This window comes from Nannospalax galili, unplaced genomic scaffold (genome assembly GCF_000622305.1).
Source record: "Nannospalax galili isolate Female #2095 unplaced genomic scaffold, S.galili_v1.0 scaffold683, whole genome shotgun sequence".
NCBI lineage: Eukaryota > Metazoa > Chordata > Mammalia > Rodentia > Spalacidae > Nannospalax > Nannospalax galili.
The window spans coordinates 1439712-1506347 of NW_008349093.1; the positions used below are offsets into that span (position 1 = coordinate 1439712).

Below are 66636 nucleotides of genomic sequence, written 5' to 3' on the forward strand. Positions count from 1 at the left end.
AATGCTGGTCTTTAAAAACTCACCCCTAAAACTTCCTAACATTAAATTGCTAAAAACAGTGTACACAATGACAACAATAATGCCACCCCACATTTAGATGGAACTCCAGAGTTCATAAAGCAGTAAGAGTAACACCAGAATACTTTCTAGTAGTGAATGCCCCATACTGCAGAGAGCCCTGGAAGACTCTAAGAAAGCTGGACTGGTTCTAGGTGACCATCGTGGCTGTTTGAAACAAAACGTAGTTGAAGAAGGGAAAGGAAGCTTCAAGGTCGCTACTATCTCTCTAATAACATATGAAGACCTGGGAAGCTAGAAGCAGACTTGAAAGTTTACATGTAATGCAACAGACTGGAAAAAGGGGAAGAAATTATGGAATATATTTGTAGGCATGAGACCCCATGCAGGAGAAATTCAGTCAAGTATTTCTCCTTTCTCCAATCATCAGTACTCCAGCAGCAATCTTCAGTGCAGTTTGTTATGCACTCTCTGTTGGATAGTGCCCCTTAAAAAATACTCACCTTATACCACCAGCAACAGTAATATGCTAAAAGTGGTTGGCATACTCAGTCAAGAATGCTAAAAATGCTTGCCCCTGGGTCTTAAGCATCCAGTATTCAGTGCAGTAAAATTTGTGATTAGATATTGTATCTATATTTCTAACACCAGAATCCCAAGGTAATTGTGAAGGTAGAGGTCTGATGATGCCATCTTGAGAAGCCCCCCAGTGCAGCACCTGACAGTGCCTGACACTCATTGAATAGCTCTTGTATTGAATGCTTTTATCTGTTTCAGTGTTCCATGATGTTCTTGGAGTTAATCCTCCACAAAGCAAGTCAGTGTCCACTTAGCATAGCAAACTACCCTGAAGACTCATTCATTTTCCAGCATCAGAAAAATAGTCTCAAATGTTCTTCTAGATTGACTTTTTCATTCCTAACGTAGATTCTTTTTGCACTCCATTGCCACATTGTTCCACCAGAATTTGCTTTATGTGGTGTGATGGTGCTCTAAAGTTGTTCTTGCTGTTGTTGTTGTTGTTGTTGTTTAAATCACCCCTCTGTCTGTTTTTGGATTATATATATTTACCACACCAATTTGAATAACGATACCTAAATATGATAGACATCTCCATAAAAATTTCTTTATTCCTTTCTCAAGTAAGTTCTGTGCTATTTTATTTTAGGCTTTGAGATGATATTCCTCTTCTCCAATCATTGACTTTGACTTTCGGAATTATTATTTGGCTATTCTCATCATTTAAAATTAAATTTGTAAAGATCTTAAATAAGCCCTAAAATGTCCTTTTTTAAATCTAGAAGTGAATTAAGTATTCAAATACTGAAGAAAACTGATATTTACATGCTGTACATCTGTACTTTGGGAATGTATTGTACTTTATCTAGAAGAATTCAGCTATTTAAAAATTCTTTATACAGAATTGTGATGCTCTGTTAAATTTTTTACTAAGTATTTATATTTAGTGTAAATGTATATTTCCTCAAATAATTTAGTTTTTAATGATGAATTATTAGAACAGCAAGTAGTATGTTTGTTTATAATTCATCCATGTGTTGAAGTATTTGAAAATACTCATCCTGCTGATTCTTATGGTCTACTTAAATATGTCATAAAATAATGACATAATTTTGTCTCTATCTGATAAATTTTTCCTAATGAATTTAAATTATATTTTAGTTTCCTACTTTGCTGCAGAGGTTAAAATTACCACAATAAAATTAAATTTTGGAGTTAAAAAAAAATCCCCCAGTGGGGGATTCATTGAAATAGTAGTCTCACTGAACAGGAATATCATACACTTCAGACAGGCAAGATGGTTCATTAAGCAGGTATAGGCGCTTTCAAACCTGATAACCTGAGTTCAATCACTGAAACCCATATGGTTCCCAACTCCAGAAAGTTGTCCTCTGACCTTCATGCCATGGCACATACATGTGTACACACACACACGCACACACACATTCAGTAAATAAGTAAAATGTAATAAAGAATATTACACACTTAAAATACTTTGCATCTCTCCCAACAAGATGTAGAATCTAAGATGGGCACTATGGTACCTTTAACCCCAGCACTCAAGAGGCAGAGAGGCAGAGGCACGTGATCTCTGTGAGACTGAGACCAGTTTGGTGAGATTGAGGCCAGCTGGAGTTATAGGGAGACCCTGTTTCAAACAATCTTTGAAAAAACAACAACAAAAAAGCAAAACAACAGAATTGCTCCCAGAATCTATCCTTGCTGTTACAGGACCAGCCTAAAGAAAGGAAAGCAGATGGAGGGAGGCCTCAGACCACCCCAACTGAGGCCTCAGACTTTTACATGTGGCCAACCATGAAGGACTGCCCTGATGAACCCAGAATTATGAACTGAACATATTGTTGTTTTCAACCACTTAATTTGGTTGTAGTTCATTACAAAGCAAAAGGAAAATGCAGAGGGAGAAAGTAAAGGATTTCTTTATTTGTTTTGAGACAGGGTCTTGCTGTGTAGCCCAGGCTGGTCTCAGACTCTCAATCCTCCTTCCTCAGTCTCCGAAGCACTGAGATTACAGGCATGCACCACCACACCTGGCTAAAGCTTTATTTTTATTTGTTTGTTTATTGTGTGTTGTGCTATGTTGGTGTATATACTTGTTTGTGCGTGTATGCGCATGTGCATATAAGGGTGCATGTACATGTGTGTGCGTGCATGTGGAGCTAGAGGTCAATACTGGGTTTCTTTCCTTAATCGCTCTCCACCTTTATTTTTGTAATCCGGTCTCTCACAGAACCTGAAGCTCATGGATGTGGCTAGGCTGGATGACCAATGACTCAGAGAACTACCTACCCCCCCCTCCGTGCTAGGTTTACAGAGGCATGCTTCCAAGATTTTTTTTTTAATGTGGGTGCTGGAAATCCAAACTCGGATCCTCATGCTTATGCAGCAGCACATTTCCCCAGTTGGGTCCCTGAAGCTGTCTTTTCAGACTTCCTAACGCTTGGGCTCTTATTTATTTCCAGGGATTCTTGCTGTTGCTTTTTGTTTAGTATGCAGGGCCTTCTACATACTAGGCTAACACTGCCACTGAAGACTAAGTCACCTCTGATCTTTCATGATGAGTACCCCTTGGATAGGGTTTAAAGAATACTCTTTTATACAAATAGATTTTCCTCTTTTAATAAATACATAATTTTGTTCTGAAAGGAAAACATGGAAAATAAATGAAAGGTTAAATAAAAAATAACCAAAATCATAATTTAAGAATTCACAAGCAATACAGTTCATATTTATGGCTTTTTTAAGAACATTTTTCTAGTATATATTATAGGTAAAATATAAGAGAAACACATATACATTTTTATATAGTTTCATAGTTGGAATTTATTTACAATGTTCTAAATCTTTTTCCACATGATTCTTTTTAAAAATATTTTTATTGATTTGAGAATTTCATACAATGTATTTTGAACATATTCGGACCCCATCTCCACTTTGACCCTACCACACACACACACCCGATTTCATGTGCTCTGTGATTATTATTTTTTTAAAGGCCTAGCAAGTCTAATTTGCTTTCCCTAAATGTTCTTAGATGTAGATCCATTCCTTGGCATTTGGTAAACCTTCCAGGCAGCACACTCTTAAAGAAAACTGACTCTTCCCCTCCCAGCAGCTATCAATTGCCAGTAGATACTCAGCTAGGATGGGGGCTTCTTGCCCACCTTCCCCATCTGTGCTGGGTTTTTGTCTGGTTTGGGCTTGCACAGATCTTGGGCATGCTGTCACAGCACTGTGGGTTCGTATGTGCAACTACTCTGTGGTGTCCAGACAACAGTTTCCTTGTAATCATCTAACACTTCTGGCTCTTAAAATCTTTCTGTTTCCTCTTCTGCAATGATCCCTGAGCCTTGGGAGGAGAGGTGTGATATGTGTCCCATTTAGGGCTGAGCCCTCCACAATCTCCTATTCTCTGTATGCTTACCAGTTATGGGTATCTGTGTTAATCACCATCTGCTACAAGAAGCTTCTCTGGTGAGAGTTGAGAGATGTGCTAATCTAAGGATATAATAAGTCATTATGAGTCAGTTTTATACTATATCTATTTAGCAGAATACTACTACTACTACTACTACTACTACTACTACTACTACCACTACTTCTACTACTACTTCTACTACTACTACTATTGCTGCTGCTGCTACTACTACTACTATTATTCTCCCCTACAGCTTGTGACCTGTCTAGCTTCAGGTTCTTGGCCCTGATAATAGTGCCAGGTATGGGTTCCATCTTGTGAAGCAAGCTTTAAATCCAATCAGAAGGTTATTAGTTACATCTGTAATATTTCTGCCACTATTGTACCTGTGGGCCTATTTTGCCAGGTCAGTTATTGTAACTCACAGGGTTCACAGCTAATAAGGTTGGTGATTAATATTTTCTTCCAGTAGCATGCATAGCACCTTCTAGTACTATGAAAACTAGCCAGTAGCGATGAAGCTTTGAGGTCAGTACCAGCTTGATTTCTCCTTGTTTGTTCTACAACTCACATATGAAATGCTTTCAGTAATAGGATCTTATCACTAATTTCTGAAGGGTAACCAAAAGCAGTGGCAATAGCCAGTACTGTTCAAGGGTCTATGGAACACCCCTACCCCATCCAGTCACCAACTCCAAAAGGAGTCCATTTCTGGCATTGGCTTTAGCCTGTGGTATCTGATATATTTACATGATTCTTGTATAGTTCTCATTAAAATTATCACATACTTCTTATGGTATAACCGTCCATCACAAGTCCATGTCTATGCTTAACTGCTCATTATTGCTAAACACTCATTGTGTTCCAATTTTTTGCTATCATCAGTGGCAATGCCCTGAATATCTATACATCTTTGTTCATATCCCAGAATATAACATCAGGAATATAGAATTGCTGGGTTAAATGCAGTAAACATTTAGAGCTTTATCCCATATAGAAACCATAACCCAAACATCTAGGGAAGAATAGCTATAGAAATAAAATGTTTATTTATACTCCTAACATTCAAGTCAAGAAGGCTGCTGATTCTGTTTGCCTGGGGCAAGGTCAGAACTGAGCAGTTGCTGGGTAGCACATGACTCCATGTGAAGCCATGATGGGTGTCAGTGTGGGCATTCACCAAGGGGCTTCAGCTCGGGGCCCACCTCTGAGCTGCTTACAGACCCCTCCAGCTTTTCAGTTGTGTTCTCCTGGTGGCAAAGAGGCAGTGCCTGGGAGAAGACCTCATGTGCAGCTCAGAACCCACTGTTTTCCATCCCACCACGCCCTCACAGGGGCTTTTTCTCCGTCTAGCTGGGAGACCTGCCAGGCAATGAGGTACCAATGTTCCCAAGGCCGGTACATCTGATTTTTGCTCTTGGCTAGAATTCAGAGCAGGGAAGAGTAAACTATAGGTGGGCCAAGGTGAGCCTGTCTCCATGCTGTCCTTGGGTTGACTGGAGAAGGCATGTGGAGCTAAGGCCAAGTATAGTGGCAAGGGACTGGGTGAGCATGTGCACAGCCAAACTCTGAAGCCAACATACTTGGGAGCTCTGCTGAGGCATCTATCAGGCTTAGATCTCAGTCCTGGCCTGAGGAAGGCCAGTCTCCTCCAGGGCTAGCAGTAAAGTTCTAATATACACAGTAATGCCAAGATCAGTTCCTTCATTTCAAAAAGAAGGAAGAATTAGGAGCCATTGGAGTATTTGCTATGTGCCAGGCACTTTATAAAACCAGGGAGTCCTATTCACAGTCTCACTTTTCAAAACGAGTAAGCCAAGCCACAGAAAATAAAAGGTTTTGCTTATGGTTGCAGGGATCATTAATAAAGTTGGGACTAGAATTGAGTACTTTTCAATTCCTGGGTACTGAGGCAGATGCAGCAGGGGAAAGATCCCTAACCTTGGACTCACTCCAAGCTTTGCCTCCTATGAGTGACTTGAGCAAGGTCCCTCACCCCTCTGAGCTTCAGCTGCTTCTGTAAAACCAGCCCCATTGTCCACCTTGCAGGATCCTGTTAGAGAGCTTACAAAAGTGCCGCTGTCCTTGGCCTCCAGGAGGACCTCCATACAGCAAGTTGGGATGTGCACCATTTTTGCTTCTGTCACCTCTTCTAGGAGTGCTGATGAGGAAACCCATCGAGGTCCCCACCTCAAGGATTTCAGGGTAGACCTTAGTCTCTGGAGATAATTCCCCTTTTACCTATCTATGCCCCCATGTTTGGACCTGCCTTGACATACTGGCTGCCTGATTCCTCTGCTACCCGCTGGGTTTGCTGTGAGAAACAACCTGCCAGGAACACTAACAAGAAGACTCAACACTCTTCAATCATTTCCTGCATCCTGGACAAACCCATTTCCCTAGAGGAAGGTGAGTTGCTGCTCAGTGCAGGCTCAGAGCTGGCAGGGCAGCAGCTGTACAAAGTGTCCTATATCTGGGTGTGATGCTTTGAATGATAATGTCCCCCATAGGCTCCAACTACTCAGACGTTTTGTCCCCAGTTGGTGGCACTGTTTTGGGAAGTGTGGCCTTGCTGGAGGAAGCATGTCAAAGGGGGCAGGCTTTTCTAGTTTTTAAGCCTTGCTGGGTTTCTGGTGGTTCTCTGCTTCCTGTGCCTGCTTGACGATATTGATACTCAGCTTTCTACTCCAGTCATGTTTTGCCTCCATGACTCCCCTGCCATTATGGACTCTTCCCCTCCCAAACTGCAAGCTCAAATAAACTCTTCCTTCTATAAATTGTCTTGGTCATGGTGTTTTATCACAGTAACAGAAAAGTAACTAATACAGTGGGTGACAGGTCATCCTGCCTCTTCTGAAAATTCCCCAGTGAGCAGGATTCCCTGTGGCTCACCTTGCTGATTCCAGGCCTTTGCAGGCCCACCTTGAGTTTCCCTCAAGGGATGGGGGGCTGACTGAGCACACCTGCGTAATCACGCCAGTCCCAGTGTTTTCCTTTAAAGGCTCTAGCCTGAGAACAGCCACCTCAAATGGGACCACGGAGGACGAGCCAAGCAACCCAGAGCTGCTTCCCAGCCTGCCTGGGAAACATTTCATTTTCTATTTGCAGAATCACAGATGTTGACTTTTGATCTCTTTCTCCCTCAGGGCCTCAAATCAGTGGTGACAGCTATTTCATTTCTTTCTTTTTTTTTCTTTCTTTCTTTTCACTATAAGAGAAAATGCCAGGAGGAAAAAGGAAGGTTTTGAAAATATTGGAAGAGTTGCACAGCAGCTACTAGGGTGAGACAAAAGAGATGTGGTGCTTCCACAGAAAGCCTGTGGTCATGACCACATGAGGCTGGACTAGGCAGTCCTAAGGCCATGCTTCTTAACCCTCAGTGTGTTTGTCAATCACCCAGGGGGATCTGTTTTTTTTTTTTAATTGATCAATTTATTGCAAAATTCTAGATACACTTTATCTGCTTATCCTGAAACTTACGGGAACGTAGGAAACTCCATGGAAGATCATTATTATCAAATACATTTTAGTCTGTAGTTTCTTTTGTTAAATTAATTTTATTTAATTTTTTAAATTTTCACATGTATACAATGTACTACGAACTGAATGTTCACCCTGTCACCCTGTTATTCCTCTTCCCCTCTTACAGACCCTGTTCCCAGTCTCCCTCGTACTTGTGTGTGTGTGTGTGTGTGTGTGTGTGTGTGTGTGCATGCGCTGTGTGTTCATGATTACACGGTCATGTCTATCCAGAAGATAGCATTTCATGGGACTCCTCCCCATCCTCTAGCTTATATAATTTTCCCACCCTCTTTTCCTTGACGTTCCTACCACACAGGGATCTTGTGACAGTGCAGCTCAGACTCCGTATCTAATGAGCCCAGGGACAAGATCCAAGCTGCTGCTCTGGGTTACATTTGCAGGAGCAGCTGTTGAGTAAGGTTTAACTTTGCCTTGGTCTCACAAGGTCCCACAATGCTGGGATCCATAACTCCCCTCCCCGACCACTATCGTGCAGCTGGGTGTTTACATACAAGGTGCTGGTCAAGTAATTAACAGACACTGTAGCCCAATTAAAACCCAACTTATATTTGCATCCTGCTTGCTCCGTTTAAACAGAGACTTTCAGATGCATACACTCCCACAGAAGACATTGAATAGCAATGTGATGAGCTCCTTCTGGCCTCTTGGGGAAAGAGGGAGGTTTGAGATGGAGTGACATCCTTTTTCTCCCCTTAGCCCATCTCCTTTGACTTATTTTGACTTGTCTTTAAAATTATTTGATGTATTTATTTTTTAATTTTTTATGTGTATGAGTGTTTTACATGCATGAAGGAAGTGCACTATGCACATGCTATGTCTTCATTGGGAGTGTATGCATCCAATTCTGTGATAATTTGGAATATTTGAGCTGAATTTAGGCCTTGGACAACCAGGGGGCAGCGACAACCCTGTTAAAACCGCGAGTATCAACAAATGTTAACTGGGTTTCTCCTGGGTCTCAGATCTTTGATTCTCAAATACGCCTACTTCTCAATCTTCATGTCCACTCCCAGAGGTAGATATTGTTATACCCATTTTACAAATTTGCAAACAGGCCCATAGAATTTGAAAGATTAGCCCAACATCACACAGAAGACACGGGATTAGAAACAGGGTTTCCTGATGTTTGGTTTGGTGCTCATAGTGTGACATAATGGTTTGTATTCTGTTCAGATACAGAAAGATCTGAGGAAAAGATCCTTAGATACTAACCTTTAAGAAGGAAAATGATCTTTAAAGATGGGATTTGCGGCATTTGATGGCTGGATTACCTGTCCTAGCAATGCTCGTGTTTCACCAGTAGGGGGCAGGAGCCTGCCATTCCAAAAGCCATCCTTTTAAAGCTTCAAGGTCTTGGTCTTCCTGGAAGCAAGACCCTTTCTCTCAGAGCAGAAAGTGCCAGAGGGGGCTGCCTTGCAGGTGAAGGTCAGACAGGGTCACCTGGGAGGGATTCGCCTACTAGGCCGAGAGGTTGCACTAAACACTAGAACACACCCGGGAATTAGCAGGGACAATCCAGCACTCAAGGCCTCCTGCCCTTTTCTAACCCCTGACCATTTCCCCTCTGAACCTGCTTTTACATTTACAAAGAGAACATAATATTGCCTGCCTAGGGGAGTATGGGAATAATCAGGGTAAAAGCCCTTTGCAGATTGAATATGCATACAGGTCAGTTAGGATGAGTTCTCAGGTTTTTAACACATAGCATCTCTCACTGTGACATAAACTGGTAAGGCACAGTGCTGGCACTGAGGCCTGGAGGCTGGGGAAAGGAGGAGCGGAATGTCACTGCCTCTACCTGGTTGGGGTCATCAGGACCTCAGGACAGTGTCCCAGTGTACCCTGCTTCAAACAGGCTGCTTGTCCCCTACGGCCCTATGTTTACTCTTGTATGCAGCAGCTGAGGGGCCTAGGGTTTAGAGACATGGCTTAGCTACCTCAGCCCCTTGCAGAGTCCCCTCCAACCAGGCCAGCTCAGACTGCAAATATTGTGAGGCTGAGCATACATGAGAGCCCAGAAACCTCAGAGCCTTCTCTATGTTATTTCCAGCCAACACTCCTCCCTAGCATCCAGGTTTTTCCATGTTGGCCCCTGGACACGGCTTACTGTCTGTCATACTCAGTAGTTCTGTCCCTCAGGTCCATGATCCTGAGAAGCAGGTAGGAGAGATACATGCTGGTTGAATCCCATTTTTCTCAGATGAAGAAACTCTTGGAAAGCTTAACGGATTTGCTCAAGTTACCCAGTGGTTGGCAAAACTAAAAATCTGGTCTTGTGCTTTCAAGACACATGGCTTTGCTTTGATGTATGACCAACACAGATCTTCCACCTCTTTTCAATCTACTTTCTTCTCCTTCTTGTATGCCTATGATTCGCAAGTTTGGTCTTTTTATGGTATCGCCTGCATGTATGTGAGTGCACCCAAGTCGTGCAATGCCGCGGGGGTCAGAAGAGGGCTTTGGATTCCCCTGGAACTGGCGTTAAGGGCGGTTCGTAGCTGCCATGTGGGTGCTAGAATTCGAACCCAGGTCCTCTGCAAGAGCAGTCAGTGCCCTTAACCGCTGAGCCGTCTCTCCAGCCCCTAGAAATAAAAATTTCTATCAATTTTATTATCATTATTAACCTATGAAAGGCCCTGTCTTTTATTTTCTTTTTCCCTTTTGTCCTTCTCCTTTGTCTTTTTCTTTCTTTCCTTTTTTTCTTTTTTTCTTTTGGACACAATGCTCATGCTGTAGCGTAGGCTGGCCCCGAACTCATGACAATATTTCTGCCTAAGCCTCCCAAGTCCTGTGATTCTGGACATGAGCCACCATGCCTGGCCCAATTTGTTTCTTTTACACCTGACTATATCACTTAGCATAATGCCCTACATTCTCCATGTTGTAGCATGTGACAGAATGGGCTTCTTTTCTAAGGCTGGAGTATGTTCCCATGGTTGCATGCTGTACACCATATTTCATTTGTCCTTCCATTGGTCAGTGGCTGCTAAGGCTGTGTATACCTCTTGGCCATGATGAGTAGAAAGAACTGTGACAAGTTTAGGGGTATAAATATTTCTTCAAAATTCTGCTTTTAATTCTTTTGCTTATATTTCCAGAAGTGGGATTTCTGGATCAATGGTAGTTCTATTTATTTTGAGAAGCATGCATACTGTCTCCCATAGTAATTGCATCATTTTACAATCCCAGCAACAAAAACAAAGGTTCTGGTCTCTTAACACCCCTGCCAATGTTTATTTGATGGATACACTCACACACACACACACACACACACACACACACACACACTTATGGTATTAGGCAATATTGTGGTTGTGATTTGCACATTTTTGACAATTAGAGAGTTGAACATCTTTTCACATATTTGTTAGCTATTTGTGTGTCATATTTATATGTATGTATGTATGTGTGTGTGAGTGAATGCAAGTGTGTATGTGTTTGCGTGTAAAGGGATGAATAAATCAACCTTGGATGTTGCTCCTCCAAGGTGCCATGAACTTTGTTTTTTGAGATGGGATGTCTTCATTGGCCTGGAGCCTGCTGATTCAGCTATGCTGGCCAGCAAGCCCCAGGGATCCTCCTAGCTCCACTTCCCGAGGGCTGAGGTTACAAGCATACCACTGTGCCTGGCTTAAATTTTTTTGATTCATTTTATTTTTATTTTATGTGTGTGAGTGTTTTGCATGTATGTATGTAAGTATATTCATGTGTACAAAGTTTGAAGAGGGCATTGGATTTCCTGGAACTGGAGTTTGTTAGCTGCCATGTGAGTGTGGGAAACAACCCACGTCCTCCACAAGAGCAGCCGGTGCTCTTGACCGCCGTGCCATCTCTCCTGCCCCCTGTGCCTGGCTTTTTACATGGGATTGAACTCAGGTTCTCATGTTTGTACGATAAGCCCTTTATACCCAAACCTGTATTCCATCTTTTTCACTTTTATTTTTTGTATATTTGTTTATCGTACAAAATAATGGGCTTTATAATGACATTTTCATATACATATATAACGTATTTTGACCATATTCACCCCATTGCCTGCTCCCATCCCCCTTCCTCCAGCTCATCCCCTTCCTCTTCCTGCTCATCCCCTCCCTCTTCACCAATGGTCCTCTTCCTACTTTCATGTCTTATTTTTTTGATGTATTTTCTTTTTTATGTGTATGAGTGTCTTGTGCCTGCATGTATGTAAGTGTATCAGGTACCTGCAATGCCTATGGAGGACAAAAGAGGGCATTGGACTCCCTGGAACTACAGCTACAGGCCATTGTTAGCCGCCATGTTGGTGCTGTGAATCAAACCCAAGCTCTCTGGAAGAGAAGCCAGTGCCCTTAACCACTGAGCCGTCTCTACAGCCCCCAGTCCATATTTTCCTTTGATTTTGTTTTGTAGTTTGATGTGCTCAAGGTTGTGTGTTTTTGTTATCTGTACTTTTGGTATCACATATAAGAAATACTTTCCAAGTTCAATGTTGTGTTTTATGACATGTTTTCTTCTAAGAGTTTTATAATTTTGGGTCTTTTGAATCAGCCTTTAATATATTTTGAGCTGTTTTTGTGCATTCTTATTTTCATCAGAATTGTTATTTAGGACCCCTTGAAATTCCATATTAATTTTATCATGAATAGAACACTATTTTTCAAAATAATTATTGGGATTTTCATGGGGGTTACACTGAATATGGGTTCACTTTAGGCGGTATGGGAATCTTAACAACATTAAAACTTTCAACATAAACACAAGGTATCTTTCTGATTGTTTTTTACATTTTTCTTCAACAATATTTTATAGTTTTAAAATGTTTTTATTTGCTTTCCTTTTATGTGTATGAGTGTTTTGCATGCATGTAAGTGCACCACATGTGTACAATGCCTGTGGAGGCCAGAAGAGGGCATCAGCTTCCCTGGAACTCAAGTTATAGACAGCTGTTAGCTGTCATGTGGGTGCTGGGAATTGAATCTGGGTCCTCTGCAAGAGCATCCAATGCTCTTAACCACTGAGCCACCTCCCCAGCCCTATTTTACAGTTTTTATGTATATATTTTGTGTCAATGTGGCTAATTTACTTAGAAATATCTAATTATTTTTGATGCTATTACACATAGAATTGATATCTTAAATTCCTTTGGGGCTTGCTTATTATTTGTGTATAAGAAATGCAGCTGATTCTGTGTGTTGGTCCTGTAGCTTGGCACTTTGCTGGTCATAGGTCTGGCAGGGTTTTCAAATGGAAACTTTAGGGTTCTGTACTTCATGTTTAAGGTTTAATCATGTTGGTCTCACTGCCTCTGAGCACTGCCCGTATGTCACTGTGAGCCTTCCTTCATCTCTTCTTAGAGGTCTCTTCCCTGTGCAAAGCAACCCTAGTTTTCCTTTAGCAAGGAACATTCCTTTCTGTGTCTCTTTGTGGTTAATTGCACAAGCTTCTTCATGGCCTATATTGAGGAGTGTGAATGCTAGGTGCTGGGGTACTGGGGTACATGCCAAAATTACTTCATCAAAGACTGCCAGAATGTTCTCCAAAAATGTCAACACCACTCTGTATTCCCACCAGTAGGACATTTTGGTTTCCATTTTCCCACAAAATTGCTAGCAATTTATCTTCTCCATCTCTCTGCTATGCTGGTTGAATGGGCACAGAAAGAAGGCTTACTTTTTCTAATCAATAATGCAGCTGGACGTTTTTCACATATCTGATAACCATTTGAGTCTCTTGTTTATGCATCCAATTTACCTAAAGGCTATCTATCTTTTCATATCTTTACTGTGGATTTGCAAGAGACACAAGTATAATCTAGGTGTGAAGCTCCTGCTGGTTGCAACTATACCCTTCCAAACTGTCACTCCTCATCATATGTAAATTTCATTAAAAAGAATTATGTGATTTTGATGCAGTTAAGTCCATCCAATTTCTTCCATATGGTGTATTCTTCCTCTCCAAGGTCATAAAGATATTCTATATTTTCATCTGGTGTGTATCTTTGCATGTGACATAAGGTCAGAGTACAGCTTTATTTTTCTCCATAAAATGAGCTAGCTGGACCCCACCACTGATCTCCAATTCATCTTTTCTTTAATGTTTTGGGGTGCCACCTCTATCATAAGTTTTCAGGCTTTTATCTATAACAATGGGTCTGGACTTGAGGTCTTTATTTTGTTCTGAACAAGTTGTTCATTCTTGTAACAAAGTCACACACACATTGCACTCCACAGCTTTGTGGTAAATCTCCATCCTCTGTATGTATGTTTTGTTTTCTCTCTCTCTCTCTCTCTCTCTCTCTCACATCTTTCTTTCTCATCTATTTGATGATCAACATTTTTTATTTCATACCCATAGAGTAAGTTTTTTTGAGTTTCTAAAATCATTGAATGGAATTTTAATTGGTATTCAATTAAATTTATACATGGAGAGGAAATTGCTATATCAAAAATGTTAAATTATGTCATCAATGAACAAAGCATCTCTTCATTTTTCTTCAACTTTTTGAACTTTTTCCATTCGGACAGTTTAATTTTTTTTATATTTTTTCTCTGTAAAAGGTTCAATGCTTCTCATAAGAATGATTCATAATATTTCAGTTTATTTTTACTATTCTGAAAAATATTGTGTATTCTTTTTTTCTTTTAATGTACATTGTTTTGCTGAATTTGAGTGGATACATTTGTGGTATAATTGGTAGGTATCCAGAAATTTTGATGAACTCTTTTATTAGATCTTAGTAATGTGTTGACTGTGTTGTGTTTTGACTCTGGACCATCAGATTTTCTCTTTCCTTCCCATAGCTCTTGCTACTTTTTCTGGTTTTGTTGCTTTGGTCAATCCTTTAACACTTTTCTGAACTGTGGCAGGGATGACAGGCGGTTTTGACTGCAGAGATAAACCTGAAGGCTCTCCATCAGCTCCACTTGCCCATAGGCAATTAAGAAATGGTCTCATCCACTGGAGAAAACATGCACAAAGTTTCTTAGATTAAGTCTGAAAAAACATTATTGAGATGATCCTGAAATTTTTATTTCTTAGTAGATTAATGGTGGAAATTATAATACTTTTCTCACATTAAACTTTCCTATTTTGGGAATGAGCATAGAGTTAGCTAGTGTTTTATGAGAACTTTGAACCATGAAGTAGTCTTGAAGTTTTTTGTTTCTGCCATCCTTATCTGACCCTGTAATAAAGGTTAAACCAGTCTTACAGTAAAGGAACTTGTTTATCTTTTCCAGAACAAGTCATGTTTGTCAAGAGATTATCTTTCTTTAAAATGAGCAGAATTTATCTGTAGTCTGAGTCTACAGCTTTTCAGGAAGGAGAAGTGTCCTTGATTATACTGTAGTTCTTTATTGAATGGTTGGGAATTTGGTTTGCTATTTATTTTTATCCAAATTTTAGAATTTTATAGCTATCCAAAATTATATCCGAAGTAAAAAATTTCACATTGTTAGTCTAAAACTTTTTGTTGTATCTGTGGAAAGGTTCAGTATTTAGCATATGGTTTTAACTTCTCTTTATATCCCGCCATCAGTGTGTGTGTGTGTGTGTGTGTGTGTGTGTGTGTGTGTGTGTGTGTGTTTCTTTTTCAAGACAAGGTTTCATTATAGCCAAGACTAGCTTGAAACTCACTCTGTAGCTCAGGCTAGCTTGAACTCTTGACAATCTACCTGTCCTGCTTCAGCCTCTCAATTGCTGGGATTACAGGTATAAGCCACTACACCTGACTTATGCATATATTTTCTTTTTTTTCTTTCTTTCTTTTATTCTATGTATGAGTGTATTGTCTGCATGTATGTAAGTGTACCCATGTTGTACAATGCCAACAGAAGACAGAAGAGGGCATTGGATCCCCTGGAACTGGAGTTACAGATGGTTGTTAGTCACCGTGTCTCTCAAGACCCCTCCTTTTTCTTTAGGTTTTGTCTGAATTTTTGTTATTATTTTTGTTTTTTAGATTACTTTATTGAACATTTAGGAACAAAAATGTTTCCAAGAGAGATTTAGGATAAGTCATCTGAAATCTTATACACTTGATACTATTTTTGTTTTACTTTTATTTAAGTGATTGTTTGGCTGGATATAAAATTATAGACATAAAATCCTCTTCCATGAACACTTTAAATATTACTTAATTTCTTTATCCAATTTTATCATTAAATTTTGTAATGTTCTTATGCCTTTCCTCTTGTTTATCTTGTTTTTTCTTTATCAATGTTTAGAGACTCTTCTCTTTGTAATTTATGTTCTTAAATTCCACTACAGTGTATCTGTTTTTTTAAATATCTGTTTTATTTAACATTAAGAATCATTTCAATCTGAGGTTTAACATCTTATTTCTAAGAAATTCTCAGTCATTACAACTTCGAATATATCCTCCCTCCATTGTGTGTTTCCTCCTGGTTCCACTCCCGACCACTCTCCCATCTCCCATCTCTGAAAAGGGAAACAATCATTTCTTGCATTTGTCTGTGGCGGTCTTTCCACCATCCCGCACAGTATGAAAAGCAGAGATAGGTCCTTTTTGATCTCTGTATGCACAGTGAGGCCATGCTCATTGTGTGAGAATGACTGTATTAATGAATGAACTAAGAAAATGGAGGAGTGGAAGGCTAGCGCAGGAGGTGCTGTGAGTAAACAGCAGGAGCCAAGTCATGATTGTGCCATGTGCCCACACCCAGGGCATGAACTCTGTCAGGGCGGCAGCCCCTTGAACTGCCCCTCCTTATGGGAGCACCTGAGCCAGCCAGCCCAGCCCAGCCCAGCCCAGCCCAGAGATAATAACCTCCACCAGCTCCCTGCTTGGTTCTATGTTCCATTCTGACAATCTGGCTTGAGTTTTTGTGTTCTTCCTAAATGCTATTTTCTTTTCTGTAACTTGGGGGAAAAGTCATACTGCCCTGTCCAGCTCCCAGGGAATAAGAAGAAACAAATGAGACATCCATGTGCTCAGCACACATAAAACGCTGCACATAGCATGGTGCTACTCTCACCAAGGGCTTGCCTTAGTCTACACAGGAACCTCTACCTTGGAGTCTGAGGGCCTAAAGGGAAATGCACATGGTAAGGTGGAGTCATTGGTTTAATACTGCTTTATTAGAAAGGACAAGATTCCCCTCCAGTCTGTGGCTATTGGGACCACTGGAGCCTTTCTGGAGCTTCGAGCCAGCTTTAGGCCAGTGGAGAAGTACAGCCATGGCAGTGATCCCAGCCGCTCTTTGGCACTCCCTTCCTACATTCTCATCCAAACCTTTATGCTGAATTTCCCCAATCAGCTCCCTTAATTTCATTAGCTCTCCACTGGCCTTCCCTGATGGTTAAAGGGCCCAATACCTTTAGTCTTTCCCTTCCCCTCTGCCCAGCAGAACTTCCTATATTATGTCTGTATTTTACAACCCTGCTCTCAACTAGACCTAAGTAGGGGGATTCAACCTAAGAATGGCCTGGGAATTATGGACTTACTCCTAAATTTATATATAGGTATATCACATATAAAACTTCAATAGGGGCACCCAAAGTCTTAACCCAAAGCAGGCAGCAGTGATAGAAACGGTGAGGTTCTCTGACTGACTGGCAGTGGGAAGCAGGGGTGGTGGGGAGGTTTGCAAGCCCCTCAGATAGCCCACTTAGGAGCAATAAAGCCCAGATCTTTTGCTGATAGGTCTATTTCTCCAGACTCCATCCATCACCTCTCTAGAAACAACTCTTCTCCCTCAGCTTCTCTTAAGAGCCTCTCTCAGCAACTTCTGAACCATTGTTAACCCCAAGCTATTTTCATGTCCGGTTTTATTTTTAAGTAAGTCTGACAAATTACCCAGATTTCTAAAAACCTTTCTAGTTTTCTCTCATAGAAATCCTCCTTTTATGAATATTTATGTTAAGAGCTATCAAACATGAGGTGGGTAATTGGATTGGTTTATCTTGAATGTCATTCAACCCTGAGCTCATTGAGTTTGAGAAACTCACAGCATGGTCAACACTAAACCAGTACCATAGGAATCACTAATGATTAAATCTTCACCTGCATGGATGGTGCCCTTCTGCCTGATGAGAAGATGCAATACTGACCAGCAGGCTCTTTTCCTGGCATTAAGGTTAGTTAATTATGCAAACATTATTTGATTTATGCATTCAAATTAACCCTGTCTTCACTGTGCCTCAGGTGTCTTATCTCCATAATGATAATAACAGAGAACACATTGGAGGCACCTACAATGTACTGGGCACTATCTCAAGTACACATTAACTTATTTCTCACAACTATACACACAAGATAATATTTTCAACCTTATATTACAGAGGGGAATCTGAGGCACAGGGAGGTTCTATATTTTGCCCAAGATCTGATTTGGTAAATGATAGAGCGGGAGTTCAAACCCATCAGACTGCATGTTGGATGTGTTAAGATGATACATACTGTGCATCCTTTATATGTAATGCCTTCATATCTCCTCACCAAAGAGTGCCGAATGCTCTATTTCCCCTATATCTTTACCACAAGTGCCTGGGTTTCGTCTCTTGCTTAACATGAAGAGCGGAAAGGATGAAGAGACTGTTGAAGGAGGTGGCTGGTCCTATAAGGAAAGATAATGAAGCTATGAAGAAACAGAATGTAATGCTTTGGTCAAAATCAGAAGTGTTAGTCAAGAAGAGAGGAGGAAATTAGGAGTCTGACAGAAGGCCTCAAAAGCCCAAGCGCATGCAACATAAAACAGTAATGAAAAGGGAAATTCAAATATCATGAAATGCCATTTCTTTCTAAATTAATCTGTGGCATTAGTCTGTGGAGGGGTCATTCTGGAGTCTTCCATAATTGCTCTTGCTGGACTGGGCATTGGCCTGGCTATCAGTCTGCATGGAGGTGGTTATAGTATGCATCCTATGAAACTCTCTTAGGGGTTTGCTACAGGTTGGTGGTTAAGGCCTCTCTGACATTCCCCTGTATATTCTTATTGTCCCTCAGAGTCCCCACAGGGAACCTGGGCATTGGAAATACTCGCACTTACCTTGGGAAGCTTTGCTTTGAACTTGTGCTTTATAGACTAGGATTATCATAGGTTGCATTACAAGTTGGAATTCTGAGATATCTTGAAATTACTTGAGTGTAAGTGCCCAGGAACTCATAGCGTAAACTAAGCAGGCAACCACTCTGGGCTTTATCTGTTCCTGTCTTCTATCTTTCCTTCCTGCCACAGTTTCTCCTTTGTAAAAACCTCTGCCCCACTTTATACAGTTGTTGTAAACTCAAATACTTTCATGGAACAGTGTAATACCTAAACAACAAAGTAAATGATGCCTTTTGGAGATGACTTCAATTTGTCTTGGGACTTGCCCCTCATTATTTTCTACCATGAAATCACTTTCCAGAGGTGGAGGTACAGAGGACTTCTAGAGGGCCTTGGGTATGGCATCCTGCCCTGCAGTACAAATCACGGTAGTGCCTAGAGCCACCGTGAGTGCAGTTAGAGTGCTAACAGACTCCTCGAGCAGCCTGACTTGTCGAGTGGTCCACACGACTCGGGGCTTGGTGTCTCACATCGTTCCTAATTTTCCCAAGAGGAATGCATGCTGACCTGGTTGTCTCACCCTTGTGGTTCAGACATGATACAAGCTTCTCCCTGGGAGAGGCTGGGTTTTGCAAAGGCACCTCATAGGCCTTCAAGATACTGAAATATCTACAGAAGTGTCAGTCCCAATCATCATCGCCTTCCAGCTAGCGTTTCCATATGCTGGGGCTTTCTGTTGTTGCTCTTCTCTTGCAATCCTGAATGGCCCTCCGGAGGCATTCTTTCCAAGCTGACACATCAACACAATTCCCCCTAGTATTAAGAATTTTTCTCCAACTCTATGTCCTAGGGCTGAACACATCAGCACCAAAGAGGTTAGAAAACCAGACGTGTCCACCTTTCTGAGCATCTGTCTCTTTTGAAGCGAGGGCTTCCTAGGCCAAAAGCTGATACCAGGATCTCTAAAGTGCTGCGCTTGGCCAGTGATTCTGTGCAGAAGGGATTACTCATTCCCAGGTGTGGAGAGGGCCGATCACCGCAGGCAGACAACACCCGCTTGCCACAGGGTGTCTATTATCCTTTGTCTTCGGGTTATTTCAGATCACTGGGAAAGGAGCAAAGGTAGCAATAAAATCTCTTGGAAATGACATTAGAAAACGTGAGTTAACCTTTCTCAGTTTCAGTCCCTTTGCCTGCCAAGCAGGGGTGCGGATAAGCACGCCCACCTCGAAGAGGTGACCTGTTAAAAGAGACAGGTGATAGGAAACACCTGGCACGACACCTCTAGTCTGTCTCTTTAGATGGAAAACAGTGTGTGCGAAATGCAGACTGACATCTGAACAGTCTTAAGACTTTGCTAGTTTAGCCAGGCCCCCAAGTCAGCCCCTTTAACACTTCACATTGCTAGGGATTTCTGTTATCTTCACCTACTGAATCAGAACCTACACTTTAATTGGATTCCCTAAGTGACCATGTGCACATCATAATTTGAGAATCATCAATTTAAGAGTCAGGAAACTCATCTTTGAATATTGTGGGTTTTATGGTATGTCTCTTGGCAACCAATTGTCAGTCAAATGAGTCCGCCAATCAAAATAAGACAATATTGACCTAACACAAGTGATCCTAGGTCAGGCTGGCTCTGTAGTGGTTCTGGCCAGCTCAAGGCTTCTTCTACTTACCTGCCCTGTTCACCTGCTTCTCGAAGTCACCTGCTCAGTAGCCAAAGCTCTGGGGAGACTGCAGATCCTGTTTACTGGCAGGCACAGATAAGGTTTCTCACAGCTCCACCTGGGCTCTTATGCCAAGGTAAACTTGCTTTCCAGAATTGCTCCCTGACTGGAAAATGTGTCGGTCTATTCATTTCTCACTCCCACTGGAAAAAAGGTGGGGTGGGGGGGGAGGGGTGGGTGATGATGTCATTCTTTCCACGGAACTTCTCAAAGGCATCGAATGTCACAGTGACTTCCAGGCACTGCTTGGGTTTCTCTGCACAGTGCCTGTGGAACAGAACTGGCCGAGCGCAAGTTTCTCTTCCTTCTCCCCCTGCTCTGTCCTCTACCACTCCTTACTGGGGCTTTTACTCCCTGGGGAACTTGTAGGTAGCCTTGAAAAGGAACCTAGGCCAAGAGGTGAGGGAGGGTTTTCCAGATGTTTCTCTCAGAAGGGAGTTACAACTGGGAAAACAGTTGGTGGTCAGAGGGGATGGAGGATAGGTATTGATCAGACACATCAGAGAACCGAGGACAAAGGGTAAATGGTCTTGCCAAAAGCCACATAGAGTCCACACAGTTGCATTCATCATAATTCTTGTTTACGTTTCCCTGCAGCAGAGTTAAGCTTTCTTGTTTCTTAGCTTCATTTCATTTACTCTTACTTATGTGTATATGTGTATGTTTCTGTGAGTGCAGGTGCCTGCAGCATCTAGAAGAGGGCATCAGTCCCCTGGAGCTGGAGATATAAGAAATTATAAGTTGCCTAATACGGGCTCTGCAAACTGAATTTGGTCATATAGAGCAGTACATGCTCTAAACCACTGAGCCATCTCTTCAGCCCCCAGAGCTAAGCTTTCTGGTTGGGCTTCTGGATCCTACAGTGACTGTGAGATAGACTTATGCTGCAGTAACAAGCAACCCCCAAAATCTCTGGCCCAAACCAACAAAAGTTCCTTTCTCACTCACTCTCATGTCCCCTACCTGTGGCCTGGTTGCGTCATGTTTCATCAGAGACTAGGGAGAAGAAAAGCTTTGTCCTTGGGATGTCATGCTGGCCAAAGCTTTTTCTCAGTAGTCAGAAATGTGAGTCACTTACACTCTTATGTTATTGGGCAAAGGAAGTCTTCAACCCACTCCTAACTTCAAAGTGGCTAGGAAATGCAAACCCTCTGCCTAGAAGGCAGGTAGCCAGAAATATTTATGATGTCCACATCAGCTTTAGCAAGTATTAACTTATTACCCTCTTTGATTCATGCCTTTTTATTTCAAAGAAAGTAAATATTAGAAGCCTTGCATGGTAGTACACACCTGTGATCCCAGCACTTAGGAGACTGAGACAGAAAGATTGCTATAAGTTCAAGGCCAACCTGAGTGATACATCGAGTACCAGCAAGCCATGGAAATACAGCAAGACTGTCTCCAAAGCACAACTTATTACTGTTTTGAATTCCATCATAATCATATCTTTTTTTGCATCTGTATATATTCACAAATATTATAAAGTATTATTTATGCAAGCTCTTAAAACTTTACATCTAGATAACCCTTTATAATACTACATATTACATAGGAGATAGGTATATATAGAGAGAATTGTAATTTTATGCAATGTGTATTTCTCTCTGGGCATTAGAGTTGTGAGGTTTTTGTCTCTGCTGACACATGCTGCTGTATTCCATTGTATAACCATAATACAACTTGGCTATCCATTCTCTTGTTGATGGATATTTTGGTTGTTTCCAGTATTGCAGTAAACATTTTCATACATGCCATCTTGACTGCCTAGCAGTGGATTTTCTGAACACGATCACTTTCATCTGTGCTAGTTTTTGCCAAATTGCTCTCCAGAGTGCTTGGATCAACTGACAACCCCACCAGCAATGCATGAGACTCTGTGATTTAACTAACCACTCTTTCCCAATACTTGGCATGAGTTGACACACATTTCTACTGATCTTGTGGGTGGAATAGTTAATCACTGTTGTTTTGAATTGTGTTTCTTTAATAGTGAGAGTGCACATCTTTTTAGATTTCATTCACCTTCCAGGATTCTTCTATGAATTTATTGTCTATATTCTTTGCCTATTCCTCTTCCATATATTGATTTTTTATTAATTTGAGAGATTTACATATTAAATTAATTACAAATATATTTTCCTAGACATGATTTGTCTTTTCGATGTGTTATAATGGCCTTTGTTCTATAGAAGTTAATGTAGCCGAATTTATGGACTTTTTATGACTCTTTCTCTGTTCATGTGTTTGTTTGCTTAGTGAATTTTTTCTTTACCTTAAGATCATGAAGAATTTATCATCTTGTCTTTTAAGGTTTTGCTTCTGTAAAGTTTTTTAAGCCACCTGAGATTGATCTAGCATAGACATCTTTTGAATTTTCCATATGAATAGAAGCTGTTCTTAGTACTTATTAATCAACAGACCTCCCTTTCCACATTGATTAGTAACGTCACCTCTGCCCTGTATTGTTTCTGAGCACAGAGGGACCACTGCTAGGTTTTCTGCTCTGCTCCATTGGTTTCTATTAGTTCTGTCTCCAAACTGCATTGTCTTATTACTAAATATTTTGAGAAGAAGTCGTTGCCTAGTAGGGCAAGTTCTTCTACCTTGTGCTTTTTCAAAGCTGTTTCTCAGTTATTCTTGGCCCTTTGCTCTTCCAAGGGAATTTTGAAATGAGATTGTCTAGTTCAAAAGAAAAACAAAAAAAACTTGTTAGGCTTCAACCCCAGGATAAAAGTCAGAAGACAGAACCTGTTTGGGGGACTCAGATGTGCCCTGACTCCCTGGAAACCTGGATTTAGTCTTTTCCTAGGTCTTGTTCTGGCCTTAATCAGTGCTTTGGGGAGTAAGTTGCTGTGGCTTCCTGTGAAAGAGCACACATGGAAGGAAGACAGGGGCACAGCATCCACCCATCCAGAACCAGGAGCTGTAAGTAGTCTTTCCTCCCCTCAACCTTCAGGGCGCCAGACTGCCAAGCAGAGGCTGGGATGGCCAGGCCCACATGCTGGTCCTCAGCTCACCATGCACTGACTATGGGAACTGGGAAAGGCAACTCTTCTGTGGGTTTTCATTCTGTCCCCTGTAAGGTGGCAGAGTCAGATGATGAGGAATCTGGTCCTTCCGTGAGGAGTCAACCAGTTCTAGTGCTTTGCAATGTATGACCAACTGACAAGGGGCAGAAGCAGGGCTGCAAGCTTTGGGGTCTGTGGAAGATGAGAAATGAGCCATCCAGGTCTCCTTTCCTGGAAGGCCTGCTGTCCAGCTGTGAGTGTGGGAGGTCAGCAAACTGCTTCCAGCTGTCAGCTTCCTCCAGGTCTGCTCACACCTTTCCGGGACAGCCCTTACTGTGGACTGAGCAAGCCAAGGCAATAAAGGTCCAGGCATTCTGTCTCAGTGCAAGGTACTCTGACAGGTAATATTTGCTCCAAAGCTCCCCACAGGGCTGCCAAGATCTGCCAGGACTGTATCCCAACTGGATTGCCTTCTCCTCTTCAGTCAGCATCATCCTCCCACCTCCCACAGACATAAATCCCAAGCCCTGTCTCCATCTGCTTCAGCAGAACCCCATCTGCATAGCAGTCCAAACAGCCATGGCACGCGTGTGACCTTTAAACAGAAGCTGTAGTGCCACAGACCCAAGAGCTTGAGAAATGACAAGCATTGGTGGTTTGATACCACCAGTAGCTACAGCTGCTACTCAGTGAGCAGTCATTACATAGAAGCTCCGTCTGTAGAAAACAGTCATGGCCTTCTTCTCAACCAGCCCCTCTTAACTTGGCTTTTCTCACTGGTGATCCACCCAAGCTCAAGGTCTCTAAGCCGGTTCTATCCCCGCCCCTCCCCTTCAGCTTCCCCATCCCCACAGTGCCCAAGTCCTGAAGGTCTATCTGCATATTGCCTTTGTCCATACTCCCTCGCTTGTGGATAGCACAACAAACCATTGGCAACCTGTCTGTCTCCCCATCAGACACTCATACCCAGTGGCTTGTCCTGTGCTATGTCACCTCCCACTGCATGAATCATTGCTTTTCAGAAAGAAGAGAGGGCCCTATTGGAGCCAAGCCTGCCCCTCACACCTGTTTCCCTGAAGTCACTGGCAGGTGTTCGTTGCTACTTGAGAAAAATACCCAAACACAAACAAAAGATGGTAAAACAATATGAATTGGACAAGCTTCTATTTTGACTGGGGTCAGTGTTCTTTCCCCAGCACTGACCCAGAAAGCAGAGCACTTGTCCAAGTGCTGAGATGCCCCTGGCATGGAGTTTATGTGCATGTGTGGACCTGCAGAAGTCCCAAGAACAAAAGAGCCGAGCAACTTGCTGGCACTTGATGTAAGGTATTTCTTCATGCTCCTGTCAAACCAACAGCTATAAGATGCTGAAGAAAGTGCCACAGCCCTGGGGATGGAAGGGCAGGTTGTGAGGGTAGAAACTCTAAATACCTGCCACCAAGGACTGGTGGAATGGCCCCAGTCCTGCCCCCCAGACTCAACAACTCTCAGTCCTGTGTGCTTGTGGACATGGTGTTTGCCAGCGTGAGAGTCTGTACAAATGTATCCAGAAAACGCTGCAAAGAGGGAGGAATGGGACATAAACTGTCATGGCTGCCACCATTCTGTTCTGGGAGAACTGCCTGGACTCCTCCTCTGAAACTAAGAAAGCACTTCACTCGACACTTTTGCAGTTTTCTTATTACCAAGCAACAGCGAAATTGTCTACGTGGCTTTCACTTTTCTCTCTTTGCCACTGTCCATTTTCAAGAAGGCCACATGGGATAATTAAATACTGCTCTGTTAGCTAAGGAAGCTAAGTCCTTGTCGCCATCACATCTTTGCTGTGCCGTACAGCGGAGGACAGGGAGTGTCAGACTGTTTTACAGATGGGGAAGTGGCCTGTCAAGGGAAGAGAATTGTTGGTGCTTATTTAAAAGATGCCAGGTAACAGTAACTCCTCCTCTTTCTTCCAGGTAGGGTCTCACTGTGCAGCCTAGGCTAGTCTCAGTCTCAAAATCATTCTGCCTCAGCTTCTAGAGTGCTAGGATAATAGGTGTGTCTACCACACCCTGCTATGCATTTTTACATTTTCTTCCTTTTTGTTTTGTTTATGAAACAGGGCATCAGTTGGCCTTGAATTCAGTGTATACCTGAAGATGACCTTGAACTTCTGATCCTCCTGCTTCTACCTCTAAGTGCTAAGATTACAGACGTCTACTGCCATGCCCTGTCTCATTTTCAGTCTTTTTAAGTGGAGAGATAAATGAGCACTGTGGAAAGGCAGGAAGCTGATGTACCCAAGGCTGTTTTCCTAGCCTCCTGCTGTAACACCTCATATTAGTGCTGGAAAAAGCTTTTCCTCTCCCAGAAGAGAAGCAGCAGGTGGGTCTGGTGTTCTTTGGGGGCAGCTGCAAGTGCAAGACCAGGTTTCTGAGGTAAACACCCTCTCTCATAAGGGTGAGTAGTGCGTTGGCCAGCTGCCCCATCACCCTCAATGTCTGGGACCAGTACTGTTGGCTGAGCCCCCAAATACCTGCTCTGGAGCTCTGAACCCTGCATGGAGCCCCTGCCACTTCCCCAAGCACACGAGAAGGCACTGGACATCTGCTGCCACCCAGACTGGCATAGAACTTTCTACACTGAGGCCAGGGCCAACTCCACTGTTATACTTATGAGCAGGGGTATCAAGTGCCCCGGATCCAGCTGGAGGAGTCCCTTCCAGTCTGAAGCTCTGTTTCTTCTTAGAAGAAAGGAAATGATCTTCTCAGACCTTTTATTCTCCTCCCATTAATCACTGGAGCTAGTCCACTAAAATGCTGTCATCACATTAGAGTGAGGTCAAGGATTCCAGTCAAATTCCCTCCAGAAGGGTATGACAGATGGGGGACAGGGACAGCTGTCTCATATGGGTGCCTGCTGGTGATGCCCACCCTGGATCCTCAGAGTAGCTCTTTCCTTTCTGTGTCACCATGACCCCACAATGCCTCTGCACGTGCTTGCCTGAAAAACCACCTTAGTGTCAGCTTTGGCCATTCCCGCATGTCAACATGGAATTTATGTGTCAGATTAAGTCCTTGGCCTGGCAGCTGTCTAGATTTTAGAAATCACTGGATGGAAGTTTCAGGGAAAGAAAAGAGAGTCTTGGCATCTTGGCAGCTTGGGAAGTTGTGATGGAGGAACACTGGGTTCTAAGTTTCAAGGGCAGGTGCCTGCAGAGGCCTGTACAGAGGAGTGAAGCTAGAGGAGAAAGAAGGGAAAGTCTCCAAAGACATACGACACATATTAAATTTGACCTACCTATATTTCTGGTTAGGCCCCTCCCAGTAGATAAGTAGCCCAGGTAATACAGAGGTTATGGAGACTGGATTGGTTTGGCTAACAGGACAAATGTTTTGTTTTGTTTTTCTGCAAGATATTCTGTGTAGTCCTTCTTTAGAGCACAAGGCCCTTTCCTAGACACAGGTATTCTGTTTAGCATACAGACTTGACTTCATGGGAAGCTCCAGCACCTCTTCCCAAGATCTGTCATGTATGTCCAACCTCTAGAGGTCTGTGGGCTGCATGTAGCCACAGATAACCATGAATGCAACCCAACATGACACAGTAAACACTTAAAATATTATGAGGTTTTATTTTTGTTACTCAATTGTATGGTTTTTGAGCTAAATTCTGTAGATGACAATTGTTCACTCTTAGTTCCCAGCATGTGCCTGGCACTTTCCTACCCCTGAGCCTTTGCTAGTACTGTTCCTGTTCGCAGGATGGCCTGCCTCCTACTCATCCTTTGAGGTCAACTATATTAATATCATCCCCCTTTTCCAGCTACTGTTCATTCAACAGATATTTATTGAGTGCCTACTGTGTGCCAGGGTACAAGTGGGCACAATTCTTGCCCTGGCAGAGGTTAGATTCAGCATGCCTCTCTACGGCCTACTGCCCATGACAGAACCAATCACATCCCCACCACAGTCACATTTCTATGTTGTGACAGTTATCTCACAGTATTAGAGGGAGCTGGCATCTCAGTCCAGCCTCCCTAGTGCCTCAGAGACAGTGCCTCATTTCTCTGCAACAGCAGCTCAGCTTGCAAGGGTAGAGGGCATGGGCCTCAATGCACACTGCACTCTGTAGCATGTGCATCTTTTCTCCTAAGCCTTATGGTTCTTTGGTCATCACTGATGCCGTTTAGGGAATTCTTAAAGTTGTGTTCACCTGGCAGGCATACATGTTTGTACACACTGGGGTACTTATGGAGGAATGATTTTTCAGGAGATGAAGATGGGAGAGACCTAAAGTTTTAGTGTGGTTCCTTATAAACATGGCCACCTGCCTGATACATAGTAGGTGCTAATGCCTGCTGGAGTTGTTGAAAGGGCAGAAGGGAGTAAGATGGATTCAGCTATCTGATTCCAAGGTACTCCATGTGGGTGTGAAGCACTAGGCCCAGCTCAGGTTACAGGTTATGGCTCAGAGGCAGCAAGGTGCTCTGAAGCCATTCTTTGGGGCTTCAGGCTGATTGCTCCTCCAAGGAGGGGAAGTGGGTGCAAAATTGGGCAGGATCAGTTACCCCCGGAGGAAGCTAGCTTACATCCTGTCTACTTGAAAAGAAAACCGAAAGTGAGTTTCTCCCTCCTTTCCTCTTTTTTCATAACCCCACAGGTACAGTGAGTTTCTCCAGGGACTTTGGGGCAGTTGTGGGATGGATGGGTAATGCCAAGAAGTTTGCATTGTTCTGTGGTCCCTGCTCTTTGTCTAAAGCTACAACAGGCCCAGCCCACCAGAGGAGCCCTCTGCTATGCCAGCGGTGTCCTGATGATAGTCGCCTGGCTTTCTGGCGGTGGAAGCGCATTCCTGTGTGGATGTGGAGGGAGCGAAAACAAGATAGAGCCAGAGCTGGCGCAGGAATGTGAGTATTTCCTTAATTGGACATGAGGGCCTTGAACCAGTTCCAGTTGGAGTGTTTTCTTTTAGGGCCTGGACCCTCAAGATTCCATACTGTTTTCGTTCACAGAAAAATTCCCTTTGATTCAAAAGTCCCCTGATAGAAATAAAGAAAAAGGCGGGGCTGAGTCTCTTTGATATTTGGGAAGGCAAGAGTTTATGGGCAAGCAGATCCCAGGCCTCCTTTAGGGTGAGGGGATTCTGGCTGGAGAGGAGGCTCTTTCTGACAGGGTGCAGGATGGAAAGACCACAGGCATTTTTGGGGGGGTGGAGGGGAATACACAATCCAAATGCAAAGTGATTTGCTCCCAAGAATTTCTAGATTCAGTTTCTCTCAGTCTTATCAGCACTCTGAGACCTGGAAAAGATATCTATTGCCTGCTTTGATTGCTTTAGGAGCCTGAGACAGCGAAGTCAAGCATCTTGCTTGAGGACACCAAGCAAAGTAAGTTAAAGACTGGACGATTCTGTCTTGTGGGTTTGGGATGCTTGTGTTGTTGACTGCTCATTCTCTCAGGCCTCATTATTCATCATGTGCACAGTACCATGCTGGGTACTTCCTGGGCAGTACTGGTGGAGGTGTGAAGAGAGATGTTCAGACAGACACTGGAGCCACAGAAGTGACCACTAGGCAGAACATCAATATCTGATGCCTGCCCCTTAAAAGCTAGAAATATCAATCAAGGGACTCTAGGGGCAATGAAGAGGTCTGAGTCTAAAATGTACACAACTCTAAAGTGGATGCAATTAACTCTGCTAAACTCCTCCTTCTCCCCCAAACACCCTAAAAAGCAAGCCCTGCATCTGCTCAGTGCTTTCCAGCTTCCCAAGTGTTTTCACAACACCATCTCATTTCGTTCTCACATCAGCCCACACACATTTTACCATTCAGTCTTGTGTACCCAAATGAGTTTCACTGCAAAATTGGCCCCAAACTCCCCTTCTCCTACTCACACAGTTTTTATAACTCCAAGCCTTTGATTGACATCTTTCAGAAGCTTCCAGGTTACCAGGGTGGGAAACATGTTTATTTTGCCTGCCCTGCCCTACTGGATGGATACCAAAAGTCCTTGTCTTTGCTGTTGGAACCAACCCTTCTGTATTCAGCTCACAGTTCAGCTGTTAAAACAAACAAAGGCACAGAGGCCATGATAAGTATGGTATTGTGGGGGAAATAGACTTTGGAATCAGCAAGCCCCAGAGTCAAATTTTGGCTTAGCCACTCGAAGACCATGGCTAGGGTACTTACTCTCTGGAGACTCGATGTCTTCATCTGTAGTAAATGACAGCAAGAGTGCCTGTGGCTAAGGTGTTTCAAGGCAAAATGTGGGTGTATCCCAGCAAATGTTGCCCCTGACTTTTCCCCAGTCTCCTTGACAAGATCAGATAGCTACATGGTGAAGTCCCTTATAACTAACCAAAGAGCTAATCAAAGTGCCAGCTTTGCCACTACTAGGCAACTCAAGTACAACACTGTCTTTGACAAAACAAAGGGAGACAGCATGTAGGACTAGATCATCAGATGAACTTAGACCAAGACATCTTAATTCAATAAATGATTAGCTATGTGCCTCCCATATATGGCACAGCTGCAACTGAGATTCAGAAGGGTGTGGTGGCTCTCTCCTGTAATTCCCAGCACTTTGAAGACTGAAGCAAGAGGATTGCTGCAAGTTCCAGGCCAGGATGGGCCACAGAGTGAAACCCTTTCTCAAAAAAAAATTTTTTTTTAAAGTTAAATAAAATACCACTAGCACTCTAGAGGCAAAGGCAGGTTGATCTCTATGAGACTGAGGTCAGCCTGGTCTACCTAGCAACTTCTAGGCCAGCTGGGGCTACAGGGAGACCTTGTCTCAAAAGAACAAACAAAAACAAAACAACAAACAATTATTGCTACCACTGTGTATATGTGTGTATATCACTATATATATATACATATATATATATATTAAGTTCATTATCTTTAGTCTTTAAAAAACTGATTTTAGGCAAAGGCAAAAGAGAGCTAAGAAACTGGCAAAGCAATTCTGATTATATTTCAGGGTTTTTTTTTTCTTGAAACTGAATCGCAATTCAATTCTTTGGTCCCTCAGCACAGGTGGAGGAGGGAGACAATGCAGAAAGCGCAGGCTCTTCACTATCTACATATATTAAGTGATGCTCAATAAATATTGGTTGAGAGACTGAGAGCTCAGCAGTCAAGATCCACCCCCCCCCGTGTGTGTCTGTGTGTCTGTATGTGTGTCTGTGTGTGTGTGTGTGAGTGCGCATACACGTACTGCAGGCTTCTTGGCAAACACAATGCACTGTAGTGCTACAGTGGAAAAAAACATTTGACCAGTGGTCCGAAAGTGCAGTTTCCATCTATGCCACTTAACAGCCTAGTGACCTTGGACAAGCCATTTAATCTGTTAAGTGTCTTCTCACCTGTAAAATGAGGAGACTGGACGAGGTGATTTGAAGGGTCTCTTTCAGCTCTAAGGTTCTGAGTAACTTCGTTTGCTCAAGTTTCTGTTTCTTCATTTATTCAAAGGCAGTAGGGCTAGAAACCTATCCCACAGAGTGCATAGAGGAAGAAACGGTGTGTACCTTAAAATCTCCTGTATCTTAAAGGAATGAGGAAATGCAATGATATGGACGTGTATTAGAGGGAGAAGCTGTGTGTGCCTACACCCTCTGAGTTCCAGGCCCAGCCCAACTGTTGTAGCTGCGTAATCTTTGGCAAACTTCCTGATTTATTTCAACCTCAGTTTGTCCATCTGTAAACTTGGGACTGTAGGTTGTGCTCTGTGACTCTTATCACATTCTATTGGAAACCGAGGTAGTGAAAATGTTTTGAAAAATCGCAAAGCACTGAGAACTGATTGGCATGCAGTCAGAAGGGAGGTGTAGCTCTGTGGTAGAGTGTTTTCTTAGAATGCATGAGGCCCTGGGTACAATCCAGAAAGAGAGAGAGAGAGAGAGAGAGAGAGAGAGAGAGAGAGAGAGAAAAAAAGAAACAATGGAAACAATATATGACACATACGTATGATGATATCATGATGAAACCCAGTACCTGAAAAAAGTTAACTGAGAGAGAAAATGGCATTCTTGTTACAGTTTGATCAAAGTGGTCTCATCAACATTATGTCTCCCATATTTTCAAAAGAACAAATATCCTAGAGGGAGTGATAGAAAGATTTGGGCTCGGAGTCCAAGGCTGATTTTCTACCCTAACTTGCTGACCAGTGAAGCTGAGCTAAAATGGGCATTCATGCAGTTTCCCGAACAGTAGTCATTCAGCATCACCTCAGCGTTTTCCAGATCACTGATGGTGGAGGTAGACTTTATTTCCCATTCTCTCCAGCTAATTGACTAAAAGTGTGTGTGGTGGAGATCACAGGATAGCTTTCTAAGCTTCACAAGGTAATGATCACAGGTATGTAAAGTGTGTCTGTTACATGTCAAGGTGGTATAATTGCCTTTCAGTCTTTCATCCCATGTCTTGCAAGAGATTGCTCCTGGGGAGACATGGCAGAAGGCTTCTTCCCAGTCATCTCAGAGCCTGGTTCAGGTACTACCTTCAGAAGGTTTCTAGAAGGTCCCAGCCTGGAACCCAGTTCTCCAAGCATTCATTGGTTTCTCTTTGGCTCCCCACGTGACACATGACAGCCAGTGACACTGAGACATGTCCCCACTCTACTAAAAGACAGAAACATCCCCCCCCCTGTTAATAGTAGCCCCACCCCTGGACCATCTCCCTTAGTAACTGCATAAAATCTGGCCCTCCATCAGAACTCCTCCCTCCCCAACCAGGAGCAGAATACAGATGGTCCTCAGTAACACAACTCAGCTCCTGATTTAACTTGAGCAGTAGGGGCAGTCTCCTTAGTTTTTCTGGTTGGAGGGTTTATGAAATCTGGTCTTATTAGGAAATATATCTTTTACTCATATCGTACATATATTTGCATGGTCTTATTAGGTATATTGTTTATTCATATTGTACATATATTTACAGGGTTATTTTTAAATTGCTCTTATAGGTTTGTTTTGGGTTTGGGTTGATTCTGGAGGGCTGTTGAAAATTATGAGGTCTCCTTTTCCAAGCTTCTCATGGCCCTGCCAATCATTAATAACTTCTCTCTTGGTCCCAGCAGGCTTTTATCCGAGATAAGCACTGTAGTTCCACTTTTATGTACATATAAATGGATTTGATATACTCCTTGCCTTTCTTTTAAAGAGCAGACTACTTCAAAGCCCATTTAATTTTGCTTAGTTTCCTAGCATCCCTTTCCCCTTTCCCCAGCCTCTTTATGGTCCTAGGTCAAGGTTATAAAGCTGTTGTAAAGGAGTAATTGAAACAGAGGCCACAGAGGGGCAGCGCTGGGTACTGAGTCTAATTCCAGTCTTCCTGGCTCTGGGGGCTGCACAGTGGCTTGACCGCTAGGACAGACACTGGAGCTGCAGTTTTTCGGCAGTGCGAGAGGCAGTCGCCTGGAGCTTTGTGTTTGCTTCAAAGTGAATCCTAGGAGCGGATCTGGGAGCTAAAGCTAGTAGGGTGTACTTGCACTCTGCCCACCCTCACTCCGCAGTCTCAAGGCAAACCGTGTGTGTGTGTGTGTGTGTGTGTGTGTGTGTGTGTGTGTGTACGTGAGCGTGAGCAATGGAAAAATCCTCGTAAGACACCACATGCTTTCTCCCACAAACGGAGCCCTCCACGGATCCCTGGGTTGCAGATTTCTCCTCGAAAGCCAACGTGGCCCCGCGGGCAGTGGGTCCCTCCAGTTCCGCATCTCTCGAGCCTTCCTTCCCATCTTTTCTTTTTTTTTTTTTTTTTTTTTTTTTTTCCACCATATTCTTTATTCCGACAGCTGGTACTGCATGGAAGGGATTCGCCTCCAGCGTCCCAATCCCGGTGTCATGGGTGATGATCCCAGAGAGAGAAGCCTGGTTTGCATGGGTGACCACCGAAGAGGGTCCTAAAGTATGGGTTGGGGACTGCGAGTAGGAGTCACGGAGGACTCGGCGCCAAAAGGCCTGATGGAGGAATGGCGCCCTCCTCCGGCGTCCACCGAGCTGTCACGTCCCGCGTTGGCCCTAACGCCTTCCTCACGCCCACCAGCCCAGCCGGGTCACCTTTGGAGTCCCCGGGTGTGCGTGGGGAGGGGGCTGCGGACGCCAGCGGGGAAGCGGCGTTGATATTGAACTCCAGCCGGATGCCCGCGGGAGTGCGCGTGTGAGCGGTGGGGTGGAGGCCGGGCTCGTAGCTGCAGCGAACCAGGGCTGGCAGGGAGCGGAGCCGAGCACGTCCCCGAGCCGCCGCCCGCCAGAGCGCCTAGAGCCGAAGCCATTCATGATTTTGGTGACGTTATTCTAGGAGTGGGCGAGGGGGGCGGGGCCGCTCCGGAGCAAGCCCCGCCCCCGCCCCTATAAATTCGGCTTCCCGGGCTCTTTGTGGGACCCGGAGCTCGGTGGAGAGCTGGGAGCTGGGTCTGCACTGCCGACGCCGGTCTCGGGAAGGCGGACCGGCGAGCGCCCAGGGCCAGCGCTCGGCTGCCCGCAGCTCTCCCCTGTGCCCGTGTCATCCTTACTCGGGACGCAGCGACCCTTTTTTTAAAACACAAGGGCGTGGGTCAGCCTCCCCTAGGACTTCATGTCTGTATATTTCCCCATTCACTGGTGAGTATACTGCGCCTGCGGCCGGCGCACGCTTAGCAGCGGTAGCTGCGGGGCCCGGCGGCCGCCTAGCGCCGGCTCCGGGTGCGAGGGCACCGAGAGGAGCGGACGCCCAGCGGCAGCCCGCTGCCCGAACCCCTGCAGGAGTCAACGTCAAGGTTGCAAAGCTAGGGGTGGGGGGAGGTGGTGCTGAGAGCATCCAGACAAAGGAAGTGAACTCGGAACCCTCACTGAAGTGGCGGCTGGAGGGTGTGGATATGGTGGTGGTGGGTGGGGAGAAGCAGGGATCCCGCCTGAACCCGGGTAAAGAAATCCCCTCTGCGGAGGCTGCAGGAGGCGTGCGTGCTGCCTGGCGCAGGGGGCTCCGGCTCCCCGGACCCCTCCCCTTTTCCTTTTTGTTTGCATGCTGGTCTAGGCGTCGAGGCCGGCTGCAGCGGGGCTAAGCTGGTGCAGCCAAGGCGTTTGCAGAGCCCCGGGGGGTGGGGGAGACGCGCTGTGTACACGAAAGCCATGAGCTGCGGGGCACACGCTGCACTCTCTCAATCCCTGCCCTCTCCGTAGCCCCTAAAACCCGACGCCTTTGTAGGGGCCCGGGCTGGGGAGGAGCCGCCCTCCCAGTGCCAGGCTGGAAGGAGGCTGGGGCAGCCGAGTGAGGGGCGGCAGAGGTTTGCCCCCTGCGGGGAATCGGCGGGGGGATCTGAGCTGAAAGGATGCGGGGAGAGGCCCCTAGCTGCTGGGACTTGCGCGCCAGCTGCTTCTTCCTTCCTGCTGTGGGGCAGAGGAGGGGCGCTGCCAGGGACCAGAGCTGCAGTCCTGGAGCGCGCTTGCAGGTGCCGGCCCTGGAGAACCCGGCCCCAGGTCGAGGGCAGGCTCAGAGCCCAGGGAAAATGGGCTCTATCCTGGGGTGGTGTCCTCCCTATCCCAGGATCTCCGAAAGTTCATGCTTCTTGCTTCAACTTTTTGGGCCCGCGCCACAGTTCTAAGAGAGAATGGAACGCGAAAAGCCTTGAGACCTTCATGTGGATGCTCCTCTGACCCCCTTCTTAGGGAGTTAGTGGCAGTTTCTCCAGACGAAATTGCCTTTAAAGTCTTGGCTTCAGAATCTAAATTTACTCCTAAACCCATCCTGTGTTAGTCTCCCCTCCCTGTCTTAGCTTTGATTAGAGAGGCCACTGGCTGTCAAAACAAAGTAACACCCCCCACACACCCGAGGCTTGTGTACCCCTTCTGTACAGGCACATCAGGTGCCTTATGGGTGAGGCTTTGAAGGTTGGTGAAGGCTTTGTGTCTCCGAGTGTTCAAAATTTAGCACCGTGGATGTTAGGATCTCTCGGGGGATCTTAGCGCCTCCACCCATTAAGGTTTAGGATTATTTTATTAATCAGCACTTCCTTGGTAGTCTGCAACATTTTTCCTCCAGACATAACCATGAGATATGTATGTGTTATTAGCATCTTAGTAACAAACAGGGCACCTGTGGCTTAGAGAGCTTATATGACTTCTTCAAAATCACACAGCTCTTAAGTGGTGAAGGCTATCAGAACACCAAATTCCATTTCTAGTCTATTTGGTATCCAAAAATAAGAAAAGAAGTCTATTTTCTTAGATACAGTCTTTCTAAAGCCTGTCTTTCTTTTTTAAACAGTGTGTATAGACATGATGAAAATACTAGGTGGTGTGTCCTGAGTACCAGGATTTAGTATGTGTGTTTGCACTGTGCATTCGGGACTCTGTGTATGCCCATGGCTTTTGAAAGGATAATGGAACATTTGTACCCTGCTTAGAGAGTACAAAGCACTTTCACATGACAGCCATTGGTGGGCCAGCTTCGCCCCTCTGGAAATTTCTTTGCAATCAGAGTCTGGGTGTCCTTAATGCTTTTAATCCAGGGGATGTTTTTCATGCTGTGAGCTTGTAGCAGCTGCTGCCAGGGCTACCGAAAGGGGTTGGATGGCAGATGTAAGGCTTGCACAAAAGCTGACCCCTTGGGGTTTTAAGTGGGACATTTTGCCTAAAGGACCAGACAGACAGAGACAGTTAAGAAGGCAGCATGATTGGACTTTGTCTCCCTAAGGCTGGCCTGTTATTGTTATTATGTAATACTACTGTGCAGTTCACTGGAAATTCATGGACAGATTACTTTTATTCTTAGGTGGAAGGGTGAAGGCAGATATGACTGAATTGGTTTCATATAGATACACAGACTCAAGTACCTCCTGGTGTGTGTGTGTGTGTTTCATTTAAAAGAAAATCCAGGACTTCCCTGTGTATGGGGGTGGAGTGGGTGCTGTAGTGCATAGGGTAGGATGGAAGGAGAACTTGCAGACAGTGGGCTTTATTGGTCCATGGGAATATGAGTCCTGGTGCTGTAGGTTTGATTGTTGCTTCTGGGAAGGCGGTGGTAAGCTTGTTTTGCTGTGAGTTGTTTGAGTATCTCTCATCCTGTTTTCAGTCACTCCCCGGGTCCCAGGGCCACAAAGCCACCAAGAGGAGGAATGTGTAAGTACGTTACATATGTTGACTTTTGGTCTGGGTTTCTCCACAGCTCTGATTATCTGAGATCAGCCGAAATGACTGAGGTGATGATGAATACTCCATCCATGGAAGAGATTGGCCTCAGCCCCCGGAAGGATGGCCTTTCCTATCAAGTGAGTTGCTGGGACTGGAGGCAAACTTTGTTTGGGGTTGCAGTATCACCTGTAAGAGCTGTGTCACCTTGGGAAAGCCTTTGACTGCCAGTAAGCCTCAGTTTCTTAATCTGTAAAATGGGGCAACAATGGTTCTCATCCAATAGGATTGTAATGACAATTTAATATAATAAGAGGATATAGTGCTTGAGATCCCTAAGGGTTCAGCAGACATTAGCCAGCATCATTTATTAGCCATCCTGACTCTGGGAACTCTCCCAATAACAGCAGAATTTTCTTCCCAGTTAGGTTTTTGGGCAGTAGAAACACAGCTAGGAGAAAGCTCCTAGGGAAGGGTGGTCTGGAGGGAGAATGGTTGACTGGCTGATTCAGAGTTCAGGTTCAAACTACTTAGAGCTGAAGAGGATGCTATCTCAGGGATGCTGTTGCTGGAATGCAGCTTAGAGGTCATACTGTCTAGTGGAGATAAAATATATAAGGACCCTATCAATGGAGTGGAGCGACCCTTCACACACTTAGCCAATGCTCTTTCTGTGTGGTAAAGCCTTGACATGAGGGGATGGCCTTATCATACTCAGCCAGCAATAGCATACTTCAGTTTTTGGATCATCAAAGAGAGTCCCGAGGTTGCTGAATTTGGAGGAGGGAAGTGCCTGTCAGGGAAGACTTTGAGGCAAGGGCTGTTGTATAGAATGAGAGACTGGCCCAGGCAAGATGAATGGGGCATGAAGTGCCAAGCACTTTTCACACATTACTTTACTCAGCCACAGATGCCAGGGGAATGCCTACCCCACTTTATACCGAGAAGCTAGCTCAGCTGTGGTTGGGCACTTGGACCTCTCTCCACAAGGTTTTAATCTTCTGACATATGTGTATCACCTTGGGCTGGATCTGGCTAGAGTCTAGACATACTCCAGCTGCTAATTCCTTAAAGCTATTCCAAAGACACTTGTTTTGTAAAGAATGAAATAAATGGAAAAGCTGGGGTTGGTGCTTTGCAATGGGAGGAGGGCAATCAAAGAGAGCCAGGATAAAGGCTGAGGTTGGGAGCATGACTTCAGACATGCTTGGGAGATTCAAGGAGGCCCCTTTGTTTGTGTTAATACATCAGGCTTCACTTCCTGATGAAATAAGAATCCCGTTGGCCTGCAGGGGTGAGGGGCCTAAGGAAGGATGCTTTTTCAGAGTTGCTTCAACCCTCCTCCCCCAGAAAGGGACTGAGAAGGCAGTTGAGGGGCCCCATGGCCAGGTGGGAGGTGCTGAGTTTTTTGTCCCACCTGCCTTGGTAGTTTTGGATACCAGTTTCCAAGCCTCTGAGTCAAACTGAAGGTCTTGGTGGTTACAGGTGAGGGTGTCTTTCAGTTCCTGGTTGTAGGTTTCCATCACAGAACCTTTCCAAATGTAGTCATCAGTATATTTTGTATGTGCTTTCTCTGTTTTCCTTTTAAACATGTCCCAAACCAAAGAGCCCAAGAAGTCTTCTCAGCCGTGAAAATCTTTGAGGGTATCCTTATAATTATGAGCCTTAGCACAGGTGGCCATGGACGGGGCTGCCATTCTGGATGAGGAGGACTGAATTGAGGCTGCAGTGGCTGGAGTAAAATAAAACCATTTCTGTCCTGTGATATTTGGACACTGCCTGAAGAAAAATACCTTCAAGGCTTCCTTTCCTAAATCTCTGCACCAGGGGTATAGTTCTTACAGCTTTGAGGAAATCTACCCCTGCCCATTGGGTGGAGATCACTGCCTAGCGCCCAGATAGCTTACCTGCAACTGCAAAGCTCTCTTGTCACAGATGATTTCAGAAAGGGCTTTTGGTTGCCTGGTGAAGAGAAAGGGGAAAAGTTGTAATAGTTAGCCAAGCAGCATTTACTGGGCACTTTCTATGCATAACCTGATGGGCTGGGTGCTTTGTCCAGGGCCTAGGGCTTATGTGGGGAACCAGCTTGTACGTGGACTTCTGGGACATAGGTAGACTGGTCAATCCAGGTGTGGGCGCCGATGATGAAATTTGACAGTCTGACACAGCATGGAATGAGGAAGTCAGGTAGGCTGGACTTTGAAAGAAAAGTCCAGAAGGGGCAACACCATCTCTCATGTAATTTTATTAAAATTTCATGTACTCCTTGGCTGCTCCTGTTTATGCCCAGTATGAGGCTCTCTGGTGAGCTGGTCTAGCAACTGGCAGGTGATGGGTACTCTCTGGGTCCCCTCAAATCAGGTGCCATTCAATTAAAAGCATTCCCACCAATGCCCTGGGGGATTGACTGAGCCTGGCTCCGGGCCAAAGCCTGTGGCCCTGCTTGCCTGGGCTCTGCTTGGAGCTGCGGGTGGGAACTCAGTGCTCTGTTCTTGGCTTTACTCCTGAAGATAATAATAGTATGTGGCTTTTCTGAGACCTGCTTTTCCAAGGAACTGAGTAGGGGCAAGAGACATCAATCCTGACTGAGCAGATAAACCAGAATCTCAGGCTTAGAATTTGACCTTGAAACAAGGTCATCACATAAGTGGCCATTAGGACTTCTCCATTCAGTCTCCAGCCTTCCAGACCCAACCAGAATTAAGCTTCCCTGGTTTCTTTGTACTGGATGTGACCATTCTTTCAATGCCTGGCTTTTCAGAACATGGGCTCTGCATTACCTTCCCATTGCCAGAGCATCAAGGGCAGGGGCATGCCTTGGTATCAGCTTTATATTCTTTAGTCATCACCTTTTTTCCATTCAGATACTTACTTACATGCTCACAGAACAGGTAGATGCTAAGGGGAATGGTGTCCTGATTTGAAAGCTGGCCACCTTCATCTCTGCTCTGGCCTCTGAAGGTCCTGCCAGGCCCATGCCTATTCAGGGTCCAGATACATATCTTTTTTTTTCTTAGTCCCCTGAAGGATTCATGTTAGCCCTTCTATGATCTTTTAGAAATTGATACCATTTTTATTTTGTTTTGTTTGAGACAGGGTCTCATGTATCCCAGGCTAGCCAAAAATGGCTTTGAATTCCTGATCTAGCTCTCAAATGCTGGGGTTATAGATCCACACCACCATGTTCAGCTTATGCAGTACTGGAATGGAACCCAGGGCCTCATGCATGCCAGGCAAGCACTCTACCAAGTAAACCACATCCTGAGCCCTGAGTTTATTCCATTTTGTGAGTATGTATAAAAATCTGGAGCCAGTACCCTTTTTTGTCTACATATCCATTTGGGAAGTCATTGAAATAAGTGAAACACATGTTTTCATATTATTTGGCAGGAATTATTACATCCCATGGGGTGGGTAGGTAAAGGTTACTGGAAAGTCTAGTACATTTTGCTTAGCCTGTATGCAGCAGCCAGCTCTCAGAACTGTGTGGGAGGGTCTCCATGAGAATATTTATGTTCTGGAAAACTGCAGCTCCCTCCCTGTGCAGTGTCTGTGGGTTTCCCAGTCAGTTACCAGCCTATGGGACAGTTTTTTGCTGTCTAGTACAGGTCAGTTGCTGGATGCCTGTGAAGCCTGCTCTTTCCGTGGTCCCATGATTCTAAGTATGTGTTATTTGGGAATGTGTCTCTCTCCGAGGGTCTCCTGAATTGACCAGTGCTCTGTATGAGGAAGAGCCCTAGTGGTTTGCCTGTGAGCTCTGACACTGGTGAACTCTAAAGGGGCACTGGCATTCTGCTCTTGTCCCCTAACTTCTCCAGACACAATGTACAGAGGCTATCACATTTTTATCACCGTGTTTAGGTCTGCTGGCTACATTGTACCTTTGCATTTAGACCTGTTCCTTCCTCAGCCTCAGGACAAAGTCTGATAACTTTATCTTTCCTTAGCCTTTATGTATGTATGTATGTATGTATTTATTCATTCATTCATTCATTCATTCAACTTAATTGTAGACAGGGTCTCGATGCCAGAGTGGCCTAGAACCCTTAGACTAGCCGAGGATGACTATGAGCTTCTGATCATCATGCCCTCTACTTCCTAAGAGCTGCGTTTATAGGCTCGTGATACTATGTCTGGTTTTGGTGGTGCTGGAGTTTGAACGTAGGGCCTCATGCATACCAGGCAAGGGCTCTACCAACTGAGCTATAACCCCAGACCCTGCCTAGGCTCATAAAATGCCTCTCTGACCACTGCACATCTTTGATCGGTTGCTCTCGGTATCCCAGTTGCTAAATACTCTTGATTCGTGTATGCCTGCCATTTGACAGCATCTCTCAGTCAGGCAAGGATATGGCTCTTCTTTTCAGGAGGTCATTCTGAGTGCCAGAAGAAGCTATTTCTTTATGTAACCCAGTGCTCCTATGCCCCATGACCTCCTTTTGATCTAAAGAGCTCAGAGCTTCTCACATCTTCCCTCAGAGTAGAACGAGAGATAGTGGTGACTGACCTTTCTTGCCTCTACTTAGTGTTTGCTTCTCACAGGCCCAGAGCCTCAATCAGCTCTGCCCCAGAGAGAGGACTGAAAGAGTCAAGGAGGCTAAGAATCAACCTCCTCGGGGGCAGGGCCTGGGGGTTTAGCCATAGCCAACTACTTTCTCTGCCTCAGTCCTTATCAAGGGCAATAGCTCCTTGAAGAATGGGTTATGAGTTATCGCTGAAGTCAGGCAGTGACACAAAAACTTCATTCACATCTCTGGAGAGCTCATCTTTAGAAAGACATCCTGAGCCTGGTTTCCCTGTGTAAGGAAGCACCTGGACCAGCACCTGAGATCATTATTCTTCCCTAGGCTCTGATCCATGCAGAGGGATGCATTGACCTAAAGGATGACTTCATTGTTCTTCATCCTTGAGTTAGGCCCCCAAGAAAGCTTCTGCTCACCATCCTTCCTCTGTCTCCCACTATCCCCCATCATGAGGGCACTCTTGGTAATTATCAGCTTCAATTTTGTCCTCTTCTACTCTCCTTGTCTCATTGATCACCCCAGGTGGTGTCCTACATGTCCCCCAGAGTTTGGGAGACCCCATTGAGTGGCTACATTCAAGTCCCATGATCACCAGGAAATCATCTTTCATAACATTGGACTTAAAAAAGTCTCAATTGTCCCTGGAGAGACATAAAGCTAAAAAGTTCCAAAAGTCCATGGCCAAAGATGGGCAGCCATGGACACGGCGTGCTACTTGGATTGTGGCAAGTTTTCTTTCTCCTGACCTTCTCTCTCCATATCTCTCATAGTGCTGAGATGGGCAACAGGAAGTTAGTGCCACTAGGTTTAGAAGCACCAGGAATTGGCTTCCTGGAGTAGCACTGGCTCTTTCTAAGCCACCACCTACATTTTCATTGCAAGTCCACTTCGTAGGAGAGTCTAGAACCTTCCCTTCTTTGCTAGAAGCCTAGACACGAATGTTTCACTCTCTATTACAGCAGGCCTGGATTGGGGCCTGTAGAAGCCTAGAATTGCTCTCATGAGAGACTTTGCTCTCTTTCCCCTACCCTCATGGGCACAACAGCAGGTCTGTGCCTGGCCATGGGGAGACAGCAAGCTTTCTTCACCCTCAGCCAGCCTGCTGCACACTGGACCTATACGACCAGCTGCTCTCAAAAGGCCTGTGTTGGACCTGACGCCTCCCTCTCCCAGTGCCCATGAGTTCGTCGTGCCACAGAGCCAGAGGCTATGTCTTAGACCATTCTTTGTTCCTACAGTCTTGGGCCCAGTATCCTACAAATAGTAACTTAATGAGTGCTGAATGATGGATTGAGGCCTTCCTCTTTCCCTTTCCTGGGCTGAGACTATCCCTGTGCCTTGGCAATTCCATGGTGAAGTTTTTAACAGGCTCAGCATTTTCTTCTAGTTAACCCAGTCTCACATTAGATAGAAAAGGAGGACTGTAGTATACTGTGAGGGGACAGGATTCGTTTGGGTGGTGAATCTTGTGACCGAAGCCGAAAGCTATTCCTGGGTGTCTGGTGAATGTCCTGAGATGATCTTTCAGACCTGAATCTGAAATAATCCTTAGAGGATAAGAAGACAGGCCCTCATTCACACAGGGCCGTGGTGTGCTGGAGCTTCCTCCCTTTCCAGCCTGCTCAGCACAGAGCTGCCTCTGCCTGCGTCTTGCCTGGGCACCTGCCCCTTCCCTGCCTTGGCAAGGATCTGTATCAGTCAGTCAATCAAATTCTGAGCTGTGCTGCTCCATTTCTCGGTTGCAGATGGCCTTTCATTGCACAAACCCATCTTAGAAATAATGTAAATCTGCTCAAAGTTTCTCCAAACTGTTGTTGTGTTAGAACTGTGACTATGGGAGCTAACTCCCTCCCGCTGGACCTCATTACCTTGCATCGGGGCAGCTCATGTTAGGGAGGCCTTACAGTACAAGCCCCCAAGCATTTAGCTGAAACTGTTAGCTGGTTGCTTCTTGGCTAGGGATTTCACTGGAGTCAGTGGGAAAGAAAGTTGTAGATCTTGAATGAGAAGTAGTAAGGCCTGAGCAGAGGACATCACAAAGTTCATTGTGGAGATGGTTGCCCACATACCTTGAATTCATCTTCTGCCTTTGGAGAATGTAAAGTACATCCAAGGTGATCTCTGTGGATAGAGCAAGTGCAACACTGACAGTCCCCCACCTTCCCACTCCACCACACAGTCAAGACAGCAGAATGTTACACAGTAGTGGTTTTTTTCAGAGTATTGTAGTTATAGGAAAGTTTTTCCTTCCCTCCTTGTCAGTCATTTCCTGTTTTCATTGATAAAGTCTGTGCTTTGTTATTCTTAAGCTTTTCAAATTGCGATGCCTACTATGAAATTTTCATTTTTCTTTTTAATTTTTTTCCAATTGTCATACTCCGACTCGTCTAAATCATAATTGCTACCACTCCTGCATCTTTTGCCATCTTTTCCAGTACGCCCATCTAACTTCATGCAGCCAAAGTTGTACTTCATTATGATTTGCATTTTAATTTTTAAACCTTTTAAATTTTATTACTTTTTATTTTATGTGTATGAGTGCATTGTCTGCATGTGTGTAAGTGCACCTGTGTCATGCAAAGCCTGTGGAGGTCAGAAAAATCCATCAGATCCCCTGGAACTGGAGTTATTGACCATTGTTAGCCACCATGTGGGTGCCAGAAATCGAACCTGGGCCTCTGCAAGAGCAGCCAGTACTCTTAAGTACTTGAGCCATCTCTCCAGCCCCTGGTTAGCATTTTTAAATAACAACATCTGTCACCAGCATTTTGTCATCACTACAACTTATTGTTCAAAATAATCTAAAACTATCTTTGTTTTTTGGTACTAGGAATTGACTTTAAGGCCTTATGCATGCTAGGCAAATGCTTTACCATTGAGCTATACCCAGCACTCTTAATTTTTGGTTTGAGATAGGTTTTTGTTGAGTTGCCTGGGCTGGCCTTGTCCTCACCAGGTAGCCTGAACTGACCTTGAACTCTGAGCAATCCTCCTGCTTTAGCCTCCCTAGTGCTAGAATTACAGGCATGCACCACTACATTCCAGAAGACCTGACATTTTATCATAAAATTAGGTAATTTGTTTCATCATTGTCTAATTGTTGAAAATTTTGTCATTTTTTCTCATAAATAATGTGATGATTTACATTAACTTTTTAATATAAATATGAATAATTTATAGTATTTCTTTAGCGTTAGAGTAAGATTTCTGAGTCAAAAGGTAAAAATGTGGATGGATATATATATATTTATTATTACAACAGTAATATTTATCTTTCATAGATGTAGCAAAACAGATTAGAACAAAGAAAAAAAAGCCTATTCATAGCCTACCACCGAGACATTTTGGGGATGTTTACTTTCAGTATTTTTCGATGTAGATTTTCCTATGCTGTAGCAAATCTTTTTTTCATTTAATATAATATTTTGACTATGTTCTTGTCATCTGGATTTCTTCATAAAACAGTATTTCATTTTGTATGTACCTCTTCTCAATGCTAAATGTTTAGGTTGTGGCATATTTTGTTCTTACAAAGAACACTGCTCTGAACGTCATTTTACGTAAATTTCTGTACAGGCCTGATTTGTTTTCTTGGAATGAATTCCTGGAAGTAGAGCTACTGATTCAAAGAGATTCAACAACATTAAGCTTCTTGGTTATATGTTACCTTAGAATCAGAGAACATAATTGAGTTTATCAAAACGTAATCTCCCAGCATTGAAAGCTTTATCAAATAGCATATCAGAGCTGTGATCTACAGAGATGGGATAATGGAGGAACTTCGGGACAGAGTCAGAAAGGCATTTGATTATTTTATTCTGTTCAGGATATTTTGTACATCTTCCTCACATGATGATATGATTAATAATGCTTAAGCAACATTTTAGCACTGAAAATAGGTAGTGTGCATGCTTGACCCATCACAGGTTCAATAACACGTTCTCTAGACCGCAGATGTGTATGGGTTGGCAATCGTTCTACCTGTCCCTCCTAGTCTGTTAATGACATTGAAATACCGTGTAACCTCAAAAAGACCAGTGAAATGCTTTGACTTAGAGACCCACAAAGTTTAGCCAAAGGCATGCTTAGTCTTAGAACCATTTTGGTATTCCATGAGGTCTGTCTCATGGAAGGTTCCTAGTTGAGACACTTTAGTTTTCTTGAATTGAGGATACACTAGGTTTTTAGAAGGATATCTAAATGCAATAAGCACTTTGTATCCGTCTCCCAAGGACATTCTACCCGACAGGCCTACAAGAGTCCTGGTGTGTGTAACAGCCTAGGCCAGTGTTTGAGTAGGGTCCACATATTCCTGGTGGTTTATGAAAATGTGAGTGCTTTTCATGATTACTGCCTATGGCACATGCTAGTTTTCTACTTATATAGTGATACTTGATTTTTAAACAAATACGTTTTTAGCAAGTGAGTTATTAAAGAACATAACACATACATGGATATGACAGAAAACAGTGGAGGTGGTACTGTGAAGCTGGCAAACAGGCTCCATGATTGTGAAATTTCACAGCATGGCTCTTTTTGGGACCATCATTGCTATTGGCCATAAAGGAATTTGTTTTCATTCATAATCACAGTTAATATCAATTATGATTTCTGTATTCCTTTGGGTATTTGCCCCCTGAACTATGGTGTTCATCATATCTAGAGGCTTTCTGGCTATTTTCCTTGGCACTTCAGTCCTGCAGAGTTTCATGCCAAATTACTTCTTAATAATGCTCTGTGTATGCACTACTTCACATTTGAACACAGTGTTAAAACAGGAAAACGCTGCCCCAGGGGTTCACAGAAACTTTCCAGGGGACATGACAGCAGGTGGTGTGTTGAGGAAATCAGTGCCCTCACCTTCAGCTTCCCTCTGTGGCTTTGTGCAAATTGCAGTGCCAGTGGTATGCCTCACCAGCTTTCTTTTCCTACCTTTCTGTCCACCTTCCTTGGAAGGGAGACCTACTGGCCACTCTCTTGATCCTTACGAGGTACTTTTCCTGGGTAGAAACTTTAAGGACATCAAACAAATAGACCATTCAAAACATCATTTCCAGGAAGCCCCAGATTTCCTACTTGTTCTTCACAGTAAGAGACTCAGCCAATAAAAATGAAACTTTGTGTTTAATAATTAGTTGTGATGCATTTATTCATCTATTCATCGGTTAAATACTAATAGCTACATTGAGCTACATCTATTCATCAATTAAGTACTAAAAGCTACAGATTTTTTAAATTTAAAAACCTTAAGGTCATAGGACATTTTAAAATGTCAATTTCTATATATAATAGATCTTCTCATTGAAGAAAACTATGAAAACATGGCTAAAACCTTGCAAACATAAAAGCATATTAAAGGAATATTCAGTCAGGTGTGGTGGTGCATCCCTGTGATCTCCGAACACAGAAGACTGAGGCAAAATGATGAGTTTGAGGCCAGCCTGGGGTACACAGTGAGTTTCAGGGTAGCCTGGCCTATATAGTGAGACACAGTCTTAAAAAAAGCATAAATTCCATGTAGAAATAGAAATATAGTTTCAAATAGGAATCAGAATACTGTAAGATTTGACTTTGGAACTTATTTATGAGTGTTTCAATGGGCAATGGTTGATATCGAATTGCTATAGCTTTCATAATCCACTGAGTATATTTTTTGTTAGTATGATGTTTTTGAGACAAAGTTTCACTATGTAGTCCAGAGTGACCTGTAACTCACTATGTAGCTCAGGCTGACCTTGAACTCTTGATGGTTCTCCTTGCCTCAGCTTCCTGAGTGCTACAATTATATAAGCATGCACTGCCCTACTGGGCTTTTGCTGAGTACATTTAAAAAATCAGCCTATATATCTTGGTTTAAAGTGTTAATATTTATGATACAGCAGGAATATTAAGTCATGGAAAAGGAGACACAGTTGTTCAAAATTCATTTAGGGATTATACAAACAAAGGTTCAGCCTTGGATATATATATATATATATATCCCCTCTATCCCCCACATTCTGGCCCCCGAATCAGAACTGTGGCACTGTAGTATCTGAGTGGGTGTCAAATTTGAGATCGAACCAGCCACCTTGATATGGGATCTCCTTGAAAACAGCATGATATTTTGGATACCAGCAGGAACAGAGCTTAGAACCCCTCAACTAAGAGAAATGAGTAGTTTTCTAATCTTGGTTTTGCAATCTGTGCCACCTTAGGCAACTCATGTCACCACTGTGGGCCTTGGTTTTCTCCTCCATAATGAGAGTTAACCTCCATTTTTTTTAAAAAAAATTTTATTTTATGTGTGTGAGTGTTTTGCCTGCATGTATGTAAGTGTACCCATGTCATGCAATACCTGAAGAGGTCAAAAGAGGGCGTTGGATTCCCTGGAACTGGAGTTATGAATGGTTGTTAACTGTCATGTGGGTGCTGGGAACTGAAACTGGGTCCTCTGGAAGAGCAGCCAGCCAGTGCTCCTAACAGCTGAGCCATCTCTCCAATCCAATCTCCATTATTTTTGATCATTGAATAATGGAACAAAGCCCTCCTTGAACTAGATCTTCATGTAAGATTCAAAAATTTGCTCTGTGTTCCTCCTATCAGCCTTTGGAATATTGGAAGGCACCTTTTATGTTCCCCTCAACTCTTCTCCAGTTTTCAAACACATGTTGTCTTTCAGCCTTGAATTAAGCTTTTTTTTTCCTAAGCCAACAGTTCTAAACTTTCGGTTCCAATCCTTTTTATACTTTTAAAAAACAGCTTATGAGCTTTTGTTTATGTACACTATGTTTTTATATTTATTGTTTTAGAAAATAAAACAGATTTTTTCAATTTTTACTTCTTGGTTTATTTAGAATAACAATGAAGTAATTATATGCTGATATAAATAATAGTCATAAAATAGCTATATTTTCCAAAACAGAAAAAGCTTAGTGAGAAGAAAGGCATTGTTTTACATTTTAGAATCTCTTTCATGTCTGGTTTAATGGAAAATAGTAAGATTCTCATGTGTGCTTCCCATGAGTGAATCTGTGGCAATATGTGTTGGTTGAAGTAAATGAGTAAAATCTGGCTTATGCAGATTATGTAGTTAGAAAGGGGAAGAAATATTTTCGTAGCTTTTCAAAAAATTTTTGTATATCATCAAAACTTAGCAATTGGTAGTTTTCTCTTATTGTTCTTTCTTTTCTTTCTCCTACCTTCCTCTTTTCTTTTGAAAAAGATCTCAAGTAGCCTAGGCTGGCTTCTAGCTTGCTGTGTTCAATGTGACCTTGAACTCACAAGTCATCCTTGCCACTGACTCCTAAGGACTGGGATTATAGGCACGTGCTACCATACTCAGCAACAAGTGGTAGTTGTTTAAATGGTATGTGGTTCCAAATGAAACCTTGTGAATGAAGTTTTTGTACTCTTACATTAAAATTTATTAGTCTGGCTTGTTTTTGGTTGAATCTTTTATCCAAGCTCAGTTTTGTAGTGTATTGCACTGATGGTTTGGAAAATAAGTTATTCAGATCTTCCAAATGGTGATACACTTCATTATACAATATCAAAAAACATGTTTGTCAAGAAAAGTGCTAGGAAGCTGTCAAGCTCATGGTAGCTGAAACAAGTTTTTCAAAATTCTAATTTTCACTTAAAAGCTTTATTTTTATCATTGGTGACAGATATTATCAATCATTTTCCTTAAAGTGACAGGTTCACTTTGCTCATTTTTGAGAAATTTTCCATGTTGGAGTTACCACAGCTTGTTTGCCAGTCATCCTTTCAAGTAACAATGGTGGTCCACTGAGAAAAGTGGCTAGTTTACCTGGCAACTCATCTATGTAAGTGCTTTTCTTAGGGATACCCTGGTAGTAGCAGGAATGCTTTACTTTGACTTTCTATTTCAACACACCAAACATTATTTGAGCGTCAGTGTTTAATGAACATTGTTTTTTATGATTTTCATTAAGGACATGAAAGGCTGTTATTGCTGCTGTTTGACTTTGTTTAATCATGTGAGGTGATGGATGATACAGTGATGACAAGTACAAATATGCAGCTACTGTGTTGTGTTCATTCTTATGAAGGTGCCAGCACCTTCCATCACTGTGACTTTTTATATCATTAGTGCAAGTGTCAACAAAGTGAAAAAAGCAAATGATATCTGAGCATTACTGAAAATGTTTCCACTCCATCTGTGCTCCCTCCCTGAAAAGATCTTAGGATTTAAGCTTTAAAAGTGACTTCTCTATCTCTTTCCTTAACATTTTGCAATTTTTATTGTAGAGCTTTTTAATGTCTTTGGTTAGTTTTATTCCTAAATATTTTCTCTGATGTTATTGCGAATGGTTTGGTTGTTGTTATTGATGATGTTATTATTTTGAGCCAGCATCTTATTATATAGCCTGGCTAGCCTAGAACCTACTATGTGTGTAGACTAGGCTACCCCTGAACTCACAGAGATCTACCTGCCTCTGCCTACTGAGTGTTGAGAGTAAAGGTGTTTGACACCACACCAGACCTCCAGGAGTCTTTTACTATAAGACAGCTTTTGTTGGGGGGCGTGTATGGGGGCACCCTTTTTCTGACTTAAAGAAAGATGGATAATTACCTCATAATTCACTTTTAGAACAAGGTGAGTTGATCTGGTAATGTTGCTATACAAGTGGCAGTGACTGAAAACCAAGCAAAGGCCATGGGACAAGCCTACAAGGCTGTCCTAGAGAGACTTGAAAGAGTGCTCCCACAGAGGGTAGGTTTGGAAGCCATAAAGTAGAGTTTAGGAAGCCAAGTCCAGACAAGGATGCCAAGGCTAAAGACTTGAGACTTCTTTCTCCAAAATGAAGAAGGAAGGAGTGGTTGAAATGGTAGCTGGGTCAGTCTGATCCTCCACAGGACGTTTGGGTAGTTCCAGTGGAGGAAGATAGAGAGAAGGATCAGGAAGGCTGGGTGGGAGGCTGGCTGTCTTCTTTCTAAGGAGTAATGATGATCTGCCGGATAAGATACTGGCATTTGAAATTATCTATGCTAGATAACTGTAATATTTTCTCACTGCCCCAGAGAACATAGAGGGAAATTCTCTAACATTCCAAAATCCTATCCGTTGTCTGGGTCCAGCATTATCAGTAGGCATTAGTACTAATTAATTGGAATTTGAGACTCCTGACTTGTAGGATGGGTGTGTGTTTGAGAGATGTTTATGAAAGATGGTGTTTATCCCGGGGATTTCCTTTTCTTTCAAGTTTCAAGGCTTAGACTCTTAAGGAAGTCTGAGATCCCAAGGAAGGAGGTTCAGAGTTTTATAAAGTCCAAGTCTCTACTCAAGTACCCTGTAGGATTAGAGGTACCAAGGAAGGGCAGGACAGGGTGAGATGGATGTTCCATAGCCCTGATCTAGAGTCGAGAGGATTGAGATGAACAGTGCAGACCTGGAAAACATTCATCCTTCCTTGAACCCACTCTGCAGTCCTCTGCTTGGAGAGCTACAGTCCTTGTGTCACTTTTCAAAGTGTCACTTTGAAAAGTCAGTAAGATGTAAATAGTACTAACAATGTAAAGATGATAAAATAGCAGAAGGCTAGCATTTCAGTGTGGTTCCTGCCTTCACATATTGTTAGGGGTCAAAGTCCAGGGCATATTGTTCATTGAATTAGTTGCTGCCCCTTTATTCCACCAGAGCAGAAGCAGGATGCTGGGAGAGACCTGCTCATTGTTACAGACCAACTCCTCCTAGGAAGGAATGAATACACAAGGCCAATCCATTGTTCCCAAGGAAAACTAAGAAATCCAGGCTTTGGGAAGCTAGAGGTCAGGAGGAATCAGATTTGTGGTGCAGGTCCCAGGAAGAAGGTCAGAGTAGGAAGCCTCTGGATGCAGGATTGCCCATGGAGAGGGTAGGGCCTGGACAAGGCAGTGGTTTTCATTTCAGCTGGCCCAGTTCTTGCCCTGGGGGGCTAGGGGCTCTGGGAGGGAGCAGTGATATCACAAGCCCCTTCTCCAAAGAGTGTGGCCTGGGATTTGTGAACACAGATCCAGAGTTCTGCTCACTTGCTCCTGTCCCAGGCTACAATTAATCAGATTTCCAGACCCTCACTCTAAACGCTCCTCAGGGACGCTTTATTTGATAAGGACAAGCATTAATCATTTAGAGTTTCCAGAACATGTTCACACATACCTGTATTTGATTCTTTCCAAAGCCCTATATAGTCAGAACTAGTATTAACCCAAATTTATAGACGTGGACAGGAGAGGAATGGGCTGGCCCAGCATCAGTACTCTGTATATCTCCAGCAACTCCTACAGAGTACAAACAACTTCAGGGCTCAGAGAAGTTAAAGTGACCCAACCAGGGTCACAGATATAGGAGACTGGGGAAAGGTAAAGGCCAGATCTTTCAGACCCCTGTCCACCTGTGGGAATGGTGACTTTTTTTCATAGCAGGCTTGAAGTTGATCCTTTGTTGCTACCTGCAACCAGAGAGGAAGCTTACAGTGTGGTTTTTGCACAGTGCCTTGCTATTTGTTCCAGTCCCTGTGGCCTCCTTCCCTCCCCCACCCTCTTGCCCCTTGCTCTTCTCCAGCAAAGAGGAGCAGGGTATCCAGGCTGCCAAGGTCTCAGCTTGTGAGCTAGTTATTAGCCCTTTGTGTCCAGTTAAGCACCTTTCATCTACCCCACCTGCTGGTGTGTGCTTTCCCTATTAGAATCTCTCAGCTCCTTGCTAAGCCCTCCACCCTCTTTGTGGCCAGCTCATCATGTCTGTCAGAGATGATGGCCTAGCAATGCACATATCGGGAAGGGACACGCCAACTAGACTTGCTCACATTTTCCATAGGAGGTGTCAGGCATCTCTCTCCCATCCCCACCCCAGAGACAGCCAGGTTTAGGTCACCTGGCTTAGAGGCAGACAGCTGATAGCTAGGTCTTCAAATTTGGGGCCTTTGGAGGCCTGGTGTTGTCTTTCAGTTCCTCTCTGTGCCTGAAATGGGAGCTGGCTCAACGGCAACTTTCATGCCCAAGCAAAAGGTTGCTGATGAATTCGTGATCTCCAGAAACTTGTCCTCAGCCCCACAGCTCTCTGTTTTGAGGCCAAGAGTGTTGGCCAGTCAACCCAGTATCTCCATTCTCCGGGAAAGCCCTGTTTTCATTGTCTTCATAATTAATTATGTAGCTAGTACAGTAACTATTTAACTTTTTATTAAATTTGTGTTTATTTAAGTCACACGCAAATGCTGGACACCTTTCAAGTGCTTAGTAGCCACACATGACTAGTGGCTACTATATTGGACTGTACAAAGAACATTTTCATTACAACAGAACATTCTGGGTCATGTTGGCTTCCACGGCCAGAAACTCCAGTATGTTGGCATCTAAACCACGTTGCTTAGACCATCTCCTAGATCCTAGATCATCCTAAAGCTCCCTTTCCTTTCAAGGGACTCTACACAAGTTTCCAAAATGACTGGATCTGTTGGGATGGGAGGGTATCTGGCAGAGCGATCCTCGGTATAGGAGTCTTCTGTGAAATTCACTTTACCAAGGCTGTATCCAGGCTGTTTCTGCACAAGCAGGACATGCAGGACCCAGGGTGTTCTTGGCATGTGTGACTGACAAGATTTTATTCTATTTGTGAAGGAGAGAACTTGGTGCTCATTAGTCTTGTCTGATCAACCTGGGAAGCCTGGTGTGACAGCTGGTTGTAGAGAGCAGTGTTGGCAGAAGAAGAAAGGTAGAGGGCTGAGGGAACCACAGCTGGAAATATGGATGTTTCTGGACTTGCCCTGTCTGGGATGAGGGAAGAAAGTATCTCTTAGCTTCCCCATGGAGCCTTTGCAGTAGAAGGATTTTGGTGGTATATTTTTGTTTTGTTTTGTTTTCTCTCGCCCTCTCCCACTCCCTCTCTCTGTCTTTGCCTCCATATCTCCCTCTCTCCCTTCCTTCCTTCTTTCTTAAGGTATTTTGTTATTTTTATTTTTATTTTATGTGTATGAGTGTTAGACCTACCTGTAGGTAGGTGCACCCGTGTCGTGAAATGCCCAAGGAGGTCAGAAGAGGGCGTCAGATCCCCTGGTACTGGAGTTACAGATGGTTGTTGGCTGCCATGTGGGTGCTGGGAGTCAAACTGGGTCCTCTGCAAGAGTAGACAGTGAGTGCTCTTAACCTCTGAGTCATCTCTCCAGCCCTCCTTCCTTCTTTCTATCTTTTTTTCTACTGTCCAAAGAGCAGGGGCACTTTGGGTTTGGAGGTTAACCAGAAGCAATTTTCTTTCTGGGACAGGGGCATTTCATTTCTTTATTCCCTGCGAGTTCCTGTAGGCAAACAGCATGCCGGGCTGGCCTGCTGCCGCAACCCTACCTGTCATGTGCTTGGCAAGTCTAACTCAAGTTCTTTTTTTTTTTTTTTTCCACTGCCTTCCCCATCACATCAAATTGCAGTTGGGACCTCTCATTTTTTTGCTGCCTAGATGATTAAAAACCATGACTTAGTGGAAAAATGCTGACCTCCTTGGGGTCAGTCTCTTAAGCAGCTGTCGAAGATAAGATTGTGCTGGCAAAAGATTCAGCAACACTTTGCAAGTCTTTCTGTCTTTTTGTAAAGAAACCAAAAGGCTGTTTTGGTGCTGGGTGCTTTTTGTTTAATTTTGGAGAGAGCTACAATTTTCAGAGGCACAAATTTATATAATCTGATAATAAAATAAAATCTCCAATGGAAGGGTTAGAACAATTATTATAGTGATTTAACAAATACAATTAACAAGCTTTGTAAAAAATTTCTTTTTACTGGCTCTTGCCCTGAGCAATTCACAGAGCAAAGGTCTTTGGCAACTAGACAGTATCAGACGTTCAGTGTTCGGCTCACCCCCAAGGATTTAAAAGACTTGATTGTGGAGCTCTTGGTATGAAAGACAATGTTCATTATTATTTTGATTGCTGTGTTAGTATTACTGCCTCTTGCTTAGACATTGGATACTAACTCTAGTCCTGTGGAAATTGCTGTAAAGAAGACATTGGGATTTGAATTTTGCTTATGTCCTCAAAGCATTCTATCACCTCTGTATTTGCCAAGAACTTTTATTGAGATTAAAAGGCTACTTCATTTCTTTACAGGAGACACCGAGGTAGGAACTTGAAAGGACTTAACAGTGGTCACCCAACTGATGTCAAGGACATAGTAAGGCTCTAGATTCTGTGGCTTAACCCAGTGTCCTTGAATGCTTCATTGAAGTCCTATAGACATTTGGGTCCTGGTGCAACTAATTTCTGGGGATATGGACTTCAGCTTCCTCCTTTATAAAATAGGGATCCACTACTACCTATTTTATAGTCATTGTGAATATTGAGATTCTGCTCAGCAGGAGCAGCCATCCTCATCAACACCATTTTAATGTTTCTCCTTATTTTAAGAAGGACCTGTTCCCAGCTTGTAGTGGAACCAGATGCTTGGCACTCACTACTGTCAGCCTGGCCAGCCTCTTGTCACTTTGTTCCTCTTTAGTCTGAGTGATCATCTGAGATCTGCCACAGCTGTCCTGTGGAGGGTAGAGGCAGTTCCACTCACTGGGCAAGGACAGGTGGCTAGCTCCTCTTTATGCCCCCACTGCCCCCTCCCCCAGGTCCTGAAGGATAAGAGTCTGGGCTGGACTGTCATCCTGGTATCTGGGTTGGAGTATACATCAACCAACAGGACAGTGGAGATCCAGAGTCTTTCTCACCCTGGTCAGTTTTCTATCCATGGAGTAGGAATGTTGGCCTAGCTACATCCCAGTTCAAACTGAGATTTGAATTCTGACTCTGCCTTGAAACTCTCAGAGTCCCACAGTATGCTGTTCCTAAGGTGGTGGTAATGTCTCAGTACAGTAGTACCCGGTGGAGCTTTATAAACTGAAGTGCGCTGTCCACATATCATACCCAGAGCACATGCTTTGAAGGCACGTCATGTCCTTACCCTCAGGAAGGGCTCAGCTCCACAGGAAAAGCGGACAAAGACCCCAAAGCTCAGCTGTGCATGTACCATGCAGCCCAAGGGCAGATGTCAGGGTGTGTTGTGCAGCAGGAGATGGTGGTCAGCTTTCCTACGCCTTCATGACCTGCCTGGGTCCAGCCTCTTCCTAGTTTGTGTTCCTTCTGGCTGTTATTGCGATAATTTTTATGAGCCCCTTTAAGTCTTTAATGATGCGTGCTCTTGCAACTGGCTTAAGGCTTAATCCCCAGCAATAGGCCTTTATTGGCTAAATGATTAATAATCACTGGTCCAAAGGGATTGAGACACTTTGTGAGGCCTGTGGTTCCCAGAAAGTTCCACATGGCCTATGGCATAGTTAAGAGTGTGACAGCTGGGAAGCAGTGCTTGGAGTTGAGGAGATACCCTTGGAGTACCACGGAAGTTGGGAGGGCCTGAGTATTTCTTCTGAACCCTGTGATCACAGGACACCTGTGTGTTGCTATGAACCTGACCCCAGCAAAACAGGAGCAGGCAGCCTCCCAGGATTTCTTCCAAAGCGTGTTTCTATCTACTTGAGTTTTCCATGAACAGACTGTGTGACCTTCAGCAAGCCTCCTGATCCCTTGAGATCTGGGTTTCCTGCCTGTCAAACAGAGGTGAGAGGAGATGGCTTTGAAGGTTCCAAGTGTCAGTGATCTGGTGAGCCCCAGCTATCCAGACCAAAGCTCCTCTCTGCAGTTCTTGGGTGTGTCACTGAGGACTGCGAGTGGCAAAGGACCAACAGCCCAGTGGATTAAGTGCTTAACTGCTGGGCAAAGAATTGGGTCAGCAGTAGTCACAGGGCAGTATGTATGAAGAGAAGTCAGACTTGGCCTCTTGATTTTATAGCCTTGCTTGGGGTTTCCTCCAGCTCTGGGCAGGACCCACAGTAGACGTTAAGAGATAGAGCCTCCTGCAGGGGAGTCTGAAGGAGAAGTAGCCCTTCCAGGTGTACAGTCGGCAGGAAGCCAGGAGTTGCTCACAGGTGAGAAAGGAAGGCGCTCTGGATTTTTTTCCCAGCTAGTGTGTCTTTAGAGGCCCTGCCTTCGCTCTGGATTTGGTTTTGACTTGGCAGGTGCAATGAGATCCATCTATTTGGGGGCAGGTGGTACTGGGGCAGGAATATGAGAACAAAGTGGACCTGAATTTAAGTCTTATTTCCACTAGAAGGGTTTAGGTAACTCATTTTCCAAGCCTAAAATCTTCAACAGAACATGAGCAATGTGTATTTTGACGGTGTTGATTTAAAATTACAAAGAATTCGTAAAGAATTTCTACTAAGCACCAATAATTATTCTGGCAGGAACTTAATGTTTTGGTGCCTGTTGTATGTGTTGGATTGCAAGCATAAAATATTTATTGCACAACACGGCATGGCTTATTGTGAAGATGTGATTTTCTATTATTTTATCTGGAATACAAGCAGTTATACCCTCCCTTAAAGTTCAGTGACACTGTCAACGCCGCCCCCCACCCCAACTTTTGGCTTCAGGATTAGAAGTACATTCTGACTGAGGGGCAGTTTACTCTAGCACTCATTCTCCTGTCCCACAATATCAGGAAGGCAGAACACCATCCTGGCAGACAGCCAGTGCTCTGTGGGAGTGTGTGTGTGAAAGGAAAGAAGCAAGTTTCTCTTGTCAAATATATGTGTGACCAGATTTCTGCTGTGCTTTAATTTCAGATCTTCCCTGATCCATCAGACTTTGACCGTTGCTGCAAACTGAAGGACCGCCTGCCCTCCATAGTGGTGGAACCCACAGAAGGGGAGGTGGAGAGCGGGGAGCTGCGGTGGCCCCCTGAGGAGTTCTTGGTTCAGGAGGATGAGCAAGACAACTGTGAAGAGACGACAAAAGAGAAGAAGGAACAGTAAAGTTCCCTTGGGCTCACTGAGGTCGTGTCAGCCAGCATACCTGAACTGTTTTTCCCATGGTGATGGAAGAAGAGAGTGAGCCACATCATTCTGAAAATGTCAAAAGAGGCTTCCGTTTTGCACCTGAAAATCACCGAGTCGGTTTTCTTTTCTTTTCTTTTCTTGTCTTTTTGTTTTGTTTTTTTAATTTGTTGAGCAGTGGAGCCCTCTGACAACTTGCAAGGGCTTCTGAGAAAGGAAGCTGTTGAGAACAGGAGGTGGGGTGTGGGGAAGGGTTGGGGGGAAGGGGTGCTGCCTCATGCCTGTTATCCCTATCTGAACTCCAGTGCCAGAGGAGATGTGTATGGAGGGGGGAGGGCCTGGGGGGCTGGTGGGGAGGGGCAAATGAGCAAGGAACATTTTGGGTAAGAAACCAAACACCAGGCAAAAGAAAAAAATAAATATGCGCGCTATTTTTGAGAACTACCGCCAGGAAGTGCTAACCAGCATTTGCTTTGGCTCCTGAGGCGTCTGAAAACCAAGTTCATCTCCAGCTCTGTGTTGTTCACCGCCAGGCTTTGCTTTCATTTCAGGTGTGTTGGTTTCCCACAGAGAAGCAGGGACAGGAGCAAGAGGCTGTGTGCAAAGCCAGCTGAAGGGATACACAGGAAAGGAAGGGTCTACCTGTCCTCCCAACAAGTTGGAGGACTGTCCCAGCTGTCAAAGGCTCTCAGAGCCCCAAGGACCTGGAGGGTTTTAAGGGACAGTGATTTTGAGCTTTTCTCCCTTGGTTTATCTTCTTTTTTTTTTTTTTTTTGTGCCTCCCAGAGCACTCCCTGCCCTTGTTGAACACCCCAAGATTATAGCCTGAACATGGAGGTGCCACCTTCCACTGTGGGTCCCCCAAGAGTTGCTCTGAGTCCCCATGGAGGAGAAAAGTGGAAAGGTCAGCTTCCCCCAGACCTGCACTTTCCTTTCTGGCCATGGCAGGCAGCAGCACGGCTCCAATGGGGTTCTGAGCTTGGTTTCCATGGGAGTCAAAAGTAGACTGTATGTTTCTGGTTGGGATTGTGGGCTTTCATGTGGGAATCTGGGGGGCACTGGATGATGTGCTGAGGCTTCTCTGGGGGTGCCAAGCCTCCCATAGAGCAGCTGTGGGATCCAGTTTGAGACAGTAGGCATCAAGAGATCCCTGCTTCTTCCCATAGGTGGGTGGAAGATGTGGGGAACATAGGGATGTCCTTGTGGAACTGCAGCCCTCATTCCTTTCCCTCCTCTCATCTGTTTCCAGCAAGGGTGGTAGTTACATGAGGAAGTTAGCCTCTGGACTTACAGTCTCTGATTATAGCTCCACACCTTCTGGAACAACGGGTTGGAGGACAGATATTTCAAAGTAGGACTGTGTGGTTAAGATGTGGACTTAAAGCCTTCCTTTGGTTTCGACTAGCCAACTGAGGCACTCTCAGTGCCCCCCTCAAGTCTCTGTCAGTCCAGATGGACCCCAGGCTTTGGACTAGTGTGTCTAGCTGTATTTAATACCTCAAGGTCAGTGTGGCTCTGGGGCACGTTAGGGCAGGAGGATGGGGGTGTGCTGTTGCCATGGCATTTGGCAAGGTGTGATTCTGGGATGCCTATGGTCACCCCGCCCCCTGCCTCCTCCCTCTGTCGCCTGCCTGTGATACACACCGATGGCAATAACTTCTTCTGGCTCCTCGTAGGGGGAGGGGACTCAGTCAACCCCATGAGGGGGGCTTCTCTCTCCTTTCTCCCCCTCTGTTCTGTTTTGGCTACAGAGCTCTGTTCATCCCTCTCTCCTTCCCTCCCAGCATTTTTCATCCTTTGCCTCCCTTTATGAACAGGGGTCTGGCTTTTTAAATTCCTGTGTTTTGGTGTCTTCTCACCCGTAACCTAATCATCTGTCCCAATCTTGCTGTGTGATGGGGATGTGCTTGTAAACCCAGTATCAAAATGACTTTGTGTATATGTATGTTTACGGGGTGGTTTCTTCCTTTTGCCGGTCACTAGACCACATTGTACAACTGTGTGCAGTCTGAGCAGGCCAGGGGCTGACAGGCCCCTCAGCGGTTGGGCCTTTTGGGGGGACCCAGCTGCTCTTGGACAAGTGGCTGAACTCCTGTCTGGCCTCCTCTTTTTTTTTTTTTTTCTTTTTTTTTTAAGTACTTTGTGTGTATTTCTAACTGATCGTATTGAAAAAAAAAAATCCTAGTATTTCAGTGAAATGCCTGTTGTGAGATGAACCTCCTGTAACTTCTATCTGTTCTGTTTTGAGGCTCAGGGAGAAACTAGCATTTTTTTTTCCAAACTACTTTTTTGTCACTGTGACAGTTGTAAATAAAGTTTGAAAATGCTTTCCATTCTGGTCTGGGTTCCTTTTTGCCTGTTCCAACTGGGCAGAGTCAGTTCAGGAGCTGGAGGAGTCTTGCATGAGGTTCCCTGTGCATCTCACCTGCTGGCCTGTTGCATGAACTCTTCCTGAGGAGACGTGAACAAATGCTTACTCACCCCAGACAGGGCACTGACAGCAGACCAAAGTAATGATTCTGCCAAAGTCCATCTTTGTGAACTAATGGGTTTATTGGGCTTGCTTACAGAAGCCTGGGTGACCCTGAAGCAGCCATATCACTAAAAAGTCTCCTCCTGCGTGGGCGACATCTTCCCCATAACTGCATAGAGACAGTTCCCCTTCAGTTAGCCTTCCACCTGCTAAGCACTCCAGCACCTCCCAAGATCACGTGCAACTGGATCAGAATTACATACAGCTGAGAGGGGAGCAGGAGGAAGTATGTCTGGAATCTCAGGTGATGGTCCAATGACCCTCCTCAACCTCTCTCTCTATGAGGGAACCTCAACAGGCCTGACCCGGAGGGTCTCTTGTGTGTAATCACAGCTTCTCTGGTGAAGATGGTAATGGCTGTTAGACCCAGTGGCCGGCATTCTACCCTTCGGCATGACCTCATCTCTTGGTTGAACAGAAGCAGACATTCTTTTCTTCTCTGTCAGTGGTCCTCAAAGAACTCTACAAGCAAATTTGGATGTTTGTAGTAGAGTCTGAGTATCAGTATTTTCTAGAATCACCACAGGGTAATTTTAACATGAAGTCAATGTTTGAACTACCCTCTTAAAGGAAGACACATCCAAGATGTACCCTCAGATTGTTCACAAAGGCTGGCGTGTGAGGAGTGGCTGTACTAGATACAGGTCCAGAGTGGGGCTGGGGCAGTGGGCCCAGCCACCAGCCAGTACTTTCTGCTTGTTGGACAAAAGGGAAACAAACTAGCGGTGTCTTGGCTCCCGTGGCATGTCACTATGTCAAATTAAATGACAAGTATGGTGAGTTTAAGGTCAAGAAAAGGCTGAGTGCTCTGAGAATGATCATCAGTGGGGAGCATCAGGAAGGGCTTCAGGAGGCATGCCAAGGAATTGGCCAGATAATGAGTAGCAGAGAGAGGAGGGGTTTGGATTGTGGGGGAGAAAGCCTCTGCACAGAGAACAGCTCAGCATGAACTTGACTGATAGAGGTGGAAAGGAAGTAAGGTGAAGGGCTGCTCAGGCCTAGGTGAATCACACAGGGTAGTGTGATTTGCATTTTTACACAATCTGGTTCAGTGGTGAAAGGACTGGAGGAGGCAAGATGAAGTGCTCAGAGCCCAGGAAAGGCTTTGTGGAGGAAAGAGGGAGAGAGGGTGATGCTTTATAAAAGGAATTTGGGGGCATTCTTCTACCCCAGGATTGGATAGTTTTCCTTCACTAAGCTCTCTCTCCAGGATCCTAAATGATGAGAGAGATAATCAGGTGATTTGCGCTGTGATGCCATCCAATGTTAATAGACTATCAAGCCATATTAACACTAGTTATAGTGGAGCACTAGATCAATACATCTGCCACCCTGAGGGGTAACTTGAAGGATCTGTCCATCTTCATGTTAGACTGTTCCTCTATTTCATTCCAACAGCCTGAAGATAGGGTTACTTGAGTGTGGACTTCCTGAACACAATCTCTCAAAAAATCTTTTTATTTGCATATGATATCATTTACATGGAAAATCTTATGAAAGTACAAAAAAAGAGAAAATTGATATGTGATATTAGTATGTTTGCAGCACCTAAACTCAATATATAAAAATCAATTAGATTTCCATGTAGTCATAAGCAACTGAAAATTGAAATTTAAATAGCATTTATATTAGCATCAAAATATTCTTAAGGATAAGCGTTTGGTATATAAAATCTGGTCAATATAGCCAGGCGTGGTGGCATGTGCCTTTAATCTCAGCACTCAGGAGGCAGAGGCAGGCAGATCTTTATGAGATCAAGGCAAGCCTGATCTACATAGTGAGTTCTAGGCTACAGAAAGACCCAGTCTCAAAAAACAAAAAATAAAATAACAGCAAAACAAGAAACCTGGTCAACAAAATTCATAAAACTTTGGAGAGAATTTAAAAATGAAGAGGATAAAACAGGGCTGGAGAAATGATTCAATAGTTAAGAGAGGGTTTGGTTTCTAGCACCGACGTAGTGGCTAGCAACTGTCCTTAACTCCAGTTCCACAGGATCTGACTCCTCCTCTGGCCTCTTCAGGTACTGTATGCATGTGGTATACCTACGTACATGGCAGGCAAAACACTCATACACATAAAATTTAAAAATTAATAAAATAATGTTTTTTAAAAGAAGAGGCTAAATGAGAGATTTACCATGTTCATGGACTTGAACACTTGATGTAGTTAATTTGTCAGTTCTTTCCCAGTTGATCTATAGATTCAAGACAATAAAAATCTCAGCAAGAAATGTTTTCTTAGAAACTCATTATCTGATTTTGCAATTCCTATAAAAATGCAAAAGACCTAGAATAGGAAAACAAACTTTGAAAGAGAAAACAGAAGTTGGAAGACTTGTGCGTCTTGATTTCAAAGCTTATTATAAAGCAACAGTAATCAAAACAGTACAGTATTGGTGCCAAGATAAACAAATAGATTAAGACAGAAGAGAGTCCAGAAATAGCCCAACATAGATATGACTGACTGATTTTTGACAAAGGAGACAAGGCAACTCAGTGGAGAAAGGAGAATCTTTTCAACAAATGTAGTGGAACCACTGGACCTCCAAAAGCAAATAGCCTCTGGCATTGAAGTTCTTCATGTCTGTCTTCCATGTGACTTTCTAAACAGAATGATTATTGTTTAAAAATAGTCCCTTCTTTTTTTAATGGTTGTCCAATCTCTTCAATATTATCCCACTTTTCAAGCCTTCTGACAGAGGTGCCCTGGGTGGCAACTGATGAACTCTGCCAAGTTATGCTCAGATCTTGGTCAGCTTTTTCATTTGTGCTTCAGGACCAGTTACCTCACTGTGTAGGATCCTCAGTGTTCTCATCTGGAGACTAGAGATTCTTAGCCGTTCTCCACAGTCAGTACGTCTATGCTCCTTTTGACGATCTTGTGGCTAAGAAATAGTTCCTGCTTTCTTGCCCCTGCTTTTTGTGTACCCCAAATTTAAAAGTAGCTTCACAGAAAGGCACTCCTCTGCCATCAAGCGCAACTCCCATTCTGTTCTTCATCCTGCCAAAGAAAATCAAAGAGACGGGAACTTTAAAGCCTTATTGTTCACCAAAATATGGGAGAGGGAGGAGGGAGGTAAATCTCATTAAGGTGGGTAATAGCTCTTCCTGGTTCCTTTTCAAAGGGGTGGTCTTTGAGAGGCTGGAGATATGACTCAGCTGGTAGAGCACTTGCTTAGCAAGTACAAAGCCCCAGGTTTGAGCCCAGCATTATTTTTTAAATAATTCATATTGATTCACCGAGAAATTCAAACAATGTATTTTGATCATATTCAAAACCCACCTCTACCTTCTCAGCTCTACTCCCACCTCACTACTGCCTTTCACTTCATGGGTCTGTTTTAGTTTGTTTTTTATTGCCGTGATAAGTCATTCGACCAAAATCAACTTGGAGAGAAAAAAACTTACTGCATCTTACTCTTCCAAGTGACCATCCACCATTAAGGGAGGCCAAGGCAGGAACCTCAGCAGGGAAGGAACCTGGAGGCAGAAACTGAAGCAGAGATGACACAGGACACTGCTTACTGTCTTGCTCCTCTGGCCTGTGCTCAGCCTGCCCATGGGTGGCACCACCCACAGTGAGCTGGGCCCTCCCACATCACTCAACAATCAAGAAAATGCCTCACAGACATGCCCACAGCCCAGTCTGACAGAGGAAATTCCCCAGCTGAGGTTCCCTCTTTTCAGGTGTGTCAAGTTGATAACTGAAGCTATCCAGCATGATTGACCCTGTCAATTTGACAAACACATTACTATTAAACTATAACCATTCTGGTTTTTGTCCCCAAGATCTCATGTTAATATCATAATATGAAACATAGCATAACTTTAAAAGTCCCACAGTCCTTAGAAATTCCAAAACTTTAAAAGTCCAAAAACTCTTTGAAATTGCAAAGTCTCTTAGCTTTGGGCTCCTATTAAAAAAAAAAAAGTGCTAAATATTTTCTTATCTTTAAAGGGAAGAACCAGGCACACTTGAGCAAAATGAGTTCAATGTCAGACATTTGGGACTCAATCATGATCTTCTGACTTCAAAAGGCTTGGGCAGCTCCATTCCTCTGTCTCTGTCATGTACAACACACACAGATTGTCTTGTGAGCTCAGGCCAGCTTCACTCCACACCTGCCACAGTTCTTGGTTTCATTTCCACATATTCTTAATCCAAAATACAACACAAAGTACCCTAATAGAGTCTTTGTTTCTTTCTGAAACTTCACAAGCCAGGCCTTCATAGTCCACCTTTCTTTCAACATAACTGTCCACAAAGGATACTGCTTACTGGCTTGCTCTTCAGTCCTGTGCTCAGCCTGCCCAGGGGTAGTACCACCCACAGTGGGCTAGGCCCTCCATCATCACTCAACAATCAAGATTGGCCCACAGGCCAATCTGTTAGAGGAAATTCCCCAGTTAAGTTTTTTTCTTCCTCAGTGTGTCAAGTTGATGACTGAAGCTCTCCAGCATAGTCTAAATTTGTGTTCCTCAAGTAGTCTTGGCTATAGGTCTATTCTCTGGAGTATGATCAACCCAACCAGCATGGCATCTTTAATGAAAACAAACTTTCCTTCTTATAGCAGCTGTCAGTTGTCAGTATTTCCTGTTAGGGGTGGGGTTTTATTCTCACCTACCTCTGCCATGCTGAGATTTTATCTGACTTGGGCTTGATCAGGTCTTATGCTATCACAAGCACTGTGGGTTTATATGTGCAACTGCCCTGCTGTATTTGTAAAACACAGTTTCCTTGAATTCATACACCACCTCTGGTTCTTACAATCCTTCCTGTGCCCCTCTTCTGCAATGATCCCTGAACCTTGGGAAGAGAGGGTATGATTGAGATATATATATATATATATATATCCATATCCAATTTAGGGCTGAGCACTTTGTAGTTTCCTGTTCTCCACACATTGGCCAGTTGTGGGTCTCTGTGTAAATCACCATCTGCTGCAAGGAGCAGTTTATCTGGTGAGATTTGAAATATGCACTAATCTTTGGGCATAACAATGACAAGTCATTAGTAGTTGGTTTAATACTATATTCATTTAGGAGAAAAATAGTAGTGGATTCTCCCCCATGGTCTGTGACCATAGTCACAGGTTCTTAGTCCTGGTAACAGTGCCAGGTATGGGCTCCATCTTATGAAAAGGGCCTTAAATCTAATCAGAAAGTGGTTGGTTACTCCCAAAACATTCATGCCACTATTGTACCAGTGGGACTATTTTACCAGGCCAGTTGTTATTTTGGCTCTCAGTGTTCACAACTGGATGAGACTGATGATTACTTTCTTTTCTGGTAGCATACATAGCAGCTTCCAGCATTATGAAGGCTAGCTATCAGAGATAAACCTTTGAGGTCAGTACCAGTTTAACTTCTCCATGACTGTTTTACAATTCACATGTGTAATGTCTTCAGCAATAAGGTCTTATCATCAAGTTCTGGAAGACATAGTAAGTATTGTTTGAGGACTGAAGGGAGCCCTCTGGTCAACAACTCCAAAAGACAGAGGCCATTCTTGGCATTGGGCTTTTTGTATACTAGCTTGTGATGTCTGGTAGGATCCCCTGCATTATTGGATAAGGAACATGAATGCTGCACATCTGTAATCCTAACACTTAGGAGGTAGAGGTAGGAGGACCAGAAAATCAAGGTTATCCTTGGGCTACGTAACTAGTGATGGTTGAGCATTGTGTGAACTAGGGTGAACTTCCAGGTAAGGGACTTGGTCACTACAAAGGCCCTGCAGTAGAATTTGGCTTGGCCTTTTTTGTCTGTGAGTAGAGAGATGTGGTTCTGCAATATAGAAAAAAATAGCAGCTGAGATTAGATGCCACATATAGTGTCTTGTGGGTCATAATATGACCTGGTTTAGAGTTGTATGACTTGCTATAAGAAGCACTCAGGGAAGGAAGCAGCTGATCAGGCATCCCAGACCCTGGAAATCTACTGGTCTGCCCATCCCAAATTGTCCAAACTGGTTGCATATGTTAGGCGCTGTGGATAGACCTGAGACTGTCACACCCTGATTCTAGATCATCAACAGAGAATTAAATTAGGCAGAATTCAGTTTGTTCATCTATCCTTAAATTGCTCTGATTATGACAAAGAATGTGAGCTCTGAGGTTAGACTCCTCAGCCTTTCCTCTTACTAGCTGTGTGACCTTGATCAAGTTACTTTTCTTCTCTGTGTCTCACTTTTCCTGTCTGTAGCTATTATGGATCAGTACTTACTCACATGGTTGTGATGAAGTTTAAATGTGTTATGAAAAGTAACATGCTGAGAACTGTACCGAGCCCTTGATAAACGCTCAAGAGCTCTTAGACACTGTGGTAGACAGAATAATGTTCCCCACCCCAAATAGGTCCACATCACAGTCTCAGGAACCTGAGAATGTTATGTTACATGGCAAGAAAGATTAAGGTTGCAGATGGAAGGAAAGTTGCCAATCAGCTGATCTGGCTTGGGGAGATTCTGGGTTATCTAGGTGAGCCCAGTTAATCATAAGAGTCCTTGAAATGAAAGAGGGAGCAGGGGCTGTGGAGATGGCTCTGTTAGTAAAGTGAGTACTTGTCTTGCATGCATGAGGATCTGAGTTTTATCTCCAGAACCCACATTTTAAAAGACAAGTGTACAAATGGGGTGTTTATATCAAAACCCCTCCCTCCAAGGCTCAGAGAGCATTAAGGAAGACAGGAAGGAAAAACTGTAAGCGCCAGAGTTTGGGGAGGACCAGAGAAAAACAGTGACTTTTGGACACGATTGGACTGCCACAATCATAAACTCATAGCATCTGTGGTCGCCTGTACAAGACCTGTACAGGATCAAGCCAGTCAACCTTCCAGCATGGAGGGGCTCACAACCCCCATCCTTAGCTGAGGAGCTATTGACAGTTGACAGCTTCTGGGGGTTACAAAGAAAGATGACGTGAAGTTGTGAAGGGGTGGGAAGGAAGTGAGTAGATGTGGGAGGAGTGGGGAGTAAAGATGATCAAAATACACTATACATGTATAACATTTTCAAAGAATTAATTAAAATATTGTATTTGGGGGGATGGAGAGATGGCTCAGTGGTTAAGAACACTGACTGTTCTTGCAGAAGAAACCAGGTTCGAATCCCAGCACCCACATGGTAGCTAACAACTGTCCATAACTCCAGTTCCAGGGGATATGACAGCCTCTTCTGTCTTCTGTAGACATTGCACAACACAGGTGCACTTACCTACATGCAGGCAATACACACATACACATAAAATAAAAATAATAAGTAAAATATTTTTTGCCAGGGCGCATGCCTATAGTCCCAGCACTCGGGAGGCAGAGACAGGAGGATCTCTGTGAGATCAAGGCCAGCCTGGTCTACATAGTGAGTTCCAGGTCAGCTGAGACTGCAGGGAGACCTTGTCTCAAAAAGG

The 66636-nt window shown here is 43.9% G+C and overlaps 1 protein-coding gene across 1 annotated transcript; it reads left to right on the forward strand.

Moving 5' to 3' along the window:
* Positions 1 to 33592: 33592 nt before the first annotated feature.
* Lbh (LBH regulator of WNT signaling pathway) lies at positions 33593 to 56804 on the forward strand. Its single transcript, XM_008846485.2, has 3 exons — positions 33593 to 33829; positions 36372 to 36474; positions 56486 to 56804. Exons 1-3 carry the CDS (start codon positions 33804 to 33806, stop codon positions 56672 to 56674), a joined length of 318 nt encoding a protein of 105 aa, XP_008844707.1. The 5' UTR covers positions 33593 to 33803; the 3' UTR covers positions 56675 to 56804.
* The last annotated feature ends 9832 nt before the right edge of the window (positions 56805 to 66636 follow it).

Excerpts from the sequence above, each read along its gene's own strand:
- Lbh (XM_008846485.2), top strand. The coding sequence starts at position 33,804 with ATGTCTGTATATTTCCCCATTCACTG. Across the intron at positions 33,830-36,371 it reads GTATATTTCCCCATTCACTG|CTCTGATTATCTGAGATCAG; the intron begins GTGAGTATACTG and ends GTTTCTCCACAG. Across the intron at positions 36,475-56,485 it reads AGGATGGCCTTTCCTATCAA|ATCTTCCCTGATCCATCAGA; the intron begins GTGAGTTGCTGG and ends CTTTAATTTCAG.